The sequence below is a fragment of the Saccopteryx leptura genome, chromosome 2 (genome assembly GCF_036850995.1).
Source record: "Saccopteryx leptura isolate mSacLep1 chromosome 2, mSacLep1_pri_phased_curated, whole genome shotgun sequence".
NCBI lineage: Eukaryota > Metazoa > Chordata > Mammalia > Chiroptera > Emballonuridae > Saccopteryx > Saccopteryx leptura.
The window spans coordinates 302,096,878-302,168,966 of record NC_089504.1 but is presented as its reverse complement, the minus strand read 5'-3'; the positions used below and the strand labels follow the sequence as shown (position 1 = coordinate 302,168,966).

General features: G+C 40.1%; 2 protein-coding genes across 2 annotated transcripts in view; one reads left to right on the top strand and one right to left on the bottom strand.

Annotated features, from left to right (window-relative positions):
• The window catches only part of TMEM229A (transmembrane protein 229A), a 3,895-nt gene extending 1,463 nt beyond the window's left edge, over positions 1–2,432 (top strand). Inside the window, exon 1 of the mRNA XM_066362583.1 lies at positions 1–2,432. This exon is cut by the window's left edge and continues 1,463 nt beyond it. The gene's annotated coding sequence lies outside the window, so the exon portion shown is untranslated.
• Positions 2,433–36,590: 34,158 nt separating this feature from the next.
• On the bottom strand, positions 36,591–66,422 carry SPAM1 (sperm adhesion molecule 1). The gene is made up of 6 exons (XM_066364202.1): positions 65,475–66,422; positions 64,800–64,889; positions 55,244–55,688; positions 38,635–38,821; positions 37,150–37,221; positions 36,591–36,744 (listed from the first exon to the last, which is right to left on the bottom strand). Exons 1-6 carry the CDS (start codon positions 66,420–66,422, stop codon positions 36,591–36,593), a joined length of 1,896 nt encoding a protein of 631 aa, XP_066220299.1.
• Between the last annotated feature and the right edge of the window lie 5,667 nt (positions 66,423–72,089).

Sequence of the window (72,089 nt, the reverse complement as noted above, 5' to 3'; positions counted from 1 at the left end):
CACAATTCAAAGTACTAACTCGCCAATATTTTAAAACCCTTACAAGCCCAAACAGCAAAACTATTACACCTTAACATCAGAAAGCTGTAGAATTCACTCATTTGGGTATAGGCGGGTAATAGCTGGTATTTTTTTCTCTCCCAATGATAAAGTTCTTCAAATCAGAGACCAATGATTTTGCAACATTTTCTGGTTTAATGGTGTTGTTTACTTTCTTTTTAATCCAATTTCACTTTAATTCTTTGCCATATGTATCAATGACTGCTGAAATTCAGTGTCTTGTATTCTTGAAACTACAATGATTAACTCTTAAAGTGCCTCCCGTCTAGCACACAAAGTAAGAAACTGACAAACTTGAAAACATCCTATGAATCGATTTTTAAATAAATCTTTTCTAGCAACTCCAACAGGTGACACTGTGTTCAGTATTTGATCTCCATCCTGGAAATGATTGCTTTCCAACATGGGTTAGCCTTAAATGCCAAGTGTGTTCAATTTGATCAGATCCTGTGTTCTCTATGGCTGTCAATGTTTGTTACTGTGCAATAATGTAAAATGTTTACCTTATATGTCCAAGGGACAAGCCAAATTTTACCACCCTCAGTAGTGTTCTAACCCTAAGGACGCTTTCTATATGGAGCTTCAAGAGTAGAAACAATTCCTTGGAATAAAATGAACTTGAATGCTCACCCTCATGGCATTAGGCCTAATTGTTTTCTGTGGATACAGATATGTGTTTTCTGCGTATTTCTGCTATGGCTCACTTATAAACATTTTTCCTTTGTCCCTCTGGGCCCACACAGAGTTCTTGGGTCAAGCTTGATGTGGAACTCAGATTATAAATCAATGAGAGCTTTTTGGTGACTCATTATTAATGTCTGGAAGCTCCAAAGTTAAATGAAGTGATGTAAATTATTTTGAGAAATTATGTTTGGTCAACTAATAGCATACTTGAAGGTTGTTTGCTGTTTTTATTATATTTTAAAAGGACAAGTAGAATTGAGTATGGCTCAGCCAAGGATGGCTAATGCATTCTCAGTTTTCACTATAAAGATAGTTAGGAAAACTTCTAGTGTGTACAAATGAATAGTATCCTATTCATATTATTAACTTGCTTATGCTATAAAAAGGAAGTTTTTTTTTTCTCAAAAAAAAAATGTTTGCTGTGGCAGTAAAAACAGATATGTCTTTAGATTTGCTTAAGTCAGACATAATTGTCAGAATACTATATTATTTTAATCCACTATCTGAGGTTGTGAGCTAAATTATAAGTCATGCTATAGAATCAACCCCACCTGTGAAACCGATCATGTCAAACTGATTTTTTTAGTCAATCAAAGCTGAGTAGTAACTGTTAATAGTACGCTAAAATGTTTGCAGAGAGTAAGACTCATTTGTGTGATCATTGGTCATGGTAAAAGATTCCTGAAAACTATGGGGAGAAAAAAGTATTGAGTATAGATGCAGATGCTGAACAAAATATATGTGAGTCACACGTGACCCAGGGCATGGTTCTGAGTTAAGCGAGACAGCACCCCCACCACGCATTCCTGTGAACACTTCACCAAGTCCCGGATTCTGAAATACTCGCTGCACGGACTGTTTCCACTTAGGCTCTTGCAGGGCAGCCCCTCAGCCCTGTTTACCAGCGTTCTCGAGGTCAGCAATCTGTCAGGAAGTGGAAACGCCTGCTACTTTTTGCTTCTTTGTTTGCTTTTAGAGATCTTCTATTTTAAAGGGTAGGTCAAGATTTTCATTCATTCACTTCATTCAAGAAATAGTTACTGGGCACCTATTTGCTCGCACTCATCTGGACTCTGCACGTACTGCAGTAACCCAATGCGGACAAGTCCCTTCCTTGTGAAGCTCACATTCAAGTGTTTTGATTCATCTGGGATTATACTTATTTCAGGGCTACTATTTTAGTAATAGGCTGTAAGAGGCAGTCATCCTGAGGGCTTTCATACAGCCAGTCCCTAGAATATTAATCTATCATATCGAAAAGAAAGCCCATTCACACTTCCTCTGCAGATTCTACAAAGAGCTTGTTGATATATGTATATATTCAGGGAGTGATTATCCTGTCTGTTAACTCAGCACCTTGTTTAGGTTTTCTCATTGTGTTAACTTCTTACGAGTGATGTTTTGCTACAACTTTGAACCTTCAGAGACAAAGCAGGAAAAGAAAAGAATCATCAGATAATGAATTTAGTCACTCTAGTAGTAGTTCAGACATAGAAATGATAAGGTAATATAATATTGGGTAATACTTGAGTAACACCACCTTCCAAGAACTGCTCTGTTATGTTATATATAAAATCTCAAGTAAATATATGTATATGTCCATATATATTTTAAATGATTATATATGTCAAATATATCTTAAATAAAGATATATAATCTTAAGTAAATATATCCATATATATCTTAAGGTAATACATACATATATATTATACACACACACACACACACACACACATATATATATATATATATATATATATATATATATATATATATATACAGGGTGGGGCAAAAGTAGGTTCACAGTTTGTATCAAAAATAAAACAATAATTAATAAATAATATAAGAATAAACTTTTTGTACTCACAACTGTAAACCTACTTTTGCCCCATCCTGTATATGTACACACACATACATACACACTTAATTAAACTTCTAACAGTCCTTCTTATACAGATGAGGACAATAAAACTAAAGTCTAAGATGTTAAATAACTGCCCAAGTCACACAATTGAGAAGTTAGACTTGAACCCAAGTACCATGGATTCCAGGGTCTGTTCTTCACAGTGACACTCTTGTGCCTCTATCCACTGACCACAGTGACTGAGTCTCCTAGGGGTTTCACCTTACAATCTGGATTGCTCCTTCATCCCCACAGGTAGCTGCAGAAAAGCCAGACATTAGTAGCAAAAACACTTCCATGTTGCCTTTTCTTCCATAGAAAATAACAAGGGAGCTAATACCAAGATGCATAACAGACAATCAGCAGCGTTCTGATTGCCAGATGATAGTTTATATTTAAACAGTGCTCTGAAAGAGAGTTCCTTATTTAAAGTGAGATAATCCTGAGTATAAGAATAATACACCAAAATGCAAGACACTTCATATTACAAGCAAGAAAAAATGCATATAATTATTGCCATTCATTTAATGCGCTATTCAGAATGAGCAACACTATAAAAGCTAAACATCCCCAAAACCTAAATTAAATATTTTGTTGAAACATTTATTGAATTCAATTAAACACCTAGAGTCTAAGAAAGTTCTTAATAGAAAAACTTGGGGGAAAAAAGAGCAACAAAATGGCTTTTGCTCCATGTATGACTTATATGATGCTGAAATTTCTTACTAGAAATGTTTTCAATTTTAAATAACTGTATCTGAGCTTTGAATCTAAAGAGAAAGATTTTATTTTCAACTCAGCAAAACACAGCTCAGAAAAACCATGATCTTTCCTTTCTTACTTAAAAAAACATTTCTAATTGGTAAATTCTACCCCTTTGGAAAAGAATTTCTACTGTTTTGAAAAAAGTCTCTGTTGACATAATGGACGTGGTACTGTTTAATAAGGATGGGGAAGAAGAATTTTGGTAGACTGTTTTAGTTTGTTTACCACTTTCAAAATACATTTTTAAAAAATCAATATACTTGGAAAGGAGGTTATATTCATAATACTGGCTTGAAATGGTAAATAAATTATTGTATTGTAACATCTGGAAACATTTTAATAAAATCAATTTTTGCTTATATTAAAAAGCATTAAAACCCTTTACTTTTAAAATTAATTTTAAATATACTATCTTCAAGATATTTGCCAACAGTGCTTAATGGAACTATAAGCTCTCTAACTGGGGGAAAGGAAGCAGAAACACCCTTCGCCCCCTTCCCTCACACACGGGCCTCGGCCAATGCTGAAGGGGAAGACAGCAGTAAAAGATGGTTCTGTTATATTGCCAATGTTTTTCTATTCTTAGACTCGGTACCAGCAGAACCAACAAAACTAGCAATTGTCTGTATGGACCTTTATTCACTAGAACTGGCCTCGTTTTCGTTTTTAACATTGAGGCATGAGGCCATCACACAGGGGACGGTTTCTAGTCACTAACAGCCCAAATTGTAATTAACCTGTGATGTGTAGAGAGAACTTTTTTTCTTAGAGATTTTTTTCTTAATATAAAGAAAAGATAAATATAGAGAATTTTTTTTTAGTTTTAAAATTCTCTTTGTAGTAATTGTCAAAACTTTTCACACATGAGACAGAGGGATTGGTCCCTAACATACAGAAAGGTTTAATATTCATCTCATCTTTAACAATTCTACTAGAATCCAAAAGTCACATGGACCAACTTTCTTATTTAGAAAAAATAAATTGTTACCATGAGTAAGGAGAATTAGGGTTGAAAGAAACAGTGAGGCCTTCCACTCAAGGAGCAGAAATTTCTTACATCTTTGACAGATGGTTTCTCAACTCAGCTTGGACTTTTCAAGACAGTACTGTGTTTTTCATGCAAAGTCTAACTGAGAGTAAGGCTGTCAAGAAGTGAGTTGATAAACCCCACTGTCTTATCAGTGAAGGAGAAAAGCTTTTCAAAGCTTTCAAGAACTGAAATGCACCATTTATCTCGTTTTTGTATTGCAATGAAACATTTTTGAAAACACTCTTTTTCTGTTTATTAAAAAAACAGTGTCTTCTTTTATCATGATACTTAATGGTCTATATACATATCTTTTCAAATGATGTTTCGTTCTCTGAGTCTAAGGAGCAGGCTTTTGAGAGAGAGAGAGAGAGAGAGAGTCTTAAAACTAAAAATTGCTTGAGGAAGAAAATGGCTGTAGGTATAGAAGTAAAGGATGAAAGAGTAGGGACCCTGCTTTGGTTGCTGGAGTCTCAACATGGTTCAACCCAAGAAAAGCCTTTGGCTGCTGTTCAGGTCTACCTACAGAGTATCAACTGGGGTATTTTCTGGGTAGCTTGCCCTGGCTGCATCAAGAAAGAAACTGAGATGTCATAGATGTCACAGAAGCAGGTAGCTAGCCAGGAAGGATGAAAGATGTCATGGATAAACTCTCCCTCCACCCCCCCCAAATTAAATTAAATTATACTTACATTAATAAGGAGAAAGCTAGTCATACTTTCAATGAAATTCCAACAGACATTTGTATTAAATACAAGATATTTTATTAACTTATTATTAATATCCTTAAAAATAAAGTATTCTCACAAAATCTTAAACTCAAAACTTTAAATATGTGAAACAACATTGTTGGGGAAAAATAATATTGAGAGGAATGTGCAGAAAGTTTATATCATATTATTTTGCTTACCCACTTACTGTAGGAACAAAAACTATATTAAATATGCTCTTGTACATTTCTGAAGGAGGACTATTTTAGTCTTAACCTTTTATTAGAAACAGTGAAAGACAGGAAGAAAAAATAAATAAAAGAGTTCCTTGGGGTACATCAGAAAAAGCACTCAGATTCCAAGTACTTAAAAGCAAGAGTTTAGCAAAATTTATCATTGTGCTTACTCATAATGACAATATTTTTAGCAAGCAAAACAAAACAGAAACAAAGAATAATAAAGGCAGAAATAGAAGATACAGTGAAAGGGTAGTATTCAACAGTCTTAGAGAACCTGTGTGTTACTTTTCTATGGCTAAAATAATTCAGATTAATCAATATTATTCTAGATGTTTATACTATGTAAAATTTGAATTATAATGAAAATTTTATGTTCACGAAATACAGTACACATTACATTTGGTTTGGTACCAAAATGTATACTTTATTTTGTTGATATTTATTCAATAAAATTTCTGAGTTTTTGTGTTTGTTTGCTTGTTTTTTATTAAGTGGTAGGTGGGAGGTAGGGAGTCAGAGACAGACTCCTGCATGTGCTCTGACCTGGATCCACCTAGCAAGCCCCTTACAGTGCTACGGCTCTGCCCATCTGGGACCACTGCTTGGCAACTGAGTTATTTCAGTGCCTGAGGCAAGGCCATGGAACCATCCTCAACACCCAGGACAAAATTGCTCAAACAATTTGAGCCATGGCTGCGGGAGGGAAGGAGAGAGAGAAAGAGAGAAGAAGGGAGGGATGGAGAAGATGGTTGCTTCTCCTGTGTGCCTTGATCGGGAATCCAACCTGAGACTTTCACACACCGGACCAATGCTTTACCACTGAGCAAACCAACCAGGGCCTGTCTGAGTTTATTTTTTTATGTTATGATGTTATTAGACACGTTATAAAAATATTAATTATATGTGATTGAAGTGTCTACCCAATGCACAGGGAAACAGCCTACAACTTATTGAAATCTAAAATCATGGGACTTTAGAACTTGAGTAGATAACTAAAAGTCATCTAATTCAACTCCCTGCCAATAGAATAATACCTTCCAGATCATCATTGACAGGTGTGTCTGTCCATCTTCTTCTTAATCACTTCCAATGATCATTGTACTTACTCAGATGTGACCAACCTATTTCTTTGTTCAATAACTTTAGTTGCTTAGAAAGTTCTTAACAGTAAGACCATATCTGTAAATTTCACTCAACTTTATAAGTTTTTCATCCATAAACAGAAGACCAAAAGTTTGAACAAAATTTCCAAATGTGTCTTAGTTGTCTTACTTCAGGCTAAAAACCCGAGATCTTCCAGCAATATATAGTAAAGTATCCAGTGGGAACATTATTATCTGCTTTGACATAGATACTTTATTTTTGCAAATGGGGGACAGCATTAAGAATTGTTAGCTTCTTTAACAACTCAATCACATTATTGTTACAACTGAGTTTTCATTTATTGAAATACTGTCTTTTTCTCATCGTCCATGACTGGTCCTAAAAGTAACTTAGAGAGAAATGAAGGTAAGAGAGTGACTAACAAAAATTGCCTTTGAATTCACTCATCATTTCTTTTGTTCTTCTTATTGTCCTAATTTCTCTCTTGGGAGCAGACATATGTCATTCCCTGTGTTTTCTCAACATTTAGCAAAGAACCTAGCACAGAGCAGGTGCTCAAAAATTTTTGTTGATGAACTCATCTGAATTCTGATGTCAGACATCATTCAGTAGAGGAAGGAAGAATCAGAAATGCCACCAGGTGGCAACATGTGATCTCAACATTTATTTATGGAACATAAACAAGACCAATATGTGTTTAGAAAAAAATGTAGAAATATCTTAATTTTCTTATATTCTTCCCTCCTCTGCTCAGTAACTTTGTTTGCCAGGCAAAAAACTCAGGTAGTTAGTTCTCTAGGAGAGCTTAGCTACATTATAGTTTGTGTTTATTTTGTTGGCTATTTAGAGATCTTAAGTATTCTTTAAAACAGGGGTCCCAAAACTACAGCCCGCGGGCCACATGCGGCCCCCTTAGGCCATTTATCCGGCCCCTGCCGCACTTCTGGAAGGGTACCTCTTTCATTGGTGGTCAGTGAGAGGAGCATAGTTCCCATCGGAATATTGGTCAGTTTGTTGATTTAAATTTACTTGTTCTTTATTTTAAATATTGTATTTGTTCCCGTTTTGTTTTTTTACTTTAAAATAAGATATGTGCAGTGTGCATAAAAATTTGTTCATAGTTTTTTTATAGTCCTGCCCTCCAACGGTCTGAGGGACAGTGAACTGGCCCCCTGTGTAAAAAGTTTGGGGACCCCTGCTTTAAAACATTATTTCTGAAATACAAACTTTTTAAAAACCTGATGCTAGAGCATCAGCCTGGCGTGCGGGGGACCCGGGTTCGATTCCAGCCAGGGCACATAGGAGAAGCGCCCATTTGCTTCTCCACCCCCCCCCTTCCTCTCTGTCTCTCTCTTCCCCTCCCGCAGCCAAGGCTCCATTGGAACAAAGATGGCCCGGGTGCTGGGGATGGCTCCTTGGCCTCTGCCCCAGGTGCTAGAGTGGCTCTGGTCGCGGCAGAGCGAAGCCCCAGAGGGGCAGAGCATTGCCCCCTGGTGGGCAGAGCATCGCCCCTGGTGGGCGTGCCGGGTGGATCCTGGTCGAGCGCATGCGGGAGTCTGTCTGACTGTCTCTCCCCATTTCCAGCTTCAGAAAAAACAAAAAAAAACAAAAACTAAAACAAAAAACAAAAAACCTGATGCACACTTGAACTAGTTGCAATGTATATGCTATTTCTCTAAAGACTAACATGCCTGGTTTGTAGCTTATTATGCCTCTTGATTTTCATTATTGTCCCCATTGATGACTTCCTAGATTTTGGCAACTTTTGAAAGGAGAGATAAAAATAAAATTCAAAATTAGATAAATTTAGAAAATTGCTGCTAGTTGCAGGTGGTAAATATTTGTTTTATTATATATAAACCTGATTGAGTTTTTGTTATATTTCCAACCCTAAATATTATCAGAAGATTATATTAGTCAAGATTTTCCAGAGAAACAGACCAATAAGAGATAGAGAGATAGATAGAGAAATAGATACATACATACATACATATATGATAGATAGATAGAAATAGATAGATAGATGATAGATAGATAGATAGATAGATAGATAGATAGATAGATAGATAGATAGATAGATAGATAGATATGGGTTTTGCTCACATGATTATGGAGGATGACAAGTCCTAAGATCCTCAGGATGAGTTTGCAGGCTGGAGACCCAGAAGAACCAATGGTGTAGTTCTAGTCCAAAGGCCTGCAGGCTCCAGATTCAGGAAGTGCCAATGTTTAGTTTGAGTCTAAGGACAAGAAAAGAAATATATATTTTTCAGCTCAAAAGCTGGAGATATTTCCTCTTTTTTTCAGAAAAAGTCAGTCTTTTTGTTCTATTCAGGCCTTCAACTAATTGGCTGAGGCTGACCTATATAAGGAAAGAAAACCTGCCTTACTTCATCTATTGATTTAAATATTAAACTCATCCAAAAATATCATACCCTCTCTAAAATATTCAGAATGATTGACAAAATATCTGGGCAACCCAATCAAGTTGACACTTACAATGAATCATTATACAGATCAAAGCATTTAAATCAAAGGAATAAAAATGGGCATAAATTAAATTGAGGAGCGTTCTGTCATTCATTTATTCACCAAATATTTAAATGTGTACTGTACATTTGAAGGTAAAAAGGACATAAACAATTTTTTTTTTCACGTAGCAGAGCATGCTGGTTTTAAAACAAAAGTATAAGTGTTACAGAAAGGCGCTGTTGGAGGAAATAATGGGGAGCCATCTAGACTGGAGAACATGTTAGGAAAGTTCTAGATGAAGGGTCTGGCATGCTCAAAGTCCTCGCAAGAGTAAGTTTCAGAGCATTGAGAAATTCAAAGCCCACTGTGTCTGCCTAAGGAGTGTGGTGGAGGGAGGAGTGGACCCTGAAGCCTGAGGGGCAGGCAGGAGACAAATCGTAAAGCCATTTGGAAATGTTCGAGTTTGAGAGACCATTTCCTAAGGGAAGTGACAAGTTACATAGGGAGTCTGAGCAGGTATAAAACTGGTCCAGTTTGCATTTGTAAAAGAAAACAGAGATCAGAGAGGACAAGAGTAGAGGTAGAGAAAGACCAATTTTGAGGTTTTTTACAAAATGGTGAAAGATGATGGGTGGACCCCACCAGGGTTGTGGGAATGGAGGTGGACTAAAATACATGGATTTGAGAGGTATTTAGTAAACTGCGTGTGGTGATGGAATGGTTGTGCAAGTTGACAGAGGGAAGCAGATGCAATTGGCAGAGAAGTGAGTCAAGACTAAGAGCCTGGAGGAGCTCAGAAAGTAAGTGAAGAGGAAGCTGCAAGAGAAGCAAGAATAAATGGTTACATGGGGTGGGGGGGGGGGGGGGGATCCAGAGAATGTCACTGACATCAGAGGCCAAGAAGAGAGGAAGGACATGTTCAGTATCATCAAATTCAAGTTAAAACTAAAACAAATTAAGAACATAATCAATGATCATTATTGTATTTTTAGGTGTTCAGAAAGGGAGAATGTATGCAAAATGTGAAGGTGTTAGGTTAAAAATAAATTGAGTACAACCTGAGAAAATGATAGCAATGGCGTAAGTGACTTGTTTGAAAAGTGCAGCTATAAAGTGGAGAAAAAAGACTGGTTTGTAGCTAACGTGGAGTGAGGGGTCAGGGCAGAATTTTTTTATCTTCAGAAGTGGAGGTTTGTGCATATAAGACCATTGGTGGAGTTTGAAGGTTCAGAAGAGGCAGGGAATATATTGATAACTGTTAACCTTGATGGGAGCTCAACATTTGTCTCTCAAGCATGACATGTATCGGTTTGTTTAATTCTCACAGTTGCATGATGAAGTGGGCACTGTTATAATCTCTGATTTTACATGTTATCATGGGCACATAGGAGAGTTGACTATCTCGCCCACGGCTACAAGCAGTAAAGCCAGAATTTGGACTCAGGCAATCTAGATCCCAAGCTACATCCTCTAAGCACCTACACAGAGAAATGGAGGCAAAGGGAAAGGATGGAGGTGGGGGTGAAACCTGGGGCTGGCATTGCACTGAACTTACATACTGCTCAATGTATGCAAGCCAGGAAAGGACCCAGAGAGAGCTTCTGAAGTCCGCCCGGCTCAAAGAGAATTTAAATCCACGTGTAATGATTAATTTTTCTTTTTTATTTTATTTTTTACAGAGACAGAGATAGTCAGAGAGAGGGATAGATGAGGACAGACAGACAGGAAAGGAGAGAGATGAGAAGCATCAATTAATCCGTTTTTCATTGCAACACCTTAGTTGTTCATTGATTGCTTTCTCATATGTGCCTTGACCGCAGGCCTTCAGCAGACCGAGTAACCCCTTGCTCAGGCCAGTGACCTTGGGTCCAAGCTGGTGAGCTTTTTGCTCAAACCAGATGAGCCCGTACTCAAGTTGGCGACCTCAGGGTCTTGAAGCTGGGTTGTCAGCATCCTATTCCGACGCTCTACCCACTGTGCCACCGCCTGGTCAGGCTGATTAATCTTTTTTATTGTTGACATAATCATTCAATCAGTGAATATTTACTGAGCACTCACTATATAACAAGCACTGAGAATACCTGGAATTAAAAAATGAACAAGTCTAACATGAACCTTTGATACTCTATTGTATTAGTTAGTTTGGGCTGTCTGTCGTAGCAAAATGCTATAGACCGAGTGACATAAGCATAAATTTATTTTCTCAGGTCTGGAGACTAGAAGTACAAGGTGAAGGTCTAGCAGGATCAGTTTCTGGTGAGATTCTCTTCCTGCTTTCCTGCTTCTTCCTCACTTGGAAGAAAGAGAGCAAGCTCCCTGATGTCTGATTGGGCCCAACCCATGATGTCACTGAACCTTAACTCTCCAAAGGCTCTGTCTCCAAATACAAATATAATCATATGTGAATTTTGGAGGACACGATTCAGTCCATAGCTCCTATACTCTTATTTCCCATCAATGATCCTGTTTGGTTATTATAGTAGTAGTCATTGTTGTTGTTGTTGTTGTTGTTGTTATTTACAGCTCATAGAGGAAATCAATGAAATGTTTCTGCCACACAGCTGGTAAAGGACAGAAATGAGACCCCATTTCAGCATTCTTTTTTTTTTTAATTTTTAATTTATTGCATTGACAGGGTTTCAAGTGTCCCGTTCAATATAACACCTGCAACCCCCACATCATGCCCCCGATGTCCCATGCAGAGTCTCCATTTCAGCATTCTTTTTAGGCAGTAATTTCTTTCAGAGAGTCAGAGTTGTATCATTAGACAAGAAAGAATATTCAAAAAAAGAAAAAAAAAGCAGCATCCTCTTAGTTTCATCTTCCTAATGTTACATAATTCAATCATCATTGGTTTTTGTTCTCTCTAGGGGTGAATATTATGTTGTCCATCCTGACTTTTAATTTTGTTAGCATTTGTACAGATTTCTAAGTGAGCCCTTCTCCATTTTACTTTTCTCTTCGGATTTTGTCTACTTGTTACTCAGAACATTAGCTCTCGGGAAACACTGATTGCAGACACTGTATTCTCCAGAACTTTCTGAGAGCTGAGACAGGCTTTAAAGGGCAACTGTACTCAGAGCCAACACACTTAATTTCATGGAACATATTTTGAGATTTGTGTTTAAAATATGGGACTGGTGGTACTCAAGACTACACAATCAATTTTTACTGTATTATAACTATGATTGGGTAACTACATTTCCATTAAGTTTATTGGGTGTTTACTTCCATTTCAGAAACATGAATTCCTAATATTATTTCTAGGTGATCTATAAATAAGTCCAGTAATGTGATGTTTTCCTTTGGTAACATAAAGTAGCAAACATAGAGAACAAGGTATTTCATTTTCTTAGTCAAGATTATTTTTAACACCCAAAATTATATATTTCTATGGAAGCTGCAGGCATCCCTCATGTCACCCCTGGTGTTAGACATCATCAGCTTGCTTAAAACATGAAAAATAGTCTGAGAAAACACTTCTTGTTGAAGCAGTTCAGTGGACTTTTTGAGGATAAATAAATTGCAGAGTTTGAGTTTTACCACACAAATTATATCTTTGGGATAATATGGTTACCTTCATCGTAAAAATCCTGTTAAGGGTCAACTTGCTGCCCCCAAATATTTAAAAAAGAGCAATAAAAAACTTTTCAACATGGAAAAGGTCAGTGATTAAAGTTAGCTATTCAAAATGGCCTTTCTACAAAACTGCTTTCTTTTCCAATGCCAAGTTCTCTTGAAAAGACCTATTCACTAAACCAATTAAATGTTGATAAATAATTTGATAAGCAACTTCACTCTATACCCACTGTCCAATAGAACATTCTGCAATAAGAAATATTCTTTATTCACACTGACCAAAGTGATTGTCACTAACCACATGTGACTGTTGATCAACTTGAATGTAGCTAATGAAAATAAAAACTTGTGAATGGAACCCAACTAACCTTGAGCCACTGGAGGTTACAAACCTGTTCCCTTGAAGGACTTAAAAGTTGTGGAGGGGGGTGTCTTTTCTTGGTCCACTCCTCAGAAAATGCAGGTGTCCAAGAATATTTCAATTAGCATAATGTATTTTCACCTCAATTAAGAGGCACAAAGGAACTACTGAGAGTTGCAAATTAAGTGACTTTAGAAGTCATCTAAACACAACAGCAAGTCTGGACAATATTTATCTGTTCCCAGAGGAAATTACAGAATTGAAGAATTAGTGCTGACAAGTTCGAGGACCTGGGGTTGAAAACAGGACCTGTGGCACTTTGGAGACAGGCCCACAATCTGCTCGCCACCCTCTGTTACCCTCTCTCAGACTGCGCAGGCATGGTTTCAGAGCATGCATTTGTAGCCAGAGATGTAAGACAGGCCCCTACTTGCAGCTGGCTGGGAAGCTCTGTGATCAGAAGTCTGTTAAGGACACCTTCCAGGAGGGCACAATTGTGCTGGGTGAAGCCACAGGTTTAATGGCTGAGAACCCTTCAGCGGGTTTCTATTTTTTTTACTCTAGAGCAGGGGTCCCCAAACTACGGCCCCGCGGGCCGCATGCGGCCCCCTGAGGCCATTTATCCGCCCCCACCGCACTTCTGGAAGGGGCACCTGTTTCATTGGTGCTCAATGAGAGGAGCATAGTTCTCATTGAAATACTGGGCAGTTTGTTGATTTAAGTTTACTTGTTATTTATTTTATTGTATTTGTTCCCATTTTGTTTTTTTACTTAAAATAAGATATGTGCAGTGTGCATAGGGATTTGTTCATAGTTTTTTTTATAGTCCGGCCCTCCAACGGTCTGAGGGACAGTAAACTGACCCCCTATGTAAAAATTTTGGGAACACTTGCTCCAGAGAGTATGGATAGGGTCTGAGCTTGTTACAGACCAGGAGATTGACAGACAGACCTGTGCTACAGTTTACTGACCTTCATGGCATCCTAACAAGATAGAGTCTGGTACCAGACCTATTTCCACATTGTCCTAACAAGAAGTGAGAAATCCATTTATCCATAGGCTATAGAAATGCAAATAAGAAAGAAGGATTTACTAGGAGAATATCTCCTGCTGGATTTATGGTGGCATATAAACCCTTTTTTATCCCCAAATTCTCTCTTATCTATTTTCTCAGAGTCAAAAGGCATCCCTATTAAAACAAAAGCACCATCACAGAAAAGATGACAGTATATGATAATAACATTACAAAATAAATAATAAATATAAACATAATAGATGTCTATATTAATAACTTTTTTGTATTAGTACAGGGGTTTCTTTTGATTACTTTGCACAGTATATTAAGTGATTTATGCAGCTGAACTCATACATTTTATAACAGACAAGCATATCTTAATTTGCTTAAAATTTTAAAACAGAAATTTGCAAGCCTTTCATCTTTTAAAATGTCTTTGCTTTTTTGTGGAATATCTTTATTAATCAGTAGCCCCTAACAAATGGTTACATTAGCATGTCTACAGTAACACAGTTTTCAAATATGTCCTGTTATGAATTTGACAAGTGCAGATATGATTTAACTTTAGAAACATTAATTAGAAATAAAATAGACTTGCATGTTTTTATCATTCAAATATCCTTAAAGTTGAAAAGCAAGATATTTTAACGCTCTGCTTGAAGGTTCAAATAAGTTAGTTAAATTTTATTTTTTATAATATTTCATTTTTGAAATGGGTATGCCCATTTATACGGCATAAAATTTAAAAACTACAAAAGAATGAGAAGAAAGCAAAAAAGTCAAATAGAAGTATTTGATATATTCAATACTACATTAAAATATCAATTTAACACATTTTCTAAAGGAATTCATGGTCAGAAGTAAGAAAATTGCTTGTGCTTTACTGAAAAGCAATTAATTGAGATTCTCAAGATTAGTCAAATTATGCATATTAATCATTAGATATTTTGATGAAGTTGCATATCATTTATTGATCTTACTAGTGTGTCAATGTGGTAGATTCAATTATTAATAAATATTCAGTCCCTTTCTCACCTCTCCATACACGTGGGCGGACTGAACTTCCCTGTTCCTAGACTTTAGTTTTGGCCATATGACTTGCTTTAGTCAATAGGACATTAGGAAAAAATGATGACCAAAGGGTGAAAAGCACTTGCACAGTTGAGTTTTGTTAAAAAGAAAACCATAGGCCCAAAATGGCGTCACTCGTGCTAAAATCCTAGGATACCAAACCTAGATTTAATAACTGATCTAATTCCAGTTTTAACGTCTCCCAGAAATATAATCTAGTTATATTTAATATATAATATACTTAACCAACTAGTCTGGAATTTTCTAGTCAAGCATCAATAATCTGACACAAGGGCCCTCTCAGTTCCCCTCGGACAAGGCAAGCTGCATGTTAAAACTGTTGCACATCCCTTCTCCCTGGAAGATGTGCTGGTCTAAAAATAATTCTTCTTTTTTCTTTTGCTAACAAATCCCCTGCCATTCTTTCTATAAAAACCTTCCATTTTGTACAACCCCTGTTGCCTGCACACATCAAATCCAATCGAATGCAAACAGGAACTTGCAGCCAAAAAGTAAGGGTTTCTTTTTTGAGGAGATGCCACCAACCCTGGAGTCACAAGTAAGCTAGTCAGTGTTCAAGGACCTGGCTCCCTGATGGCTTCTAGGGGATGGGTTATTCAGGGAGAGATTATTAATCATGGTGGATAAAGGAGTTGGAGTCCTGGGCTCTATTAATCGGTAGGGTCTAGGATATGGAGTAGTTTATCATTGTATCAAGTCCTGATGTCAGTCATGGCTTTATTCTGTCTGGTTTCACAAGGATGTGGCCTATAGTGTTGTTTAGCTTTCATGGGCCTGAAACACAACCAGTCAAGATCTTACCTTTAGCTTGACTCACGTTCTGTTTCTGTGGTCAAGACACCTGAGGCTGCCTGACCTGCCGTAGAGCAGCGGATAAAGTGTCGACCTTTCAAAACCCTGGGCTTACCTGGTCAAGGCACATATAGGAGTTGATGCTTCCTGCTTCTCCCCTCTTCTCTCTCTCCTCTCTAAAAATGAATGAAAAATAATAATTAAAAAAAAAAAAAGACAACTGAGGCTTTGTTCTTAAGAGAATTTGGTACTGACCAGAATCTGCCATTCTAAGGGCTTAACATTTAAGGAAAGGAGTGGATGGACAGAAAGGAGAAAGGGTCATATTAAAGAAATGAAGTTTCAGCGTAAAAGAAACTTCCTTTAGGTGGGATGCTGCCTATTTCATGAATTGCTTAATAAAGCCAATTAAGTCTTCAAATTTCCTCAGTTGAATTCTTTTTTGTACTGGTTTATTTTCCTGCATTTTTGCTGTGCCCATGAGAACATGCCTGGGCTAGTCTGCAGCCCAATCTGTACCTGATGAGTTGCCCCAGCCATGCCCACCAACTCCAGACACCTGAGAAATAAAAAATGATTGTATCCCAAGGCACTGAGTTTTGGAGTGGGTGGTTGCACTGCATTATTTTAGCAATAAATAATCAATACAGCCACCGATATAGAACACTAAAGTCAGACTGCCCCGCTTGGGTTTGAGTTCTAGCTCCGTCATCCACTAGCTCTGTGACCTTTGCACATCTGCACATTCTCCTGTTCTTGAGAGTAAACATCTGCGTTCCACTATAAGTGAACTCGTCCACTATTTGTGCACTACATCTAACCTCTTCTTCAAGTTCAAAGATTTTGCTCCTACAGTAATTTAATGACTTCCTGTAGCATCAAATTTTCTCTCCATTAGGCCCTGGCCAGTTGGCTCAGCGGTAGAGCATCGGCCTGGCGTGCGGGGGACCTGGGTTCGATTCCCGGCCAGGGCACACAGGAGAAGCGCCCATTTGCTTCTCCACCCCCCCCCCTCCTTCCTCTCTGTCTCTCTCTTCCCCTCCCGCAGCCAAGGCTCCATTGGAACAAAGATGGCCCGGGCGCTGGGGATGGCTCCTCGGCCTCTGCCCCAGGCGCTAGAGTGGCTCTGGTCACCGCAGAGCATCACCCCCTGGTGGGCAGAGCGCCGCCCCTGGTGGGCGTGCTGGGTGGATCCCGGTCGGGCGCATGCGGAGTCTGTCTGACTATCTCTCCCCGTTTCCAGCTTCAAAAAAATACAAAAAAAAATAAAAATTTTTCTCTCCATTAAACCACCCCCAACTTTACAGCTCTCTACCTACTGCCCATTTCTCTGTTCTCCCTCTCAGCAAAAATTCAAAAAAAGATTCCACACGGTCAGTCTCTCCTTTCTTACTGCTCATTCTTTCTTGAATCCACTCTAACTAGATTTTGTCTCAACCTCTCATGGTAATTGCTGTTCTCAAGATCACCTTGACCTCCAAGTTGCCAAATGGGTGGCCAACCAGTCTCATCTTCCCAGACCTGCTCGCACAAGGCTGGCGTCGGCACCAGCACCCACTCCATTCCTCCCTGGGCAGCTTGGCCGCAGCCTGTGCTGGACTCCACCAGAGCTGCGCCACCTCTCCCCCTCCAGTCTGTCCTCAACAAAGCCCTGGGGGTTTTCTTTACATAGAAAAAGTACCTGCCCTACCCAAGCACAACTGAGAGCATCCCCATGGACATACCCTTTGTTTATACTGCTGTTATAAAATTCATTCCATTTTATTATGGTTAATATATATAGTGTGTGTATGTATATCATATTAATATTAGTATATGTATATATTAATATATGTATATATTATATGAATTAATATATGTATATAAGATATAAACATTTATATATTAATATACAAGACAATAGAGCACTCCAGGACACCTAATATACATATATAATGATATAAATGTTTATATCATATATTAACATGCATATATACAAACATATATGTATAAATGTTTACATATTAAGGCTCTGGCCAGTTGACTCAGCAGTAGAGCGTCGGCCCAGCGTGTGGATGTCCCGGGTCGATTCCTAGTCAGGACACACAGGAGAAGCGACCATCTGCTTCTCCACCCCTTCCCCCCTTCTCCCTTCCTTTCTCTCTCTTTCTCTCTCTCCTCCTTTCCCGTAGCCATGGCTCAAATGGTTTGAGCAATTTGGCCACAGGCACTGAGGATGGCTCCATGGCCTTGCCTTAGGTGCTGAAATAACTCAGTTGCTGAGCTACAGAGCAGCAGCCCCAGATGGGCAGAGCATCGCCCTGTAGGGGGCTTGTAGGGTGGATCCCCATCAGGGCGCATGTAGGAGTTTGTCTCTCTGTCTCCCTGCCTCCCTCCCTCCCCGCCTCTTATTTAATTTTTAAAAATGTTTACATATTATACTTATATATTTGTTTCTCTAGCAGATTGCAAACATTCCCCCAAAAAGGAACTATCAATACATTATCTTACTGCTTAACACAATGAAATACAAGTCACCCAATGCTAGCTTCCCAGGAGCCTTTTCTGACTTGCAACTTCAACTTACCTCTGGAAAGTCACATTTCCCCGTTGGATGCTCTACCTGTTATTGTCATGTTAGTCTGAGTCAGGGCGCATCATTCTCTCTGGTTACATATGGACCATGGTTTCTTCCCTTAACACAAGTGAGGTGAGTCAACCTATTTAAGCAAGACTTTGTGAAAGATTAACAACAGAAAAACAAATTCACAAAGTAACTTGAAAGTCTCCCATATGAGATTCAAGGTATTACTTCCTCTCTGTTTTAACCCTTGTTTTCATCTGGAGAAGCTGACTGGGGCAACCCACACCCAAGAGCTGATGTCTAGACCCCCATCTTTCTAAAAGTATAGTTGGAAGAGAGAAAGATGAAGTGTAGGGACAGAAACTCCTCCTCCAATGTAAAACCAGCCTTCCCAGTCCCAGCTTCCTCCCTAAACCTTCATTTCTTCTTCAGGTATTGACACTAAGACCATTCACCCCTTCGAGGGAGACTCCATCCCCTGAGCAGGGAGCAAGGATTTAAGTACACTGTGCCTTCAGCAGCGTTTCCAGGTCAGAGTAGAGGCAGGCTAAGGTAGTGATTAAAATCAGTGGTCCCCAACCCTCAGGCCATGGACCAGTAGCAGTCCGTGGGCCATTTGGTACTGGTCCACAGAGAAAGAATAAATAACTTACATTATTTCCGTTTTGTTTATATTTGTCTGAACGATGTTTTATTTTTTAAAAATGACCAGATTCCCTCTATTACATCCGTCTAAGACTCACTCTTTTTTTTTTTTTTTTTTGAAGCTAGAAACGGGGAGAGACAGTCAGACAGACTCCCGCATGCGCCCCCCGACTGGGATCCACCCAGCACGCCCACCAGGGGGCGACTCTCTGCCCCTCCGGGGCATTGCTCTGTTGTGACCAGAGCCACTCCAGCGCCTGGGGCAGAGGCCAAGGAGCCATCCCCAGCGCCCGGGCCATCTTTGCTCCAATGGAGCCTCGGCTGTGGGAGGGGAAGAGAGAGACAGAGAGGAAGGAGAGGGGGAGGGGTGGAGAAGCAGATGGGCGCTTCTCCTGTGTGCCCTGGCTGGGTGACGCTCTACAAGACTCACTCTTGATGCTTGTCTCAGTCACATGATACATTTATCCGTCCCACCCTAAAGGCCGGTCCGTGAAAATGTTTTCTGACATTAAACTGGTTCGTGGCCCAAAAAAGGTTGGGGACCACTGATTAAAATACAGGACAGGCTCTGGAGTCAAAACCTGGGTTCAAATCTGCATTCTGTGAAGGACCAACTCTGCAATTTAGGGCAATTAATTAAATCACTCTGTGTCCCTGGGCCTTCCTCTGTAAAATAGGGATAATAATAGGACTTACCTCCCGTGAGGTCAAGGTAAGGATGAGGTGGAACAACAGATGTCAAACACTGGAAACGGTGTGTGGGACACAGGGAGGGCTCATAATGCAAGCTAGCAGAATGCAGAGATTGCCTCTTTCCCATTTGCAAGAACCCACCCGTGGTCAGGAACAGTGTTCTATTGCAGGGAGACTGACTATGGAAGACCTAGTCAGAATATATTTAAGCCAAAGAGGAAAATGAAACGAATGCACAGCAGAATCTTGACCACTGAGTGGACCAGTCCCCTCACTGCCCTGCAAACATCTATTTAGGAAGGATGGCTTCCAGTTGCCTCAGCCCAAGTGCCCTTGCCTCTTCTCAATTAAGAATTCAAAGCTGTTAACCTCCTCTCCTTTACCAGGATCCTTTGAAATGCAAATTTTATTCTAATCTCCGTGCAGTTTGGGGCCTCCGTTGCTGCCCTTTTATTTTGCCACAGTGTTTCTGATCACACAGCATTTGAGGAGACAGAAGTTATCCTGTCAAACAGAAAACAAAGGGCCTCTCATAATAGCCCACTGTTCTCACACGGCCTGAAGGCTTAGGTGTCCTGGAATGCTCTTGATCTGCAGAAAGGCACTCAACTGTCCCGAATATGAAAAGGGACAATGCACTGAAAAGACAAGTTTGGCAGTTAAACATATCCATGCCTTAGAAAGTCATGATTATACTGATTGTTAGTTAGATTGTTAAAAACGCCCTAATAGTATAGTTGGTAGATGGGTCGGCAGATTATTTCTGTCAAAGGCTAGTTAATAAATATTTAAGGCTTTGGGGGGGCCATGCCATCACTGTCTCAACTACTCAGCTCTGCCTATACAGGGGAAAGCAGCCACAGGCACTAATAAACCAATGGGCGTGGCTGTGTTTCAAAATCATGTTACTTACAAAAGCCAGTGGTAAGCCTGATTGGGCCCAAGGGCCATCATTTGCCACAAACAGACCCACACCACCTTTGTAGCTTTCTCTAAATCTAGGCACATCCGTAACCAGGTGGATTGCAAATTGTTCAGGTCCATTCATTTTTTAATAAACAGTAAAATCAAAATAAAATTACTACTGTAAAAGAAAAACTAGAGTTGCCTGTACTAAAAACGTGACCTTAAAAAATACATACAATTACAAGATTGCAATTAAAATGATCAGTGAAATATAGAGAAATAAAATTTACAGCAAAAGGCAAAGTTTCTGAACAAAACTTGGATCTTGCTGGTACCTACTGTTCCCTCCACCATAGCCACGGTGGCCGTCTTTAGGTTCCTCCGCCTTGTGTCCCTCCCACCAAAGCACATGTGCACGTGCTATTTTGCTTGCTTGGAATCCTTGTCCCTGTCTCTTTACTGGATAATGTTACCCATCAGAGAAGGCTCTCTGATAAATAAGTATTTTATCAGACTGCTTATTTTAGTATAAGTGTTCAGAGACTAGCAGGCCATTCTTTGGAAGTATATGTCTCAAATGTCGTTTTATATTGTCTGGGAAATTAGCGGACTCTTTTCTGATTCGCATTGCTATACTATCTTCTTGGAGTCAAGGGTTCAAGATCTAACACAGCGCCTCACCACCGCAGCTTCTGATAGGTAATTACTGCACTCAATCAGTAAGTGAAAATACTAAGGTATTTTTAAAATATAGTTTACTCAATTCTGGTTGTAATTTTTTTCTCCACAATTTAAATCTGCATTTTATCCCTGAGCCCTTGTAAATTCATATTCTGGTAACTAGTTCAAAGACAGCAGTTTCTTAAGGAAGATATTTAGCTGTTTCCAGAAAAGTCAGGGGCTGGGATTACTTTCTCATGATGTGGGAGAGAGGATATGAGTGATTCTGGGTACTTTTGTGGTTTAACTTTTTCCGGTTTTCCCAGATACCACCGTTCCAAATGTCAGGATCCTTTCTTTTTTGATCTGTTCCCTCACATCTCACGACACCCACCAGTGAGAATGTAAATTTAATGCTTTAAAACGAATATGTATTTTTTTTAAATATAGGATGTTTATGTGTGTGTTGTCCAAACTGATCTTGCATTTTACAACTGTGCTGCATATACTTGGGGACAATAACAAGTTAAACAGCGATCAAAACCCATGTAGGTTAGAATCGTAGTCCTGCCATTCACTAACTTCTGTATTCTGGGTTTCCTTACCTGTGACACGGGATAGTGTTACCAAACTCTGGTTCGTGTGCCCCACCCTTCAAAAAACCAAAACAGAAAATGTCAGGATTTGGAATAAATATTTACTGATCAAAAAGGCGCCAATTGAGAAGAAGGGAATCTTAGTAATGCCTCAAATTCATTTTGGGAGCAGGACTAAGTTATGGTTTTTAAATGGTTAGTGGGAACATGAATGCAGAAGTGCTGGTGGGACAAGTTTTAACTGGACGACCTTGGAACTTGGCCATTTATGATAGGGAGCGACAGCCCCGGATCTTCCTGCACAGGGGACCCTTCACTTCTGAAAAAGTTCAAGTTCAGGTTATGTCCCAGTCCTTTGCTTCAGTGCGTGTGTGTGTGTGTGTGTGTGTGTGTGTGTGTGTGTGTGTGTGTGTGTGTGTGTAGGGAGGGATTTGGTTCCAGGTAGAGCTGGAGGTCCAAGTTCTCTCCTCTGACATGCTTGGCTGCATGACTTGTGGTTTTGCTCTGTTGTCTCTAAACGTAACTCGGTGTCTTGTTAAACAAGATAGGACATTTGAGCTGGTTCTATGGTTACAATGACCAGAGCTACCTCACAAGGCTGTTCTAAGGATTTTATTAAGATAATAATGTAAATGCTAAGCCTAAGATCTGACTAATATACCACAAGCTCTGAATAACTATTCATTATTGCCATTAGTGTTATCTGTATAATTCACACGCTCCATTCTCTTATGCAGATAGAAAAACTGCTATATACATCAGTTTTATTTAATCAAGAAGAAAAAGCTTATCCAATATATCTTTCTTAATTTAAAATAGAGGTTTATTTCTTCAATATTTCTTTTCTCCTTCAATTTGTACAAATATTTTTTTTAAATTTCAGAGAAACAATTGTGTAATAATAAACTCAATTTTGTATTTAGGCAATGCAAATGCAGATGAGAAGAACAGAAATGTAAAAACTGCTAGCCCATAGACCTAGGATTAATAACAAAAAAAGGTGGGTGCAGAGACATTTGATGCTCTCTTAGTATTTTCTAAAAGTGTAGCTGTAATGAAAAGTGAGTTATTGTCTTTGCTGTTTTTAAAAGTGTTGTTCACCACTTTCAAGTCTTTACTCAAATACCACTTCTCAATGAGCTCCACCTTCATGACCACATTTACAATGGTAACCTGCCCCACACCATCTCCAGGAAGTCCTGACCTCCCATACCTTACTTTATTTTTCTTACTTTTCATAGCACTTTTTGCTCTCTAATATTCTACTTCATTTGTTTATTGATTAGTTTATTGTTTATCTCTCTGTTAGAATGTCTCTTTTCTTTACAGATGCGTTCCACTATCTAGAACAGTGCCTGGCCCATACTGGCACTCAATGAATACATGCTGAATAAAAGAGTTAAAGATGACATAGAAGACGAAGTACCTTTTTATAGAAAAGTTATGACCTACAAACTTTTAATAAAACCTTGAGAAAAAAAGCAGAGGGAAATAGCAGTGGATAAAAGGAATTATCTTAGTATCATATATTAGTCCATACTTTAGGCAACAGAGAGAGCTAAATGATTGCACTAAGAAATGAGCCACGGTTGACTTCTTGGTGCGCGTTTAGGTAATATAGGAATACCCCTCCAAAGGAAGACATCAGAGTCCAATTCCAGTTCCCATCATGATCTGCATGTGTGAAGGATAGACTGTTCCATAGTGTGACACTGTCTGTCCCTCAAGCTATATCCAGACCAAAACAGAGGCTGCTTTACAAAAAATCCCTTAGAGGCTATCTGATGGTAACCAATGTTCATTCTGACTTAAATCAGCACTTCTCCCTTGCCTATCAGTATGTGCTGGTTCCTGGAACAGTCCCTTGTCCTGACCTGGTCGAGTATGTAAAGTAATTGCATACCTGGTGCATTCATGTACTAGTACCTGTGACTACCTCCCCCTGCCTTTCTACCCTACGTAATTCTTTGGCACTTGTTAAACCAAAGATGTGCAGAATATCCACTTCATCTTACAGCCACACAAGACATGCCTCGTGTAAATTTTCCTTAATGAACTCTATTAATTGCCAGATTGGAGTGGCCAGCCTCTTCCTTTAGACTTTCTCTGCTCTTGCTTTACAGGGGTAGATGTTCAGCCTTATGGTTTTTCCCTTGGTCTGGATATACTAACAGCATGGAATTAGCAATATACTTTTCCATTTATAAATTTAAAAATTTCTGATCCAATAAGCGATGTTTGGGTAGAGATCAAGTCTTGTCTTCATAGTACACATTTTCAGATTTAAATTAAGCTGTATTTCTGCAGTGTCCACATCAGTTATTCAGTGTTATCAACCAAAGTAATTAAACCAGTGTCAAAATTAATAAGAAATGGAAATTTAATATATAAAATATCTTATGATCCCCAGATATATCTAGAAACTAGAAAACTAAAATATACATAACTTCTCTTAGTGTACATATATGTGAGATCTTTAAGAAAAAAGTCATTGATTCTCTTCCTTACGTGAATACTTATTTCTCTTTAGAAATTAGACACAAACAAGTATCCTTATTTTATAAAATGTATTGTTTCAGGCTCTGTATGTTTAAATTGATTTGTTGTCAATTCTATCACATTTTAAATGCTCAAGAAGCTCATTATTCAAAAGAATCCTGGAGTGGAAAAATAACTGATTTAAACAGCTGATTTTCTGTTAATTTCAAGCCTATTGGGAATATAACATACTATTTTTGCTTTATTCCTGTTCTAACAGCAATAGAAAAATCCTTTCATGATAGGATTTAAGCAGACAGTAGAAAGACAGCTAATATCATCAATGCAAATAAAAAATGAGAAGTGCCTTTAATCAACTTTCACTCTTTGTTTATACATAAGAAACTTTTCCTTACTTCATACATAGATAAGATTTTCCTCTCTTTATGTGCTCTTTATAATGAGTATTCCAAATCAGTGCCTCTTCATTCTTATTTGAAAAGCCAAGCTATCTTTGTTGCTTACACCAAGTAGCTAAGATACCAACTGGGAACAGGGTTCAGGGGTTGATGAGCTTGTCTTCTGAGACCATTCTTCTGTGTTAATAGAGTACCAGAGTCTATGGAAGCTGCAAAAAACAAAAACAAAAAGCAACAACAACAACAACGAAACCCAAGTGATTTCCAAAGTACTAAAAATGTCTAGCTTTGTTAAACATATTTCTTTTAGAAATTCTATTAAAACTATTATGTGTTTGTGTACAGTATAAAAGAGAGCTCAATGAACCACTCACTTGCTTAACTAATGTTGCAAGTTTCCACATTCATCTGGTTGATAAATTGCCTAGTTATAATTGGTTATTAATCATTTGTTGAAATAATACTAATTTACTGTGTTTAATTTTGTCATCAAAATTCCAGTTCTTATTTTTTAGAATAGACAGAGCACTGACTTAAGACCTTTACAAAAAAAAAAAAACAACTGGGTTTTTCCTCCTGTTCAACTGTACATTCGATGTGCAGTCTCTGCCAGGTCCTTTGACCTCTTTGAACCTCAGTTTCTTCTTCTTCTTCTTCTTCTTCTTATTATTATTATTATTATTATTATTATTATTAACTGAAAGGCAGGGGGGCAGAGACAGACTCCCATATGTGCCCCGACCAGGATCCTCCCAGCAAGCCCCCTTCTGGGTGATGCTCTGCCCATCTGGGGCCATTGCTCCATTGCTCAACAACCAAGCTATTTCTAGTGTCTGAGGCCATGGAACCATCCTCAGTGCCCAGGGCCAACCTGCTCAAACCAATCAAGCCATGGCTGCAGAAGGGGAAGAGAGAAAAAAGGGGAGGAGGAGAAGTATAGAAGCAGATGGTTGCTTCTCCTGTGTGCTTTGACTGGGAATCGAACCCAGAACTTCCACACACTGGCCAACACTCTACCACTGAGCCAATCCACCAGGGCCTGAACCTTAGTTTCTTTGTCTATAAAATGAAGAAATTATACTAGAATATCCCTTCAAGGCTTTCTCATTATATAACCAAATATTAGTTATTTATACTCATTTTCAAATCCCTGAAGAATTTTTATTAACAATTATTCTAAAAAGAATATGGGTAACATTTTTTAAAAAACATGTTAATTTGTGACATGTACGCACATATTTGTGTCAGAGTTGTGCAAACAGAAGAGAAGTTTGCTGATGGGGAAGTAAGTGGACTGAAGCCATGGATATCCTCATGCTCAACAGTTCCTAAAGCTACAGTCCCTACCAGCAGATCAAGAATCTGTATGAAGCCCTGGCAGGTTTGCTCAGTGGTAGAGTGTCAACTTAGCATGTGGAAGTCCTGGACTTGATTACCAGTCAGGACACACAGAAGCAGCGCTAGTAACTTCTTCACCCCTTCCTTTTTCCTTCTCTCTCTCTCTCTCTCTCTCTCTCTTTTCTCTCTCTCTTTCTCTCCCCTCCTGCAGCAATGGCTGAATTGGAGCAAATTGACCCTGGGTGCTGAGGGTAGCTCCATGGCCTCCACCTCAGTCGCTAAGAAAAGCTCTGTTACTGAGCAACAGAGCAACCCTCCAGATAGGCAGAGCATTGCCCCCTAGTGGGTTTCCAGTAGGGGTGCATGCAAGGGTCTGTCTCTGCCTTCCCTTTTCTCACTGAATAAAAAAAAATCTGTATGGAATTTTAAAAATATCTATGTCTCCAATTTATTTTTTTATTGTATGACATTAGTTTGTAGTTATGTTTTCATTTCTAAAGCCATAATATGTCTTGTACAAAACATCTTCCCTTAAAATGTAACAGTATACAGAAAAAATGTGCATCCTGGAATATACAATGCTAAGAACGGACCTTAATGTAAACTATGGACTCTAGGAGATTATGATGTGTCAGTGTGGGTTCATCGGCTGTAACAAATGCATCGCTGTGTGGAGGAAGTTAATACTGGGGAAGGCTGTGAGTCTGTGGAAGTAGATGGAAAATCGCTATACCTTTCCTTCAATTATGCTATAAGCCTAAAACTGCTCTAAAAAGAATCTTGTTTTTTGAAAAGAGTAGAGATTTCAAATCAGTGTGTATAATTCCATTTTTCATAAACTACATAAAATTATATGCTTATTTATGTGCTTAAAAACTAATCCAGAAAAATTTATTTACAATTTATTTACTGCCTGACCAGGCGGTGGCGCAGTGGATAGAGCATCGGACTGGGATGCGGAAGCCCCAGGTTCGAGATCCCGAGGTCGCCAGCTTGAGCGTGGGCTCATTTGGTTTGAGCAAAAAGCCCACCAGCTTGAACCCAAGGTTGCTGGCTCCAGCAAGGGGTTACTCAGTCTGCTGAAGGCCCGCGGTCAAGGCACATATGAGAAAGCAATCAATGAACAACTAAGGTGTTGCAAAGTGCAATGAAAAACTAATGATTGATGCTTCTCATCTCTCTGTGTTCCTGTCTGTCTGTCCCTGTCTATCCCTCTCTCTGACTCACTCTCTGTCTCTGTAAAAAATAAATTTAAAAAAAAAAAAAAAAGTTAAAAAAAAAAAATTTATTTACTTATGCAGCTCTGCATTGCTTACATTTTTTTTCAGTATTTACTATTATTGTACTTAAAATTCTTTAAAGTCACCTCACTTGACCAGGCAGTGACACAGTGGATAGAGCATTGGCCTGGGACATTGAGGACCCAAGTTCAAAATCTTAAGGTCACCAGCTTGAATGCAGGGTTGCTTGTTTGACTATGGGATCATGGACATGGCCCCATGGTAGCTGGCTTGAGCCCAAGGTCACTGGCTTGAGCAAGGGATCACTGGCTCAGTTAGAGCCCCCTGGTCAAGGCACATATGAGAAAGCAATCAACGTACAACTACTTTAGTAGTTGTCACAACTATGAATTGATGCTCCTCATCTCTCTTCCTACCTGTCTGTCCTTGTCTGTCCCTCTCACTCTGTGTCTCTCTCTCACTAAAAGACAAAAAAATTCATCTAAAAGCACCAAATTATAAATTGTTTGCATAACAGCATAATTGTCCTTATTTTTAACATTGGTTCCATATTTATCCTAAGTTGACCTTTAAATTGTAGCACACAGCCAAAGAGGAAGTGGAACAGAAACAGCAATATATCAAGTAGTGTGCGATTTTCTCTACCCTTGGAAGACAAGACTTTAAAAATGTGTTTACAATATTTCAGTGATCTAAGAAACAAGTATTATACAGTTGCATAATGCTAACTATATTTCACTAAGTCTGCTTTCTTTTTAGGAAGCACAGATTTTTTTTTTTTAAGAAAAATATATATTTTATTTTGGGAAGGAAGTTTAACCTGCAATTATTTTTTCTTTAAAAAAGCAAACAAAAACCAATTTATGTTGCTTTCTCAAGACCGTGGCAAAAAGCCAAAACTATTGTGGTGGTCTTGGTTTAAAGATCATTAAAATGTATCTAATAAAACATGTCTGCCTTAGCAAAAAAAATTTTTTTTAAAGAAATTACAAAAATCTTTTACCTGGCCCTGGCCGGTTGCCTCAGTGGTAGAGTGTCGGCCTGACGTGCGGGAGTCCCAGGTTAGATTCCTGGCCAGAGCACACAGGAGAAGCACCCATCTGCTTCTCCACCCTTCGCCCTCTCCTTCCTCTCTGTCTCTCTCTTCCCCTCCCACAGCCAAGGCTCCATTGGAGCAAAGTTGGCCCGGGTGCTGAGGATGGCTCCATGGCCTCTGCCTCAGGCGCTAGAGTGGCTCTGGTAGCAACAGAGCGATGCCCCAGGTAGGCAGAGCATCACCCCCCAGTGGGCATGTCGGGTGGATCCCGGTCAGGCACATGCGAGAGTCTATCTGACTGCCTCCCTGTTTCCAACTTAAGAAAAATACAAAAAATAATAATAATAATAAAAATCTTTTACCACAGATTCCAGATACTTATATGCACAAAACAATAGATAGGTGATGGAAAAGAACAATTTTCTTGGGTTTTATTCTATTTTGTTAATGTTATTTAAAACCAGTGGGTTAAGGTGACATTGGAGAGCAAGGGTCTGATCACTAAATGATGCAGGTGAAGTCAGATGTCCATATAAAGAAAACAGGAATCTTGATCTTACTTTTTATCATTAAGAAGATTGTAGGTCTAAGTACGAGAAGTAAAACAGTCAAGTTTCTAAAGGTAACAGAATTTATTAACAGCCTTGACCTAGCAAAGGTTTCTTAAGCAGGACACAAAAAGCACTTCCCTTAGAGAAAAAGATTGATACATTGGGCGACATTCAAATAAGAACTTCTGTTCTTCAAAAGAAATCATTAAGCAAGAATATGTGTAAGCCACCGGATTGGAAGAAAAAAAGGTCGATGGACTTTTAGGTTGGACTAGCATTGTTATGGGCATTCTTGAATCTGTCCTCCTGTTCACATTCTATACATTACCCCTTTGTATAACTTAGGTGTGGTTTATTACATAAGTCAGAATATATTCATACCACAGAATATTACACAGCAATGAAAACGAACAAACCACTACTACACCAGGATGAATGAATCTTAAAAAAATAACGTTGGGAGGAGTGAAGGGCACACACAAAAAAGTATAGACTATATGATTTTATTTATATAACATTATAAAACAACTGACCTGTGGTGGCGCAGTGGATAAAGCTTTGACCTGGAATGCTGAGGTTGCCGGGTCAAAACTGCGGGTTTGCCTGGTCAAGGCACATACGGGAGTTGATGCTTCCTGCTCCTCCCCCCTTCTCTCTCTCTTTTCCCCCTCTCTAAAATGAATTAATAAAATATTTTATAAAAAGGCCCTGGCCGGATGGCTCAGTGGTAGAACATCGGCCTGGCGTGCAGGAGTCCCGGGTTCGATTCCTGGCCAGGGCACACAGGAGAAGCACCCGTCTGCTTCTCCACCCCTCCCTCTCTCCTTCCTCTCTGTCTCTGTTCCCCTCCCACAGCCAAGGCTTCATTGGAGCAAAGTTGGCCTGGGCGCTAAGGATGGTTCTATGGCCTCTGCCTCAGGCACTAGAATGCCTCTGGTTGCAACAGAGCAACGCCCCAGATGGGCAGAGCATCGCCCCCTGGTGGGCATGCCAGGTGGATCCCGGTCGGGCGCATGCAGGAATCTGACTGCCTCCCTGTTTCCAACTTCAGAAAAATACAAAAAAAAAAAATCTTTTATAAAAAGTGTCAATTGAAAAACATATTTTTTAAAAATTATAAAACAGTAAAACAAGATGATAAATGTGAGATGGTGATGATGTTTGATGGAAAGTCCAGTGACTGGGACAAAACACAAAGGCATTTATTTCAATGTCAATGTCTGTGTACCTTTCTCTATGTATGGTATACAATTATAAAAAGGAAAAAGAAGAAACAGTCTAGTAATAGTCATCTACTGTAGCATTATGAACTAATAGAGTTACAAGCTGGAGGTGACTCAAGAACCATTGAACACGACTCCACATATTTCTGATTAAGGACGATATTTATTAGTATACTAATCTTATTCTATATAACATTTGTTTTATTTTTTAAGTACTTAATAAGCTTATCAGGTGGTCTTTCTAATTTTAAAAAATTCATCATTCTGTCATGTTGCAGGTTCAATCTGGTCAGAGCACAGACGAGAAGCAACCAATGAGTGCACAACCTAAATGGAACAGCAAATGAATACTTCTCTCTCTGTTCGTCTCTCCTTTCCTCTTTCTTTCCCTCCCACCCCTTCTTCTCTCTGTTGCTCTAAAATCAATCAATAATAATTTTTAAAATCTCAAAAATTTATCATTGTTATTTTTTTGTTGTTCTTCTTTTGCAGCATAAACTAATCCTTTGCAAATTTGATGAATTGCAAATTTTTTTTCAGAGTTGGTTTTGTCCTGCTTAATTTTCAAATATTAAAGGTTTCAGTGGGAATTATGGTATGTAATCTGCTCTGACTATAAAATGAAAAATTTAGTAGTTCAAATGTTCAACAGACTATAGCACTTACTTTTTAATCTCATCTCTCAAAAGAGTATGTTTTATTGCATCCTCATTTGAGTTTGATGGAAAAGTTAAAGAGAAAACAAAAGGTTTCTTAAAAAAGGAACACTGGCCAACAAAGAAGCAGTCCTTCTTTAATGTTACTCTTTAAAGCCTCCTCTGTGCTAAAATCAAGAAGAAGGGGAGGAAGGGAGGGAGGGAAGGAGGGAGGGAGGGAGGGAGGGAAGAAAGAAGGAAGGAAGGAAGGAAGGAAGGAAGGAAGGAAGGAAGGAAGGAAGGAAGGAAGGAAGGAAGGAAGGAAGGAAGGAAGGAAAAGAGAAAGAAATGGTGGGAACCGGCTTTGTGGAGTGTCTTACTCCTTTCAGACCACTAGAGGAACCAACTAAAAACTACCAAGTTAGAAATGATACCATTAGAAAAAACGAAGCTGCTACAGACAACATGCTTGTCAGGGACCGGAATGTGACTGAGCAGATTCTAAATGTGGATGACATCACCAAAAATGTTTAGAAAACAGGTGGCAAATTTCTAACTCTCTGGGAACTGAGGTCTTGGGAAAACCAGTGATTCTGCCATGTTGGAGTCAATGGCAACTCCCAAGTCTCCCAATGATCCTGAAGTAAACGTCTTTATTTCTAAAGTGCTCAGTGTTTATCACATGGGAATAACAAGCTGTAGGAAATATGATTTGATAAAATTATTAGTAATGATAAAGCAGAAGTTTTACATAAACTAAATGAGGTCTAACCTTAGTAATAAGAGTCAGTTAGCTAATTAATATTATTATCACAAAGCACTGCTTTGCAGGCACTGTACAAAGTTCCTTTGTGCATTTTCTCAGTAATCTTCATCAAAGTTTCCGTTTCTACCACCAAAGAGGCTTAGAGATGTGTTAACATTTATCCAGGCTCCACAACTCAGTGTGCAGGCAGATTCTAACCCCATATTGGCCTTACTCTACAATCCATGCTAGCTGGTTATGCGGCAATGGCAAGAATTTGACATACACTTCTATCTCTTCTTTGCACTTTGATCCATTTTGATATAAATCTTCATTTGATGGACTTAGAAATTGCCATGACCACATATTAAGATGGATGGCATTAATTTAGATTGGTGTGGCCACCTTTCCAACTGTAAGGATTTATGGCTATCAAAGCAGGTTAGCCAGTGCAGACAGGTGTCGGAGGTAAAGACTGGGACAGGCTACAGGAGCATCATGGACGGCGTTGAGGTTGGGATGACACAGACAGACAGGATGGGGAATATTAGAAGAACAAGGTCTATGTTTAACTAAGGAAAGGGTACAGTTGGTAATAGAGTATTAAATCAGGTTTGGGAAAGGGTACCTGGTAGTTTCGGTAGGCTAAGATAAAATCTTTTCCAAAATATACCAATTTTTCCAAATTGAGAATATAAGCTCTATTCCACCTGCACAGAAGCCAGTAAACATTACTACAAATGTAACAACAAAACATTCGTGGTAGATGGACTAAAGCTATATCAATGAGAGAATGTGGGTCTGATCCTTTGCAGAACATTTCCCACCTCCCACCCTTCACAGTCTGGGTGACCTTGAGCTACATGCCCACCACTCCAACCTTTCTATTTTGTTGCCTAGGCCAATCAAGTCTTGTATTTATCATGGTTTGTTTTCTTGTGTGTTTGTTTGTTGTATCTTAAGATGTTTTGATATCTTAAAATTATTTTTCTGGCTTGGGAGAGACAGCGCCTGCTGGGGCTAACCAATTCTTAATGACAGCAAAAGGCATTCTATCTGATACACAGACTAACCAATCCAGAGCCCCGCCTTCTCTCTGGCCTGTACACCTGAGGGTTGGGAGAGAGAAATTTACTTCTCCCTCATCATCCCCAGACCGATTCCTGGTAACTAGAGACTACTCTTAAAGCCCAAGCCTGCAAAAATTATTCAAACTAGCCAATCTGAAATGGTTTAGCTTGCCCTGCCTTGCTGTTCCTCTAGAAAACTCAACCAAGACCACGGCCTCAGCGCTGGCCTATCTACACCCACCTCCACTCCTGCTTCAGCTTCCTGAATGAAATCTGGGGGTTCTTCTTTTTTTCTTTATCTTTCTTTTCTTTTTCTGGGGGGTGTCATTTTTTTGTTTGTTTGTTTGTTTAATTTATTGATTTTAGAGAGAGGAAGGGGGAGAGACAGGCAGAGACAGAAACTTCGATCTGTTTCTTTATGTACCCTAAACGGGATCAAACCAGTATCCTCTGTGTATCTGGACAATAGCTCTACCAAGCTATCCGATGGGGTTCTACATGTGCCCATGTGTGATGAACAATGTCTCTTTTCACTAAGGAAACTTTGAGTAACATCAAACTTTCCTTTCAATAATATTGACCTCGGTGTGTCATCACTCAGTCCCCTTCATGAATTAAGAACTGGACACAAAACAAAGTTTTCCTTCCCGTTATTTCTAGACCTGATTCTCTCTGCTTTTTCCTACTCCAACCCCCCTCCCCCTCGTCCCCAGCACTTCACATTCCCCGGGGTCTTTCTGCCTGCCCCTGACCTTGAAACTTGACCTTTGATCCCTATTGTCACCCTGTTTCCCTACGCTGCCTCTTCCTCATTTCATCCAGTTCTCTGATGTCTTAGTTTGAGGAAAGCACAGGGGACGTGGTGAGCACCTCTGCCCCTGAATCGCAGTACCATTGAGGAAGGAGGGGCAGGCCTCCTCTTCCCTGAGAAGGAAGAAATAAAAAGAATACAAGGGAAAGGAACCAGCTGGGGTAACCTAGTCGGCCAGTGATAAATTATCTATATCCCATAGTTACCATGCAAAACAAGAACAGTAAGATTGGCCCTGGCCGGTTGGCTCAGCGGTGGAGCGTCAGCCTGGCGTGTGGAGGACGCGGGTTCGATTCCCGGCCAGGGCACACAGGAGAGGCGCCCATTTGCTTCTCCACCCCTCCGCCGTGCCTTCCTCTCTGTCTCTCTCTTCCCCTCCCGCAGCCAGGGCTCCATTGGAGCAGGGATGGCCCGGGCGCTGGGGATGGCTCTGTGGCCTCTGCCTCAGGCGCTAGAGTGGCTCTGGTCGCAACATGGCGACACCCAGGATGGGCAGAGCATCACCCCCTGGTGGGCAGAGTGTCGCCCCTGGTGGGCGTGCCGGGTGGATCCCGGTCAGGCACATGCGGGAGTCTGTCTGACTGTCTCTCCCTGTTTCCAGCTTCAGAAAAATGCAAAAAAAAAAAAAAAAAGAGAGAGAGAGAGAAAAAAAAAAGAACAGTAAGATCTGTATGTAACTACGGCCAGTGATCTGGAAACCCGTCCCCCCTTGCTGACCCCACCGAAACTTCCCCTCCCCTCTCCTTCAGTCCTGGGAAACCTTAAACAAAGAAATCCCATGCCCATTGCTTAGACACTGTAAAGGTATATAACAGGGGTTCCCAAACTTTTTACACAGGGGGCCAGTTCACTGTCCCTCAGACCGTTGGAGGGCCGGACTATAAAAAAACACTATGAGCAAATCCCTATGCACACTGCACATATCTTATTTTAAAGTAAAAAAATAAAAAGGGAACAAATACAATATTTAAAATAAAGAACAAGTAAATTTAAATCAACAAACTGACCAGTATTTCAATGGGAACTATGCTCCTCTCACTGACCACCAATGAAAGAGGTGCCCCTTCCGGAAGTGCGGTGGGGACCAGATAAATGGCCTCAGGGGGCTGCATGCGGGCCCTTGTTTGGGGACCCCTGGTATAAACCTGTAAGAAAGTCAACTTCGGGGAGCTTGTGTTTTGGAGATACAAGTCTCACGTGCTCTGACGGCTTTAATAAATCCTACTTCCTTCATCCAGTTGTCTGGGTGTTTGCGTCCTGCTTTGATTCCTGCAACATATGGTGCATTGACCAGGAACCAAGGAGGAAGGATGCCCGCAATTGGTGGACTTCAGGCACCCTGTTTGGGAGCCCCCGAGCTGCCCTGCAGACACACCTGCTGAGCGTATGCTGAGGATTTTCCCGTGTGGACACCTTTCTAGGATGGAGTGGGGGATCCCCTTCGCCGGTCCCAGCAAGGACCAGACAACTACGGAATAATGATAAAGGACACGTCAAAGCCATGGTAAGGAAAACGAGGCAAGGGTAGCTAGCTGAGGTCCTGCCCTACTGGGCAGAAGGGAGGCCTGATCACCCTGCAGAGAGTCACTAATCACCCTTCTTAGGTTAGGAGAAGCGACTTTGCACTCTTCACAAGTGTGAGGAGTGGTCCCCACAGGAGTGGTGACTCATCACCCTCCACAGGTTGTGGGAAACGGGCCTCACAGAGTTAGGAGTGGTGACTCATCACCCTCCAGTGGCGAGTGGGAGGTTGTGTGAAAGAGAGTGAGTGCGGAGTGAATGAGACGGACACCAGGAGAGGGTTCCAACTCTCTCCCACAGAGCTGAAGCGAGTGTTGGGCCTGAACCGCGGTTCTGCGGGGCACCTCATACGGCTAAGACGCAGAATTGCATGCTGACGGTTTATATCAGCCTGCCGTAAGCAGCGAGTGGCATCCCCTCCAAGTTTCCCCTTCCTTTCCCCCATTCCCTCTTGTGGCGTGACTGTTGTCTGTCATGAGCAATATGGGAAGTTCACAGGGAAAACCCACTCCTTTAGCCACGATGGTCAAGAATTTTAAGAAAGGGTTCTCAGGGGATTATGGGATTATTATGTCCCCAAGGAAATTGAGAACCTTGTGTGAGTTAGAATGGCCCACTTTTGAGGTAGGGTGGCCATCAGAAGGAAGCTTGGATAAGTCTGTTGTACAGAAAGTGTGACAGGTAGTCACTAGAGATCCAGGCCACCACGACCAGTTTCCCTACATAGACACTTGGCTTACACTAGTTATGCACCCATCCACTTGGCTTAGAGCTCAGGCTTCTACAGTATTGGTAGCTAAGGCAGCTGCAGCAGCCAAAGCCAGAATTTTAACCCCTAGTCAGGAGAAGCAGAAACTCTGACTCCTCCACCTTATGTAGCGGCGAGGCCCTACCCGTCCATACCTGACTCTCTGTCCACTCCAGAAACTGCCACTGACTCAGGCCCATTATCGCCAGATTTATCAGGTCCCAGCATAAACTCGCCCGAGCCCGAGCTGGAGGTGACTCCCACTGTGTCGCCAGAATCAGGCCCAGGTTCTCCTCCCCTAGCTGGGAGGTTACAACAGGTGCCTAAGCCCAGGCTTGTTCTAATTCTAATCATTCCTAGAGAGGAGGAATGGAGGATTTTTGCTGCCATGTCTGGGAAGCCTCCAAGCCAAAAACTAATTTAAAAATACCCTGGAGTCTGGGCTGAAGAAACCCCCGTGCCAGTACGGATAGAGTTAAAACCTAGGACACTGCCCATCAGCCAGAAACAATACCCGATTCCTAAGGAGGCCTGGAAAGGAATCCAGGTGCATTAACAAAGGCTCAAGGAGCCATGCCCATCACCCTAGAATACTCCTTTGCCCTCTGTCTAAAAACTGGGGACCAATTGGCCAGTACAGGATTTGAAGGTCATAAATGAGGCAGCAGTGACTCTGCACCCAAGAGAACTAAATCCTTATACACTCCTAAGCCTCCTCCCTGCTCAAGGCTCATGGTTCACCTTCTTGAACTTAAGAGATGCCTTCTTTAGTATAAGACTGGCTCCTGAAAGCCGAAAGCTATTTGCCTTCCAATGGGAAGGACCCGGCTACAAGGGCAAAGGTGCAGTACACCTGGACTAGGCTCCGCAAGGGTTCAAGAACTCCCTTACCATCTTTAGTGAGGCCCTCACTTGGGATCTCCAGAAGTTTCCAGCACAGGACATCGGGTGTGTCCTCCTTCGGTACGTAGATGACCTGTTGCTGGGTCATGAGACTCTCCAAGGATGTGCTTGAGGAATGAAAGAGCTTCTACATCATCTGGAGAAGAAGAAGGCCCAGATCTGCCAAAGGCAAGTAAAGTACTTAGGATTCATTCTCCAGCAGGGGGAAAGGAGGCGAGCGGTAGAGCGGAAACAGATTATTCAGAACATCCCAACCCCCACCACGAGGAAACAAGTTAGAGAGTTCCTGGGTGCAGTAGGATGCTGCCGTTTCTGGATCCCCAACTTTGCAGTACTGGCCAAACCCCTCTATGAAGTTACAAAGGGGGAGAAAAGGAGCCCATGGACTGGGAGCCAGAACAGGGCTGTGCCTTTCAGACTCTTAAAAAGGAATAACAAGTTGCCCCAGTGCTAGGTCTTCCTAACCTAGCAAAACCTTTTGTGCTGTGTGTCTCAGAGAGGAGCAATACAGCAGTGGGTATATTAACCCAGGATTTGGGGTCATGGCCTAGACCGGTAGCCTACCTCTCCAAGCAATTATACGGGGTTGCAAAGGGCTGGCCACCATGCTTAACAGCCCTAGCAGCCACTGCCATGCTGGTACAAGAAGCAGACAAACTAACTTTAGGACAATACATGAAAGTGCAGGTGCCACATGCAGCAGTGACTCTGATGAATGCCAAAGGACATTACCGGCTCACAAGCGCCCACCTCACTAAAGTACCAGAGTTTATTATGTAAAAACCCAAGACTAGTAATAGAGGTGCGTACCACTTTAAATCCAGCAACACTGCTCCCTGTGAATGAGGGAAAGCCGCAGCACAGTTGCTTGGAAGTACTTGACTCAGTACACTCCAGCAGGCCAGACTTGCTAGATCAACCCCTAAGGAAGCCTGAGTAGGAGCTGTATGTAGACGGAAGCAGCTCCGTCAACTCAAGGGGAGAAAGGCAGGTGAGGTATGCAGTAGAGGCATGACCCCTACCCCAAGGCACTTCGGCCCTGCGGGCAGAACTGAGTGCCCTGACTGGAGCCTTAGAGCTCAGTGAAAGGAAAAGAGTGAATATCTTTACAGATTCCCGATTTGCCTTTCTCACTCTCCAAGTACATGGGGCAATTTACAAAGAGAGAGGACTCTTAACTGCTGGTAGCAAAGAACTTAAATATCCAGGAGAAATTCTTCAGCTGCTGGAAGCAGTCTAGAATCCAAAACAGATAGCAGTATTCCACTGCCAAGGACACCAGAAGGCAGGATAGGTAGAAGCCTATCCCATCCAGACTAAAAAGGCCAGAGAAGTAACAAGGGCATTGCTCAGAGAAGTAATTCCAAGGTTTGGACTGCCACTCTGGATAGGTTACGACCATGGCCCAGCCTTTGTGGCTAAGGAAGTACAAAAAACAACTCAAGCATTAGACACCACCTGGAAGCTTCATGCAGCATACAGACCTCAGAGCTCGGGGAAGATGGAACGCATGAATAGGACTCTGAAGTTAGGGTTTAGCAAATTATGTCAGGAAACAGGTCTTAGGTCCAAGCTTTGCCTCTAATATTGTTTAAGGTTTGGTGCACGCCTTCCAAGAACACCAGGTATTCACCTTATGAGATATTATACAATAGGCCTCCCCCAATATTACGTAGCTGGCCAGGGACTCCCTGAGAATTAGGAGAAACAGAACTACATAGGCAATTAAAAGCTTTAGGCAAAGTGGCCGGAACCCTATCCAAGTAGGTGCTAGACAGGGCTCCGATCAGTTTGTTTGCCCCTGCCCATTCTTTTTCCCCAGGAGACCAGGTGTGGGTCAAGGATTGTAATCCAGCTCCCCTCCGACCCAGGTGGAAGGGACCCTACACCGTGGTCCTGACCACTCCCACTGCTGCCAAGGTAGAAGGCATACCCGCCTGGATTCACCACAGCCAGCTGAAACCTGCGGCCCCAGCGGAGACACCGTCATAGACAGCAGAGACTAACCTAGCCAACTCTTGTAAGTTGACCCTGAGAAGAACAACATACCCTGCTCCAGCCACAAACTGGGAGCTGGCTGGTCCACGCACAACTGAAGCTTGAGGACCTTCATCCTGGGACTCCTTATAATTGGACTCTGGGGAGGGAATGGAGCTAGGGCAGAGGACTGTGAATTGTGTATCCATGTCACCAAGGAAGGCCAAAAGGTCTCCACCACCTTGCTTTTTTATAGCTTCTGTGAGTGTAAGGGAACTCAGAAAGGAACCTGTACCTGTAATCAGACTGAATATTCAGTGTGTGACCCAGGGGATAACCAGCCTTATGTCTGTTATAATCCTACAAATCCTCCTCCTACAACAATATTTAAAGTAAAAATAGCAGGAAGAGGATAGAGGAAATAGACAGAAGGACCAACAATAGCCCAGACTAAAGTTAAAGGAAACCCCAGTAGCCTTTTGGGGGGGATGGTTCTCAGCCTTTAGCAAGTTAAAACAGAGGAGCAGGCTTGAGAGCATGGCTGCACGTTCTCGTTGTGAACATGGCAGCTCACAGCAAGCCCTCGTGATGGGGCTTGAGAAATAAAGTCCTGTGGCAGGGACTAAAATCCTAATAGGAGCAGTCCTACTACTCCTAGGAATTTGCTTATTAGATTCATGTTTGTTGCCACTATTAATAAACAGCATAAGGAACATGATAGAGGCCACAGTACAGCAATGAGCAACGGCCCATGTATACTTTACCTAACACTATCAGGTCTTCCCCTTGGGATCAGGTAAAGAATGTGAGACTCCAGTATAAAAGAAATTTTGAACTCTCAAAGGGGGGGAGTGAGGAAGGAGGGGCAGGCCTTCTCTTCCCTGAGAAGGAAGAAATAAAAAAAAATACAAGGGAAAGGAGCCAGCTGGGGTAACCTAGTCGGCCAGTGATAAATTATCTATATTCCATAGTTACAATGCAAAACAAGAACAGTAAGATCTGTATGTAATTATGGCCAGTGATCTGGAAACCCCTCCCCCCTTGCTGACCCCACCGAAACTTCCCCTCCCCTTTCCTTCAGTCCCAGGAAACCTTAAAGTAGGGGTCCCCAGACTTTTTACACAGGGGGTCAGTTCACTGTCCCTCAGACCGTTGGAGGGACACCACATAGAGTGCTCCTCTCACTGACCACTAATGAGAGAGGTGCCCCTTCCAGAAGTGTGGTGGGGGACCATAGTTTGGGGACGCCTTCCTTAAAGAAAGAAATCCCATGCCCATTGCTTAGACACTGTAAAGGTATATAACCTGTAAGAAAGTCAACTTCAGGGAGCCCGTGTTTTGGGGGTACAAGCCCCACATGCTCCGCCGGCTTTAATAAACCCTACTTCCTTCATCCAGGTGTCTGGGCGTTTTTGTCCTCCTTTGATTTCTGCTATACCATCACTGTGAAAACCGCCTCCCACACTACCCCATCACTGTGCTTATCCTCTCAATATATATATATATATATTAACTCAATGGAAAAAAATTGTTAAGTCTTATTTCAGTGGGGAGATGTGAGTACTCATTAAAAGCTCCTCAAGTGTTGGGAGAACCTGCCCGGTCGGGGACAGAGGAGCAGGCTTGAGAGCATGGCTGCACATTTTCATTGTGAACATGGCTGCTCACAGCAAGCCCTTGTGATGGGGCTTGAAAAATAAAGTCCTGTGGCAGGGACTGAAATCAAGCTGTGGTGTGGTCAGTGGTCACGTCCAATGCAACCACAATGGAAGTAGCCCGTTAGCACTGCACTGCCGCTTGTGTCCAGAGTGCTTCAAATATGAGCACAGCACTTTCTTTGTACTGACATCCTCCTTAGAAGCTTTTGTATAGGATGCCTGCTGTTAAAAACATGCCACAGTGTATATAAGTATTTTTATGGTAAAGAAAGAAAGCTAGGAGAGAGGTTTCTCTTATATATTTTTTAAGTCGCTCATATTATTTGGCTGGAAGAAATCACTCACTAATGCACATCTGTAAACATGCCTTTGAAGTGACAAAAAAATCTACTTAATGTAGTGTTTTTCAACTGCTTGTCTGCCAAAAATTTCCTGCCCATGCATGAAAAAGTTGACCACCCTGATGTTATATAAAGATTACAGACCCAATGATCTTACTCAAACTCACGGTCAGAGTGATTTTTGCCTTAGCAATCCTCAAAATAATTCTCCTATATTCACCAGTCCCCAAGTGTAAAAAGGTTGGAAAACACTAATATAGTGTATTGTCAAGATGAGGCTATGGTACACTGAGAAAAACAGGTGATGCCACCCAGATGGTCCATCTGTGTGATTTTCAAAGGCACTGTCTTAAGCAGGAGGAAAGGTTATATTTACTATGGCAACGAACATGAGACACTGGTTTTGAATTGAAATTGGAAAGGAGTCCAGGGGGTTGACAGAGCAGTGGCTGACAACACCCCTAGTGGGGTGGGCAAGAAGCGGAGGTTGGCAAACGCCAAGTTTAACCTTCAGTTTCTATTCCTTTGTACTCTTTACCATGTTACTCCACAGAATCAACTTACCCTTTGAATAGTGAGTTTTTTTCATGCTTGCTGACCCCCAGGATTGAGAATTTTTTCAAAAAATGAAATTAGTTCCAGTTCCAGTTTTATTAACTTTGATAACCAATTTATGGAAACAAGAAGAACATACATTTTTCTTCCTTTTTTTATGTTGCCTTACACATTTTTCAAATAAATCTATTGTACTCTGGGTGGTCGGGAGGCACAAGGACGTACATGAATGATCGTACTACTGAAAGGGTTAAATAAATAAAAAGGGAAGAAATCAACTACTGTGGTTTGAATGCTTGTGTTCTCCCTCCTCCCCTCCAAATTCACATTGCAATCCCGAAGGGGTTGGTTGTTGGGCAGATGGGAGGTGCTTAGGTCATGAGGGTGGAGCATTGATGAGTGGGATTAGTGCCCTTATAAAACACGCTCTAGGGGCTCCCTATCCCTTCCATGCAGGATTTCTCAGAGAGAAGGTGCTTTGACCTTGGAAGGTCAGTCTCCAGTACTGTAAGCAATAAATGTCTGTTGCTTTACAAACTGCGCAGTCTGGGGCATTGAGTTAGAGCAGCCCAAATGGACTAAGACATCAACTAAGATACTTTTTTTTTTTTTTTTTTTTTTTACAGGGACAGAGGAAGAGTCAGAGAGAGGAATAGATAGGGACAGACAGACGGAAATGGAGAGAGATGAGAAGCATCAATCATCAGTTTTTCGTTGTGACATCTTAGTTATTCATTGATTGCTTTCTCATATGTGCCTTGACCGCAGGCCTTCAACAGATTGAGTAACCCCCTGCTCAAGCCAGCAACCTTGGGTCCAAGCTGGTGAACTTTTTCCTCAAACCAGATGAGCCTGCACTCAAGCTGGTGACCTTGGGGTCTCAAATCTGGGTCCTCCGCATCCCAGTCCGATGTTCTATCCACTGCGCCACCGCCTGGTCAGGCAATTAAGATACTTTCTTTCTCCCTGGCCGGTTGGCTCAGCGGTAGAGTGTTGGCCTGGCGTGTGTAAGTCCCGGGTTTGATTCCAAGCCAGGCCACACAGGAGAAGCACCTATCTGCTTCTCCACTCTTTCCCCTCTTCTTTCTCTCTATCTCTTTCTCTTCTCCTCCCACAGCCAAGGCTCCACTGGAGCAAAGTTGGCCCCAGGTGCTGAGGATGGCACTGAGGATGGCTCCATGGCCTCCGCCTCAGGTACTAGAATGGCTCCAATTGCAGCAGAGCAATGCCCCAGAGGGGCTGAGCATCGCCCCCTAGTGGGCATGCCTGGTGGATCCCAGTTGGGCACATGTGGGAGTCTGCCTCAAACTACCCCCCCTTCTCACTTCGGAAAAATACCAAAAAAAAAAAATTCTTTCTATAACCTTGAACTGGATAGATAAGATAATTTGACAGGAAAAGATATGAAAGAGGACATTGGGAAAGGTAACCAGTGAAATCAAGCCAGATCTAGCTGTAGTCAAGTCCCTTATGCCAAATGGCTCCTCCATTCATTGTAACCTGACAACATTCCTCAGAATAAATAAAAAGAAAGTCACCACTCATTTTATATACACCCTGGAGAAAAATATCTTGCCTCCATGCCATGAGCACCTTTTAAAAATATGTTTGGGTTATGTGTGTTCTTTTTTCTTTCTCTCTTTCTCTGTCCTGCTCTGTTTTCTAATGCACCAGTGAGACCCAGGATAGTCACAGCTTCTGCTTAGCACAATTTCATGTCACTAGAGGTAACAGACACTCATTTCTAGGATGTTTCAGGAGAAAGTGCTCTCTTTGGGCCTGACAGTAGCTCACTTGTGCATAGAGAATCTCCTGTCCCAGATAAACATATCTGGGCTTTGGTTAAAGTACAGTGTCCCTCAAATCCAGGTCAAGGTAAGCCTGTGTCACTTGCACCCAGATTGAAGTGTGTGGCCAAGGGGAAGACCTGAGAAACAGTCTTATACAAAGAAGCCCATCAATGTGAGCAGACCACCAAAGGAAAGCATCATTCTAAGGAGCTGGCCAGAGAGGGTTAATCCAGGTGAAGCATTCATCAGACACAACTGAAAGAAACCACAGGAAATTTAAAACTGAGTTCAAGAAAGAGCCCAATTTATAGGCTGGCTCCATGGCTGCTCTCAAAAATTGTGACTCTGTCATTTGACCTTTCTAAGCCTCAGTATCTTCATCATGGACATGATAGTTTCTACCTTAGGTGTTATAAAAATGACCTGTGATATTACATGCCAAACAGGCATCCAAATAGTTTTGGCATGGAGTAGACTCAATATATTCAGATATTGGAATGATTAGTACTATTATTGTTACTGCTTTTCACCCTAAACAAAGGGGAGGCAGCTGTATCCATTTGTACAGGGTGTTCATGTACTTCACATAGCAAAGAGGGTTTAAAGAAATTCTAGTTGAGCAAAATACAAGATCCTGGCACAAGCTGACACCCAACTGTCATCCCATATTAAAAATGAGAAAATGAGTAGAAGATTAAGAAACTTGCCCAGGGTGATAGCTGAACCCTTCCTCCATAACTCTAAGCTTCTCTGAGCCATCCACACGTCCCACATTTCCCCTGCTATGATGTTTTTCTTTTAGTTTCTGTCTAGAATGTCCTCAGACTGATAAACTCATTCTAGAGCTTCAGGTTGCAGCTCCAATGTCATCTCATTGGGTCCTTGGAAGGCCTTTTTAAGGCCACCAAGAAAGTGGGTTTCCCACCGTGGGGCTCACATCTTTCATTGTCATAACACTAGATTTGGGGTTTGATTGAAGACACTGTTCACTCATTTGTACAAGGGATCTTAAGTTTTTATTGTGTGTGTTTGTGTGTGAGGAGGGGAGGTAGATACTCTCGCATGCACCCCAACTGGGATCCACCTGGCAATCCCCATCTGTGGCCGATGCTCAAATCAACCAAGTTATTTTTAGCACCTGATGCTGATGCACTTGGACCAACCGAGCCTCTGGCTGCAGGAGGGGAAGAGAGAGAGAGAAGGAGGAGAAGAGAAGCAGATGGTCGCTTCTCCTATGTGCCCTAGTGCCCTAACTGGGGATCAAACCTGGGACGTCTGTACACTGGACTGACACTCTATCCACTCAGCCAACTGGCCAGGGCACAGGGCCCTTTTTTTTTTTTTTTTTTTTTTTTTTTGTATTTTTCTGAAGCTGGAAACGGGGGAGAGACAGTCAGACAGACTCCCGCATGCGCACGACCGGGATCCACCCGGCACACCCACCAGGGGCGATGCTCTGCCCCTCCGGGGCATCGCTCTGCCGCGACCAGAGCCACTCTAGCACCTGGGGCAGAGGCCAAGGAGCCATCCCCAGCGCCCGGGCCATCTTTGCTCCAATGGAGCCTTGGCCGCGGGAGGGGAAGAGAGAGACAGAGAGGAAGGAGGGGGAGTGGGGGAAGCAAATGGGCGCTTCTCCTGTGTGCCCTGGCCGGGAATCGAACCCGGGTCCCCCGCACGCCAGGCCGACGCTCTACCACTGAGCCAACTGGCCAGGGCCGACACAGGGCTCTTAAGTTGATTTCCATGGAAGAGCATCAGAGGGAGGTTTGTGAACCAGGCATGTGGATACACATGCAAACACACACAAAGACAGACGTGCACACATACATACCCACCGGTGATTTTTATGTGGTTTTTTTCCCAACTCATTTTGGTAAAGGCAATATTTTCATCTTTATTATGGCTGCTCCTGTAGACGTACACCACATGCTTATCAGCTTCTTATGACCTGTCAGAAAATCTTTCCACTAGTAGGAATTTCTAAATATGTGCCCTGCCATTATGATGATGAGTGTCTTTGTTTTCTTCAGAATTGGCTTAAGTTAGAAAACATCAAAGAAAATAGTTGAAAAGAGATAGCAATTCTCTATTCGCTTTGCATTCTACTGTGTGTGACAGAATACAAAAGGCCCAGTGCTTTTTGTATAACATTTTTGCCAATGGAATGAGCAAGAGTCTAAAAATGCCAATGTAGTAGCTTATGATTTGTTCTGAAAATATATTGATGTAGATTTTTTTTTTTTCAAGAAAAGAAGGTTGGAGTGGAAAAGGGAAGTCTTTACCCAAGTCTGATCTGCCTGGATGCAGCAACCTAACTCTTAAAATAGCAACACAATAACTGATAAAAGATGTGTACCTCAAAATGGTCAAATTAGTGTGTGGTTTGAGTCAAAGGAGGCAGGTTAAAGAAATGCCACTAGTACATGAAATTATTCTATGATGATTGACTTTTTTTAATTTTTTCTTCTTTTTCTAAGTAAGAGGAGGAGAGATAGTGAGACAAACTCCTGCGTGTATCCCAACTGGCATCCACCTGGAAATCCTGTCTGGGGCCGAAACTCTGCCCATATGAGGTCATGCTCAAACAGAGCTATTTTTAGCACCTGAGACAGAGTCTTCTTAAAGCCATCTTTAGAGCCTGGGGCCAATGTGCTTGAATCAATTAAGCCACAGCTACAGGAGGGGAAGAAAGAGAGTGAGAGAGAGAAAGAAGGAGGAGGTAGAGGGGTGGAGAAGTAGATGGTTGCTTCTCCTGTGTGCTCTGACAGGGAATTGAATCCAGGACATCCACATGCTGGGCCAACACTTAAACACTGAGTCAACCAGCCAGGGCCATAGTTACTTCTAAAAAATAATATTTTGAGGTGTGAGCTGGAGGAATTGGGAGCTTCTTTTTATAGCCAGCTGATGCCTTAAGAATAGATTTATACTTATATCCTTTTTGAAATTTCAAATCCATCAACATCTTTGAAATGTTGAAAAGTTTCTTCAACCAACAGAACTCCTTGGGCACCTTATAAATAGACACCTGTGCTTAGTAACAGGTTAGAGGCAGTATGTTTATGCAGTAAACCCCACAACCTATTGCTTTCGACAGTCCTCTTGTCTATAGCAACGTGTTACTTTGTGAATGCCAGGGCCTTAAATCATGTGACTTTCCATAATAGTTCCTCATGAAATGCAAGCAGAATATAAACTTCTTTTCTTTTACAAACCTGTAATACAGAACTATGCTGAACTTGGAACTCCCCATTACTCTTAAAAGTACTCCCGCTCAGACAACCTGAAAATTAAAACATGCTTCTTCATTCTCCCTTTGCTGACATCAACAGCACTTCCTTGTTAAAAATGAGATGCAGTGAGGCGAAGCTGGTGAAAATTAAAAGACATACATCTAATTCAGATCATCTTGGGATATATTGGTGTTTCCTTGTCACAAGCCCACAGTGCCCTTAGCAAACGTGAAGTGATTCCGTTTGCTACAACATGCTGTAGTGAGTCCAGCTCTCAACGTGTGTTACTATCAAAACAGAGAGTCTACAGGAAAAGAAAAAAATGCCACCTGGCCAAGACCACTTGCTAATTTCAGCTTCTCATTCAAGGCAAGGAGAGAAGTCTTCTCATTGACATTTATTTTTTTAGCAAAGCCAAGATTTTTTTTTTAATTTTATTTGTACACTTTGGAGCCTTTCTCTTCTTTTTCTTATTTTTTGAATATTTCCTGAAATTCATTTTGTATGTAAAAAAGAATGGCCAATGGCACAATTCTTTATAAAAAATATGATGAGCCAATGCAACCAAATAAGTTGTGTATATCATTTTGCTTCTAATCTTATGTAAATCCTTCCTCGAAGAAAAACTCTAACTTTCACCAGATTCCCATTCCCAAGGATGGAAAACAAAAATATATTTTCTTTGGGTGATACCACAAAATATTGTGGTAGAGTATTTTTCTTGTACTTCATTTCCATACTGGATTCATCAAAGTCAAAGTCTTTAACAATTAAAGTAAATACAGTATCATTGGTATATTGATATTGTTATGGGCTGAATTATGTCCCTTCAAAATTTGTGACTTAATTTGGAGACAGAGTCTTTTCAAAAGTAATAAAGTTAAGATGAGATCATTAGGGTGGGTTCTAATCCAATATGAATGATATCCCTATAAGAAGAGAAAATTTGGACACAGACAGGGACAGACAGACAGGAAAAAGAGATGAGCATCATCAACCCATATTTGGGGCAGTTTGTTTTTTCTATTATTTTTTTTTCTTCTTCTTTTTCCCAGTGGGAGGAGGGGAGATAAACAAACTCCTGCCTGCACTCCAACCAGGATCCATCCTGTAATCCCCATCTTGGGCCATGTTCCCCACTGAGCAATTTTTAGCACTTGAGGCAGAGGCTCCACAGACGTATATTCACTGCCCGAGCTGATGTATATATTCACTGCCTGGGCTGATGTACTCAAACCAATTGAGTCATGGCTGTGGGAGGGGACAAGAGAGAGAAAAACAGAGGGAGGAGAAGGGTTAGAGAAGCAGATGTTTGCTTCTCTTATGTGCCCTGAATGTGAATTGAACCCAGGACATCCACATACCAGGCTGATGCTCTACCACTGAGCCAACCAGCCAGGGCATGTGGCACTTTAGTTGTTCACTGATTGCTTTCTTATATGTACCTTGACCAGCAGGCTTCAGCCTAGCCAATGACCTCCTGCTAAAGCCAGCTAACTTGGGTTCAAGCCAGAGAGACCTTTGGGCTCAAATCAGCAACCATGCGGTCATGTCTATGATCCCATGCTCAAGTCAGTGACCCCACACTCAAGTTGGTGAGCACATGCTCAAGCCAGGGAGTGAGCTCGGGGTTTCAAACTTGAGTCCACAGTGTCCCAAGCTGATGCTCTATCCACTGCACCAACACCTGGTCAGGCTTAATACCCCACTTTTAAAATGACATATAAGCTGACTGATTTCCATTTGATGTAATAATGGGCTAGTATGGGACTAGCTGTCATCTCTGCTTACAGAGATCTAAAGGCTCCAAGGACATAGAGACATTGCTGGAAAAGCCCAGGTGATGGGCACAGTTATCCTGCTGCCCCTGCTGCTGTAACTATACAGTTTAGCATTAGTGTCATGAATGAGGCCCCAGAAATGTCAAGATGAGGCATACTTCCAGTAGTCTATCTAACCTTCCTCTTTTTCGAATGCCTGTTTTTCTTTAAATCCTTAAAAGATACATATTGAAAGTGCATATAAAAGTGAGTGCTCCTTGATCACCTGTGCCCTATGGTCACATAGGATCTGGAGGGCATGGGCCATTTCTGAGAAAAGTGTGAGGATGCCCAGTGTCTCCTGAAGATGCAAAATCAGAGCAGCGGCCCCACCCTTTTTCCAGGATGGGCAGAAACCTTCCTGAAATGAGTGGGATGACACTCAGGACATCAGGAAAGTAGCCATGGTCATGGAGAAGAACCTGATCATGCCCTTTGGACATGCATGCCCTAAGTTCTGCCCACACAGACCCTTATCTGTCTGACTTCCTGAAGAACCACTTCCTGGATGAGCAGGTGAAACTTATCAAGAAGATAGACGACCAGTTGTCTAACTTCTGCAAGCGTACTGTCCCAGGCTGGGCTGGGCGGTAGAGTCTCTCTTCAAAAGGCTGACCCTCAAGCACAACTAGGAGCCTGTAAAGCCTAGAGACCTTTGAGGGGCCCCTCTGTAGCCTTCTGATGTCTGCTGCTTGCCTCAACCTCTCTCTGAAATCACTATGCATCCTTTTAAGCACACCGGAGCCTTCTCCCATGCATTGGACCAAATGGAAACAATAAAGCCTTTTGCAGCAATTATTGAAATAAAAAAAACTATCAGAGAAAAATAAAATCATTTGTAATGATTTTTTTCCCTTAAAACTACATAATTGTATATTGACCCAAGTTCATCTTTGTCCCTATATCTGGTACTTACAATTAATTAGCAAATTGATGTAGAGGAAGTAACATATTTCAGCTTTAAAAAAAAGCTATATGTGCTACCTACCACTCTGGTGTGTTATTAAATATATGCTGTAACAAAATTATTGAAAACCAAAAAAAAAAAAAAAAAAATGCACAGAGTTGTATTAATGCAATGTGTTAAAAGTTTTATGAGTTCTAATCAAAAAGGTAGCACATCAGGTATAAGAGACTGTTGGAGGTATTAATTTTTCTCTAATAGTATTTATGCATCTTATAATATGTAGTATTTGTGCTGAAAGATAATTTGTGTTTTTAGTAAAGTGAAGCATATTTAGTCTTTTTAAGTAAAGAAAAATTATGAAAACATTTTATTTAATATGTTGTTCCTCAAAATAAAATTTTAAAACCAGTTTTATTTATTATTTTTTAAATGTTTATAGAGTTTATTTAAGCTAAATTGACGACATATGCTAGAGGGCATAATCTCAAGTGCTTCCTTAAAGTCAAAATGAAACTCTAAATCATCCAACAGAGGAAAATCTCTGAAAATTAGTAGATAAAGTCTTAAATAAATAACCATCATTTTTAAGTGCCTACTTTTTTTTTTTGTATTTTTCTGAAATTGGAAACGGGGAGGCAGTCAGACAGACTCCTGCATGCGCCCCACCGGGATCCACCCAGCACACCCACCAGGGGGCGATGCTCTGCCCATCTGGGGCATCGCTCTGCCACAATCAGAGCCATTCTAGCACCTGAGGCAGAGGCCACAGAGCCATCCTCAGCGCCCGGACAAACTTTGCTCCTATGGAGCCTCGGCTGCAGGAGGGGAAGAGAGAGACAGAGAGGAAGGAGAGGGGGAGGGATGGAGAAGCAGATGGGGTGCTTCTCCTGTGTGCCCTGGTCAGGAATCGAACTCGGGACTCCTGCACGCCAGGCCGACGCTCTACCACTGAGCCAACCAGCCAGGGCCAGTGCCTACTATTTTTATGACAAACACTGTGCTAGCATACTTCTGAAAAATGACTGGGTCAAAGAAGAAATAAAAACAGAGATCAAAAGATATATACAGACCAATGAAAATGACAACATGACTTATCAAAATTTCTGAGATGTAGTGAAAGCAGTAATAAGAGGGAAGTTTATATCATTACAGGTTAATATCAAGAAACAAGAGAGATCCCAAGTAAACAACCTAACATCACACCTTAAGGAACTAGAAAAAAAAACAAAGGCAATCTAAAATCAGCAGAAGAAAAGAAATAATAAAATTTAGAGCAGAACTAAATGAAATAAAGAACCACAGAAAAAAAATAATACAACAATGAGCTGATTCTTTGAAAAGATCAATGAAATCAACAAACCTCTGGCTAGACTCACTAAGGAAAAAAGAGGAAGGACTATATAAACAAATTTTAAACTAGAAGAGGATAAATTACCACAGACATCATAGATATACAAAGAATCATAGTAGAATATTATGAAAGATTATATGCCACCAAATTAAACAACTTAAAGAAGATGGATAAATTCCTAAAACTATACAATCTTCCTAGACTAAGTCATGAAGAAATGAAAAACCTAAATAGATCTATAAACAGGGAAGAAATAGAAACAATTATCAAAAACCTCCCTAAAAACAGGACCAAAAGGCTACACTAGTGAATTCTACCAAACATTCAAAGAAGATTTGATACCTATCTATTCTTCTAAAAGTATACCAAGAAATAGAAGAAGAAGCATTACATCCCAAAATATTTCATGTGGCCAACATAACCCTCATACCAAAACCTGAAAAGGACAACACAAAAAAAGAAAACTACAGACTGATATCTCTAATGAATATAAATGCAAAAGGCCTAAACAAAATACTAGCAAACTGAATAGGAAAACACATTAAAAAAATAATACATCACGATCAAGTGGGATTCATTTCAGAAGCACAAGGATGGTTCAACATATGGAAATCGACCAACATAATACACATCAACAAAACAAAGAACAAAAATCATATGACCCTATTAATAGATGCAGAAAAGGCATTCGATAAGATATAACATTCCTTTGTTTTTAAAACACTCAATAAAATTGGAATAGAAAGAAAGTACCTCAACACAAAAAAAGCCATATATGACAAACCATCAGCTAATAGCATACTAAATAGTGAAAAAAATGAAGGCTTTTCCTCTAAAATTAGGGACAAGACAAGCTGCCCACTCTCTCCCCTCTTACTCAACATAGTTTTGGAAGTTTTAGTCAGAGCAATCAGGCAAGAGAAAGAAATAAAAGGCATCCATATCAGGAAAGAAGAAGTAAAGTTATAACTTTTTGCAGATGACATCATCCTGTGTATAGAAAAACCCAAAAATTCCACCAAAAAACTATTAGAAACAATAAGCCAATATAGTAAAGTCACAGGATACAAAATCAATATACAAAGTCCACTGCTTTCTTATATACCAAGGATGAAACATCAAAAAATAAACAAAAAACAATTCATTTTACAATTGCAACAAAAAAAATAAAATACCTAAGAATGAACTTAACAAAGGATGTGAAGGCCCTATATAATAAAAACTACAAAACATTATTGAAAGGAATTGAAAAAGACACAAGGAAATGGAAAAATATTCCATGTCCATGGACATATTATCCAAAGAAATATACAAATTTAATGCAATTCCCATCAAAATCCCAATGTCGTATTTCAAAGAAATAAAGCAAAAAATTACGAGGTTTATATAGAACCATAAAAAACCCCAAAAAGCTAAAGCAATCCTGAGGAAAAAGAATGAAGCTAGAGGTATCACTCTACCTGACTTCAAATTACACTATAGATCCACAATAATCAAAACAGCATGGTATTGGCAGAAAAACAGACATACAGACAAATGAAACAGAATTGAGAGCCCAGAAATAAAACCACACATATATGGACAAATCGTCTTCAACAAAGGAGCCAAAAACACACAGTGATGAAAAGGAAACCTCTTTAATAAATGGTGTTGGGAAAATTGGAAAGCCACATACAAAAGAATGAAACTTGACTAGCTTTTCTCCATGCACAATATCAATTCAAAATGGATCAAAGACCTAAATAAAAGATTTGAAACAATAAATTACATAGAAGAAAATAAGTACTAAGCTCATGAACCTTGGCCATAGAGAACAATTTATGAATTTATTTCCCAAAGGCAGGGGAAATAAAGGCAAAAAAATCAATGAATGGGACTATATCAAACTAAAAAGCTTCTGCACAGCAAAAGAAACTGACAACAAAACAAATAGGCAGCCAACTAAATGGAAGATGATATTAACAAACAACAGCTCTGATAAGGGGTTAATATCCAAAATATATAAAGAACTCACAAAGCTTAGCAAAAAAACAAGCAAGTAATCTAATTTAAAAAATTGGGAGAAGACCTGAACAGACACTTCTCCTAAGAGGACATACAGTGACCAACAGATAGATGAAAATATGCTCATCTTCACTAGCTATTCAATAAATGCAAATCAAAACTACAATGAGATACCACCTCACACCTGTTAGATTGCCTATTATCAACAAGACAGGTAATAACAAGTGTTGGAGAGGCTGTGGAGAAAAAAGGAACCCTCATTCACTGCTGGTGGGAATGCAAATTAGTACAACCATTATGGAAAAAAGTATAGTGGTGCCTCAAAAAATTAAGACTAGAATTACCTTATGACCCAGCAATCCCTCTACTGGGTATCTACCCCCAAAACTCTAAAGCATTGGTATGTAAAGACACATGAACCCCTAACTTCATTGCAGCATTATTCACAGTGGCCAAGACATGTCAACAAAGTGTCCCTTGTTAGAGGATTGGATAAAGAAGATGTGGTACATATATGCAATGGAATACTACTCAGCCATACAAAATGATGACATAGTGACGTTTATGACAACATGGATGAACCTTGAGAACATTATACTGAATGAAACAAGTAAATCAGAAAAAGCTAAGAACTGTATGATTTCATACATAGGTGGGATATAAAACTGAGACTCATGGACATAGGTAAAAGTGAAGTGGTTACCAGGGGGAAGGAAATGTGAGAGAGGAGGTGGGGGAAGGGTGTAAAGAGGGAAAAATATAAGGTGATAGAAAATAATTTGAAGCCTGACCTGTGGTGGCACAGTGGGATAAAGCATCGACCTGTAATGCTGAGGTCGACTGTTCGATACCATGGGCTTGCGTGGTCAAGGCACATATGGGAGTTGATGCTTCCTGCTCCTCCCCTTTCTCTCTCTCTCTCTCTCTCTCTCTCTCTCTCTCTCTCTCCTCTCTGAAAATTGAATAAATAAAATCTTAAAAAAAGAAAAGAAAATAATTTGACTTTGGGTGATGGGTATACAACATAATCAACAGTTAAAATGCTATAGAAATGCTCACCTGAAACCTATGTATTCTTATTGATCAATGTTACCATATTAAAGTTAATTTTCTAAATAAAATTTAAAAATTAAAAAAAAGTCACATTGCTCATTTCAGCTAGCTTGTCAAGCTCTGAATTTACTACAGGAAAATTCAAAATATTAATATTCTGGTGAGAAATAGGATGTTAACAAAAAGAGAAAAGCATTTCTGCCTCCGTATTTGTTCTATAAATCTTCATTTATAAAGGTGACTGAGTGATAATAAGGAGGGCCAGGTGAGGAGCACCAAGTTTGGGACAGGAAGCAGAAGCAGGAAGGAGGGGAGAGCACAAAGCCACAGCCTTTATTGGACTGCTTTTGCGAAGGGCAAGGCAGGGCAGGTTGAACAGTTTAGGATTGGCTGGTTTGAATAATTCTAACTGGCTTTGGGTTGTGGGGGAGAAAAAGCACTTTACTTGACCCTCTTCAGATTCCTGGCTGAGTATGAAAATTAAACTGATACAGACAGATGAAGAGAAGAAAAGCATATAAATTTAATATAAGTTTTAAGAGACACAGGAGCCTCCATGAGGAAATGGAGATGCAAGTGAACACTTCGATCTGTGTCGTTATGCTAGGTTTGATGAAGAGTGGGTAATCATTCTTTAGTACTTCATGTGAATCAACAGGATGAACCTGTGTTCTTAGCACTCTTCAATCTCTTCAATGTTTACATTTTTTGTGTATGCCACATGCTATGTTCAAATTCTGTGTTCATGTTCATTACCTTCATCATTATACAAGCTCTTAAAGAACTGGCACACTATATTATCCCCTTCGAACCTGAGATGTAAGCATGATTCTTGACAAAAATATTTTATCTGAATGGAAATAAAACTTTGCATCTGCAAACCTAATCAAATACAGGGGTATGTATTACATATATTATATAAACTATTCCTGCTAAGTCTCTTTTACTATTTAGTGGCCTCTTCTCTTAAGAGATTCATGGCCAAGTCTGCATGGCAGATGTCTACTGTTTGGACATTCTATCTCACAACAGCAATATAAACACCTTTCCACATCAATAAAAATATATCCATCCTTTCTTCCACAGAAACTTGTTATTTCTAAGGCCAAATGCTTTCCATGTATTATACTATTTAATCTTCTCAAGAATCCTAAAAGGTAGGTATTATTTCCATTCTGTTACAATGGAAGCTGAGTCAGGTTAATTTCTCTCAGGTTTATGTAGCTAGAAATGTTGGAAGCTGGATTTTGCTTTTATAATTATCCAACTCCAAAATTTATTCCCTTTCCAATTTGCCTTGCTGCCTCCATTTGTTCTAAATCCTGGTCATCTGACAGCCATTAATGTATTCTAAGTAAACTAGTCCATAGAAAGTGTTCTTTACAGATTATTATCAAATTCTTTTTCCATGGCTTTCTTATGAACAGATGGCTTTGACAGTAGGATCATAATTGGAGTGGAAGGTGAAGAACAGAGCTAAGGAAAAGGGCAGCGTTGGTCCCAGAGGACCGAGTGTGTGCAAAGTGGTCATCCCAACTCCACTTATAATTTTTTAGTGGCTCCCTATTGGCTTTTATTTATTCAGCAAATATTTTATAGGCACCTGCTAAGTCTCAGATACTATTCTTCACACTATGAAGATAGCAACAAACAAAACACACCAAATACCTGTCCTTATGATGCTTATATTATAGAGAGGTGATGGGGAGTAAAATCATGTCATGACATAAGCACATGAAAAAAAAGAATAGAACAAATCAAGAGGTTGGAGAGCACCTTTATTTGGCCATCATTTGCTGTATACCACTCTAAAAAATCACACTCAATGTTCCATCTTCCTGAAGTTTCTTCTGTTTCATGTTCCCACACTATTTAGCTCTTGTTCAGTCTTCAAAACCATAGGCACATTATCTCTTTCAAGACACCCTCAAAATTCTTCTCTGAACCCTTCAGAGTCTTGTTTGCATACCATAGCATTCATCTTCCAAAACAATTAAAAACAATAAAAGGAGCATTAAACCTGTACTTGAATGGAATACGTTGCTTTCTGATTTTATAGTGGCATTTATACAAACACTATCACCAAAACATACATGAACTTCGTGAGAGCCTTTTGCATTAAATGTTTTCTGACAGCTGGTGTTGGAATAACAGCTGCAATCAAATTTGTCATCAAGTTCTTTCAGGTCTTGAAGTGAGGGTTTCCCTTCTAGTGTGTATTTTCCATCTTTAAATTTAATTTTAAAATTCATTGGGTTCAGGTGAAGATAGTCATGTGAATTCCAGGTTTTCCTCGTGCAATATCCTTGCTCCTTGCACAACAGTTGGTTACACATTTTCGCTGCTAGAGTGACATTGATTAAGTAAAGATTCAGTGTTCTCTGCAGGTAATTTTGCATTGTCATGCAGCTGTCCTGTAAAATTATAAGAAGGTCAGCACATCGAGATCTAAGTTAATTCATATGTGAATTAATGCACCACGATAGGGAATTGCGAAGGAGGGATGAAAAAGAACAGACCCAGCAAGAGTTAGGAAATATTTTCTTTTTTACCTTAACAAGCAAGGTTAATCTAGTTTTTATAGTATTTGTAGGTTTTGCATGCTATTTAATGCCACTGAAGTTATTGACTGGTTGAGGCTTAACAAACTGTAGCTGTGGTCTTCCTCAATAATTCCTGAAGTAATGGGGGGCAGGAACAGAATGGTCTCTGCGATCCATCTGCCCTGACTGGATTGGAATCCTAGTTCCATTAATAACTAGCTGTGTGAACTTGGGACTCCCTCAAGTTTTCTAAGTATTATTTCTTATCTGAGTGACCATGAGAAAATTAATTAACCTGCCTGTGCTTTTGCTTCATTAAAAATAAAGATAGATGTTGTGAAGATAAAAAAGGTACAAAGTATATAAAAGTATAGAACACAGGGCCCAACATATAATTAGTTACCCCCTCAAGAAATTAAAAATAGGCCCTGGACAGTTGGCTCAGTGGATGGAGCATTGGCCCAGCATGTGGACTTCCCAGGTTCAATTCCAGTCAGGGCACACATGAGATACAACCATCTCTTCTCTCCCATTCCCTCTCCCTTTTCTCTCTCTCTTCCTATCCTGCAGCCAGTGTGGCTCAATTGGTTTGAGCATCGGCCCTGGGGCCTGAAAATAGCTCAGTTGATTTGAACATCAGCCCCAGATGGGAGTTACCAGGTGAAGACTGGTTGGGGTGCATGCAGGAGTCTGTCTCCCTATCTCCCTTTCTCTAACTTAAAAGAGAGAGAGAGAGAGAGAGAGAGAGAGAAAGTAATTAAAAATAAATGCAATACATATTACACATTTGTCAGATAAGTTTAAACAGAATTGGAAAAAGTGGTTTTGTGGTTTTTAAATTGCTAGCTCAAAACAGTAAGCAGGTACAACTGAATATAGATACTTTGTATTAAGTGTTATGTATAGTTCAGGTTATGGGTGGATTATAACAGCTCTCTTTCAAGTATACTTACTTGGCAAAGTATGAGTGATGAGTAACTAAAATGATTCATCTTGAGTAGTGCAATCTAAAACTGGGACACTGTTTTATAGAAGAAAGGCATTTTCTTTCATGAACAACAATATCATCGAGTGAGCTCAGTGTGCTAGTCCTTCAGCAGATTGAAGGAACTGGTGGCGGGAAGTCAACAAACAAGTCAGGGAATCTTGGCAGTTTCCACCTGCCTTGGAATAATGCCATCGATGGTATGTAGAATAAGGACCTTTCAAGCATGTCCATACCCTAATCTCCTGGAACCTGTGACTAGGCTACCTTACATGGCAAAAGGGGCTTTACATATACGGTTAAGGGCATGGACCTTCAAGTGGGGGAGATTATCCTAAATTATCTGGATGATCACAATCTAATCATGAGTCTTTAAATACTGTATGTATAAACTTTTCTGGCCCTGGCCAGTTAGTAGAGTGTTGGCCTGGCATGTGGAAGTCCTGGGTTTGAATCCTGATCAGGGCACACAGGAGAAGCGACCATCCCTCCTTTTTCTTTTTCTCTCTCTCTCTCTTTCCCTCCCATAGCCATGGCTCGAGTGGTTCAAGTGAATTGACCCCCAGGTCATGACTCCATGGCCTCAGCTCAGGCACTAAAATAACTCAGTTGCTGAGCAACAGAGCAGCAGCCCCAGATGGGCAGAGCATCACCCGGTAGGGGCTTTCCAGGTGGATCCCAGTCGGGTGCATTCAGGAGTCTGTCTTTGCCTCCCCACCTCTCATTTCATTAAAAATAAATAAATAAATAAAAAGAAACTTTTCCAGCTGGGATAAAATAAAAAAATAGATGGAAGAAAAAGGAAAAATTCAAAGGTAAAAGAGGCTCAATCCAGCATTGCTGGCTTTGAGGACAGAGAAATGTCCTGGCCTTCTTAAATATAAATATAGCTAAAAATATAGTGATCTCTAGAAGCTGCAAGAAAATAGAGATCTCGTTGCTACAGCCAAGAGGAAACTAATTCTGCCAACAACCAAAATGTGCAAGGATCCTCCCCTGGAAAGTAAGGGAACCCTGCTGACATCTTGACTTTAGCCTCTTGAGACCCATATTGGACTTCTGATCTAGAAAACTGTAAGATAATAAGTTTGTTGTTTAAACCACTAAGTTTTGGTGATTTTTATGGCAGCAATAGAAAACCTCTTCTTAACCCCCTAATAGCTTTGCATAGTGTTTAGAATAAAATTCAAGTTATCATCAACTTGTATGTAGACTGACATGGTAGAACCCTGCCTTCCTCTTGTAGACTCCTCCCCACCCATGTGAGGTGCACTAGCTGTTTCACAAGCATGACCATTTTGTTTCAAATTGTCCTTACTGTTCTCTCTGCCTGGAATGTTCTTTCTTCTAATTTCTTACATGGTTCGCTCCATCTTGCCTTTTAGATTGCAGTCTTAATTAGACAATGCCCTTCTCAGACACCTTTTCTCTCTACTTTCTCACATCTTTGTAAATTCTTTGCATTGCACATATTACATCAAACATTTTTCTTGGGTGTGTATTGTTTCTATACCTCCAAATCTAACATAAATTCCATGAGTGCAGAGACTTTGTCAATATTCTTCAACACTGTATTTTCAGTGCCAAAAACACATGACAATTTATACTAAGATCAGATGACATTGCAATTCTCCACAGAGACAAGAGCTAGGCAAAGTAAGCATGAAAACATGAAAATGGTTTGAGACTCATTAGTCTACACGGTGTGTAGTCTTTTGGAAAGATCTGAAACTGGCTTTTTAAAAGATAAGGCCTGGTTTGCCAATAGCCATGTTGTAAATACTCCTACCAACATGACATCACTGAATGCAGAACTGAAGATCAAGTATCTCACCATTACACAGAATAGTAGTAAGATGTAGAGTAGCTTATCATTACATAATATTGATAGTTCCACCCATAGGTACAATAGATGTGAATAACCACAAGAAATGAAATAATAGATAGATTTGTAAGTATTAATTCAGTGTTTTAAACACAACTTATTTTATTTTAAGTTTTTATAATTTAACTTTTCATAATGGCTGTGTGGAAAAACAGTTCACAAAATTTGTGAATATTTAACAACCAAGTCTCATGTGCTGGGACCAATAGAAGCTGGCAATACCATAACAATGGATCTAAGAAGATGAAATGGAGAGAAATACTTGGCTTACATTTGACAGCAATTGCTTTAAGTCAGTTCTAGTCCTTGAAACTAAATTTGCAAACACCAATTTCCCAACTTGAAAATGAATCTCAGGAAAAATGACAAATAATTCATGACTATTGATTACAAGGGACATAGGAAAAGCAAGGAAGTAATAATAGAATTAGCACTCATAATGATTATAAATTGGGAAAGGTAGCAGAAATATATAGAACAGAGTCCACAGGAGACAATTACAAGGCAACGTCATTAAATAGAAAAGAGTCATATTAAAGTTGAATGATTGTCAATGTATGAATAATACTGAAGACGCTCTAAGAGTCTTGATAGAAAATAGGGAGTCTAAGGAAGTAAAAATAAAGTGTGACAATTAACTAGTATGTCACATTGTCCTACAAATTGGGGAATGCCTGATTCATTTCTCATCAGAGCAAGGGTGGATTCTCAGTTCTTTTAAAAAGAATAAAAAGAAGTAGTACAGCCCTGGCCGGTTGGCTCAGTGGTAGAGCATCGGCCTAGCGTGCAGAAGTCCCGGGTTTGATTCCCGGCCAAGGCACACAGGAGAAGTGCCCATCTGCTTCTCCACCCCTCCCCCTCTCCTTCCTCTCTGTCTCTCTCTTCCCCTCCCGCAGCTGAGGCTCCATTGGAGCAAAGATGGCCCAGGCGCTGGGGATGGCTCCTTGGCCTCTGCCCCAGGCACTGGAGTGGCTCTGGTGGTGAAAGAGTGATGCCCCGGAGGGGCAGAGCATCACCCCCTGGTGGGCAGAGCATCGCCCCCTGGTGGGCATGCCGGTGGATCCCAGTCGGGCACATGCGGGAGTCTGTCTGACTGTCTCTCCCCGTTTCCAGCTTCAGAAAAATAAAAAAAAATACCAAAAAAAAAAAAGAAGTAGTACAAAAAATCTATAAATAGCCTATCATGACCCATCATAAAACTCTTGAGCAAAGAGTTTATAGATCTGGGAATACAACTAATGCATATTAAGACTACATTTAGGTAGATTATAATTTCTAAATAATTCTCTGACATATGAAAGATTTTGCAAAAGGAACATATAAACCTTTCTTTAAATTTATATTTTATGTTATTTCTCTTTATTGGTGATCAAACCAGAGACAATCGCATTCTACCAAATAGGCAGAAAATCTCAGATTGCCTGGAAAGGACTGCACAAAGGTGACATCTGTTAGGTACTTTTATAAATGAAGTAAATACACTGGGGAGCAATTTTTTTTTCATTTTCTGTTGCATGAGGTTTTAGAACTGTTTTTATATATATCTGCATCACTGATTCCAAATCTGAAATCCGTTTTTTGGTGCATGCTCTAGCTTTTATGCAATTTTAATTTCTTTTTGTTAACAGTTAATGGCATGCATTGGTTTTTAAATTGGAGTTAAAGGGCAATGACTCTTGGATTGAACATAACCACAAGGCAATTAATGTTTTACAAACATCACTTTTACATAATTGTAATTGTTTTTAAGTGTAAGAAATTATTATCTGATAAAAACAGCCTCTTATTTTGTTTTAAGATTGAATCATGGCTTCTTGGAGTAGGTGTAAATGTAAGAATAGTCCTGACACTTTCTGTTATATATGTGGCTGTTACACACTTCAACATCAAAGGCGCAATATTTCATCATTTGTGACACGTGCATATATTACCTATTTTCAAGTTCCTCTTGGTGATCAAGACAAGAATTAGGCTCCTCATATTGTGTGTCATAATTGTGAGAAAATGCTTCATGACTGGACAAAAGGGAACTGCAAAGGAATGCCTTTTGGTATTCCCATGGTTTGGCATAAACCTAAGGATGACAGCAGTGACTGTTATTTCTGTCTGATTCATACAAAGGGCATTGGCAAGAAAAAAACGGCATATGATTGCATATGCTAATATTCCTTCAGCAATACGACCTATCCCACACTCTGAGACACTCCTGGTTCCAGTTTTCAATGGTTTTATTTCTTTAAGGACGAAGAAAGTGAACATGGTGATCAAGTGTATTTTAATAACATGCATGAGGAAATGGTTGTAGAACCTAAAGGGTCTTCTTCTGATGCCAAGCAGTCATTAACCCCTCAGCAGTTTAGACAACCCGAATTGAATGACTTAGTAAGAGATTTGAGCCTATCAAAGGAAGCAGCTAAGTTATTAGCCTCCATCCAGGCTTCAAGAAAAGAATGTACTTCTCCGGTCAACTAAAGTATCCCATTTCAGGAAGTGTAAACAAATTTTTGTGGACCTTTTTTCGAAGACAAACACTTTGTTTACTGTCATGATATCAATAGTCTTCTCAGTCAGCTAGGTGTTACCACATACAGTCCAACAGAATGGCAGCTATTTCTTGACAGCTCTAAACAATGGCAGACTACTGCTGGAGCATCAAACGAGATTGTCCTCAACAAGTACACAAATGCAAGAGCTACAAACACAGATTTTTGCCTGAATAAAATTTAAATAAGTTTTGTGCAAATTTTATGATTAAAATAAGTGTTTTAATATGTTCTATTTTGAAATTGTAGACAAATTCTTATGCAATCATATCTTTTAGTATATTAGTATATTTACTGCATTATATAAATTATTATATTTTCACAAAGATGATGCCCAAGAAGACATTCTACTTCATTATATTAAACTAAATGTTGAAGATTTTACAATAAAATGAAAACCTAAAATCTTGAATTGTAAAATGTAGCTTACAGAGAAAAACGAATGTCAGATTTGAGATCAGCACACTTGAATTAGGTAAGAACGAGTGTTTTTGTGGATGCAACAAAAATTTTGTTCCCCAGTATATATGGTTAGTTCCTTTATAGACAATGGGTCAAAAGGTCTCTTCTGATCTTAGAGTACAGTCACTTCTCTGTGTGTCCTAAGATAAGATTTTTGGGCCATGAACTTTATTAGACATAGCACCTATATCACTAGTATTTCCACATCCATCAGAAAGGAAACAGTTCAGCTTTGATCCAGTAATGCCCATGTGACAGTTTTACTCTTGCTTTAAGACCAAGAGGATTAAAGAGTTGGGAGAGAAACCCTGACATAAAAAATTAAATAGGGATGAAAATAAAGAAAGAGAGAAAATGATTAGGCCATTATATTAATGGCTTTTTGAATTCAGGAAAATGCATTAGAAAAAAATAAATGAAATTTGTACTCTACAGATGAAAACAGATATTTTCCCCATAAAACATTAAGTAAAATCTTACTTAAAATAATTACTACTAGCCTGACCAGGAGATGGCACAATAGATAGAGCATTGGACTGGGATGCAGAGGACCCAAGTTTGAAATTCCCAGGTCGCCAGCTTGAATGCTGGCTCACCAGTTTGAACGTGGAGTCGCTAGCTTGAGTGTGGGATCATAAACATGATGACCCTGTGGTCCCTGACTTAAGCCCAAAGGTCATTGGCTTGAAACCCAAGGTTGTTGGCTTAAGCAAGCAAGGGCCCACTCGCTCTGCTATAGCCCCCCAGTCAAGACACATATGACAAAGCAGTCAACGAACAACTAAGATACTACAACAAAGAATTGATGCTTCTCATCTCTCTCCCTTCCTATCTGTCTGTTCCTATCTGTCTTTCTCTCTGTCTCTTTCTCTGTCTGGGTCACACACACACACAAACACAAAAAGACACTACTAAATATAACCTGTGGAAAATAAAGAAGACTTCCCTTTCCTTTCCCTTACAGAAGCTTTGAGTCACTTACTAATATTTTTTTAAAAGTAACTCCCAATTGCTCACACACTTCCCCACCCCATTTTATCCTCTCCCCAGCCTCACCATAATGCTCCTAAAGTCTTTCCCATCTCAGAGAGAACTCCTTCAAACCTCGGAGTCTTCTTCAACACTTCTCTTACCTACCCGCTCACCCAATGCCACAGCCAATACTCTCAGTTCTACTGTTGGGTTATATTCAAAACCCAAACACCTGTATAGTCCATGCCATCAACAGCCTCCTCCCCTGCTCACACTTTCCCCTCTGAAATCTACTCTCAACTCAGATGTCAATCTCCTGAAATGTTTATTAGAAATTGCACTCTTCTGTTCAACCTTCTAATAGCTTTCCTTCTCAGGGTAAAAGCCCATCATGGCCTCTGAAGGCCAACATTAGACCCTCTACTACTTCACTGACCACATCCTCTTTTACCACACTTGTCCTTGCTCTCTACACTCCAGTCACATTGACCTTCATGTTCTTTCTTTACAAACGCATTCCAGCCTTAAAGCTATCGCACTTACCATCCTCAGGTATCCAGAGACTTGGTCCCTTATTTCATCTAGTCTCTTATCCCACAGAACTTCATCAGAGAGACCTCCTATGATGACCTTGTCTTAACACCACTCCATCACTCTCCATCCTCTCTATACTGTTTCACTGCTCTTCACTGCAGCTGTGTGTCAGTTACCTGACATATCTGTACATGTTGTATTTCTACTTTTGAGAATGGAAGTCCATGGTTAAAGGACTTTGCTTTGTTTACTGCTACATTTCCAGCATCTAAACAATTAACCAGCACTTAATCAACAAACCAAAGGTTGGGAATTTTTTTCTGTAAAGGGATGGACAGTAAATGTTTTGGGATTTTGGATGATATAGTCTCAGTTATTCCTTTGTAAGGCAAAAAGCAGTGGCAGACACCTACATGAATGAGGTTGACTGTGTTCCAACAAAATTTTACTGATAGACACTGACCTTAAAATCAACATAATTTTCATGTATTATGAAATACTATTCTTTTTTTGTTTTTTTTAATCCATTTAAAAATGTAAAAATCATTCTTAGCTCATAAACTGTACAGAAAATAGCAAAGAGTAGGCCAGATCTGGCCCATGGACACTGCTTGCTGACCCATGCATAAGCTGTCACTGAAGGACTAAATGCATAAATAAATACTTAATGAACAGTTATTGACTGACTCAAAGAACAAATGAATGAATGCATATGAACTCATTGGATCTCTTCTGAAAAGAACCACAGCATGGTGTAATAGAAAGAAAACACTAGACCAGTGGTTCTTAACCTTTCTAATGCCGCGACCCCGCAATACAGTTCCTCATGTTGCGGTGACCCCAAACCAAAAAATAATTTTGGTGGCTACTTCATAACTGTAATTTTTCTACAATTATGATTCGGAATGTAAATACCTGATATGCATTATGTATTCTCATTGCCTCTCCCCCTCCTAGGCTTCTGTCCTCCGGCGCTTGCTGCACCCGCCCACTGATGACGTCAGCAAGTGCCGGACACACATAATGCGCTGTTATGGACGAGCAGCCATGCTGCTATGGACTGTGGAGCGTTCCTCCTGCTTTCCTCGCCCCTTAGGCCCCCGACGGATGATGCAATCATGTCTGCGCATGACCGCAGGCATTCAGTTTGGAACACACGTCCATAACGGCATGCGTTCAAGCTGAATAGCGCTGCTGCAGACAGTAGCACGGCTTCTCAGCAGCTAAAGCCATCGGAAATATGTATTTTCCGATGGCTTTAGGGGACCCTGTGTTTTGGTCATTCGACCCCCGCCGGGGTCCCAACCGACAGGTTGAGAACCGCTGCACTAGACACTGTGTCATAGAACTACTCACTACCACATAGCCTAGAGAATTTCCATTAATCTTACTGAATTCCAATTTTCTCACTAAAAACCAAGTACAGTATTTTCTGCCTGAAAAAATAAACTCACAAATGAAAGACAGATTCAATCAGTGTTAATTGAGCACCTCCTACTCTGTGCCAAGTATTGTATCTGTTTTTTAATTCAATACCACAACACGCCTCAAAAACATTGAAAGTAAAAATATTTTCACTAGGTCTTATCAATTCAACTTACCACATTTTGGCTGACATTGAGGCTTCCCCATATTAACATTCCGGAGGCACCTAGAGAAATAGTTTCACCAATCGTATGCACAAGGTCAATCTGGCAAATGTGATAGAAACAGTTAGCAGATAGAAATAAAATGAAAGTGTTATATATAGGACAGTCACATCAAAGCTAAGAATGTTGACCTAACAATAAAAATTTAAATTACACATATTTTTCACGTATAATGAAATGCTATTCTTCTTTTGTTTTCCCTACTATTTATTTCCATCTTTCACACCCACTGCCCTACTCTAACAAAAACACAAGTATTTCTATTATTTTAATTATTTCTACTGACTGGAGAACAGGCCCATGAAAGAAAAATTAATATATTGCCTATACGATTTAATTTTCCATGGTGGCTAAGATATGATTTCATTAAAATGAAATATATTTTTATTTTACAATCATATAGTAACACAGAACCACCTGTGTGCATATTCCTAAAAAATATTAAAAGCTAAATTTTACTCCCTTCAAAAATGATATTAAGGCTGTAAAACTGTTATTCTCCAGAGCATTTGAAATCTTGCTCTTGGCATATGTTGTCAGTTTAGCTCGAATAAACTCTCAGAAAAAAGTTTGTAAATGTTAAATTCTATGAAACACTATTTGTGGGCACTATGTCATTTTACTTACCTCACTGAGGAACTGCGAAGGATCATTAGTAAAAACTGGACGGGTGTATATAAAAATCGGAAGTGGATTTGTGACATCACGTACTGTAGAAACCCGAATGGCTTCATGAACACGATTACGGACAAAGAGTCTAGCTCGTGGAGAAGACTTGAGTTGAGAAGGCAAATAAATGGATGGGAAAAGGGCAGTGCTTTCTTTCCACAACCAGTTTAGCTGGTTATTTCTTTTCTGTTCTATTTCAAAGCAAGTCCCATTGTAAACCTGTGCAAAATATCGATGATTGTAACAATCAGGAAAAAGATAATAACCCCATACGTGTTTTGGCCGAATTGATTTTCCCAGTTTTAAAGTCTCTTCCATGAACATCCTTCCTGCCGTTTCAAATTGTTGTTTGGCTTCTTTGGTGGCCATTGCTGTACTAAGTTGTGGATTTTGACTCTGAACCAATGCAATAGACCGGTTCCTATAAATATCTTTAGGTCTCCAGTTTCTTTCCCAGAGAGGCCTCCATTCTTCCCAGTCAATGACAGCCAAGCCCTCTTTGTCTGTTGGTATGTAGTGGACAATGTCTTTCTCGGCTTGTTCCAAATGTTTCTGTAAGGACGCAACCTGGGGGAGTCCTCCATTCTCTTCAGTGCCATGACTATCTATATGAGGGTACAAGCCAAGTCTATCAACGTAAAATAGTGTAATGGATTGTCCTATGGCAGATTTTATGGGACTTCCTTTAAAAGAGAAAAATCTCAAATCAAGAGACACATTAAACCTCAGGAAACAAAGGTCAGATGGGACATTCCAACCCCAGAGGAAAGGAACCCCTTGCAGATAAGGGGTTGCTCTGAAATCCTTAGTCAAGCAAAATGGAATCAGCAGGAAGGTGAACACAACCTGAAGTGCTTCTTTGGTTCCCACAATGCTCCTAAAGAAGATGTACTTGAACCTTAGCATTCCCGTTGCAGGGAGTAATGACTACGAAAATCACTTGTTTCTTCCTACACACTTTGGTTTATCAAATGTTGAATGCAAGATTTAAGCATAGAAGAGAGAATGGTGGAGTGAAGCCACTTTGATAGGTAAAGCAGTATTATAATATTACTTTTAAATATTATTTCTTCTGTTTTATGTTCCAGGAAGGTTTTGCAAGTTGCTTCACCTATAACTAAAAAAAAAACATAGAAATTTTTTTTGTTATACTACATTTCTGTATCAGAGATTGTAGGATTTACTAAATTCTCAACTTTAAATACAAGGAGTTTAATTCAATTTTGAAGACTCTTGTGTTTGAATTAATAAAATTATTTCCTGTTAGGTACGATACAAATCCTATAATAGATAACATCTGTCTCGTTTTCCCGAATCATTCCTTAGCCTATAGAGGGGTATATACAGCCTTTTTCCATGTTGCCTTCCCCATTGTGTAGAATGCTGTTCCAAGCAATGTCTTAGCAAAAGCCTATTAAATAAAAAGAAATTGCAAGAACCTCTCATTCTTGTTTATTTCTTGAAAGACTGCTTTATAGTGGTCTGCCAAAACTTGGAAACAACCTCTGACAGAATTGTGAGACCTCGTTTTATTTTTTGTGAAGGGGTTGGGGGAAGCAAGTACCGGAGGAAGCAAAATTCACTTCTGAGGTTGTAAGTCAAAAGTTTGTTTAAAACTATTAAATAGACCAAACTCTCCTAGAGGGATAAGTTGAAATGTTGTTTGGAAGAGCGCTTTGTCCTATCTCAAAGTAATGTACTTTCATGTTTAAAGTTAATAAAACATATTATGACTTTATATCTTCCACTAAAAGGATTAGTTCTGGCCTCGCTTAATAAAAGCAATATATGAATTTTGATCTTTTATAGTCTTTAAGTGAGATTGTCTTATCATGCTGATTGCACAGTGTGAGGCCAATAGCCACGGCCACCAACACAGCCGTCTGGCCCATGCAGGTTCACATTTGATTTGGAGACAGGTAATGAAAAAACAGAGCCAAGAACTGGTGGGCCATTAGCTTTAATCCTAGCTTGTACCCGGCGGGCAAGAAATAAACACAGTGGGAAAACACTTTCCTTTCCATTCAGGGCTCCAAAAGCTACTGACTTATTTGAGTTTCCTAGAATCAAAGGTTTCTAAGTCACCAGCCTTATTCACCTCTGTTCCCCATCTCCTTCTCTCTGCACAAACTCAGACCATTGGAACAAATCTCTATGCATACTGCACATATCTTATTTTAAAGTAAAAAAAACAAAATGGGAACAAATACAATATTTAAAATAAAGAACAAGTAAATTTAAATCAACAAACTGACCAGTATTTCAATGGGAACTATGGGCCAGCTTTTGGCTAATGAGATGGTCAATGTCCAGTTCCATATTTGTCACTGCTAGCCGTAACAAATGATAGGACGCGCTTCCGGAGCCATGACGCATGTGTCTGCGTCACCGGAAGTAGTACTGTACAACCACCAATGAAAGAGGTGCCCCTTCCAGAAGTGTGGCAGGGGCCAGATAAATGGCCTCAGGGGGCTGCATGCAGCCCATGGACTGTAGTTTGGGGACCCCTGGTCAAGGGTGTGGGGAAAAGTTTAGTGTTGAGAAGATCTTAGTATTAAAAGGATGAGAAAGACTTAGTCTTAAAACTAAGCCTTAGGCTATAAGGTCCCTGCCTGCTTACAGCCTGTACCCCACACCCAATGCAAACTATAAGCGAGCAAACATATATATTATATTTGCAAACTTATTTGACCCACACACAGTGGGAAGTGTTTGGCATGTTTTATGGTACAATAAGTGGTCACAGAAAGTAAGATGTATTTTAGAGGTTATAAATTAGCTGGGACTACAGAGATAATTTATTCTAATTTGATCTAATCTTATTTCTCAGAACTGCCCTTAACTACCACCATTTCTTTAATGGTGTAAACAGTCCAAGATTAGAATACTAGGGCCACATAGCAGCTCTAGAAATATTCATTAATGTCTCCTTTTATAATGTCTTTTTTTAAAATTTCTTCTGACATTCATTTTTTACCTTTTTCTTTCCAAATTAACTGAATCTTCCATCTCATGGCTTCAAAACATGGCTAAAGGGAGTAGGAGCCTAGATCCAGGAAAAGGTTGACACTTTCTTTCTGTTTTTAGCTCTGTGATGTGACAACCAGAAGATTAAAATTATCCTCTAAAAATACATTGGTAATACATAAAATCAATCTAACTCCTGGGGATGCTGAGATGATGTGTGAAATGCTGTTTAGGAAGCTCTGTCTATCTGAAATGCAGAGTTATTTCCCTTAGACTACCTACATTATTAAATCTTTCTTATTATGGCCCTGGCCAGAGTGTTCGGTTGCTTAGAGTATCGTCTCAAAGCACAAGGTTGCCGGTTTGTTTCCCGGTCAGGACACATACAGGAACAGGTAGATGTTTCTGTCTCTCTCTCCCTTCCTCTCTTGCTAAAATCAATAAATAAAAAATTTAAAGATAAAGAAAATCTCACACACACACACACAAAATCTTGCTTTTTATGGTCCACTTGCATTTACTCCAAACTATAAGAAAGAGCTATCATAAGGTGTGGAGAGAATTGATTTTAACCTATACAAGGCATAAAAGCCAATATATATATATAAAGAGGTTAAAATTATCTCTAAAAAAGTTTAGGGATTGAGAAATCCTAGTTCAAGAACACCAGAGAAAAATTTACCACTAGTATGGATAATCTTAGACAATACAGAGAAGTTTGGGTGTGATAGCAGCGATCCAAGTCTCCTTTAAAGAATGTGGTCAGTGAAGGTTGGGGAGATAGGACAAAGAAGAGTCATACCCGAGAAAATTCACTTCAAATTGTAGGAATGTGGTACAATTGTATTTACAATCAAATTGCCTCTACCACAGATTAGGAGCCTTTATGGGAGATCAGATGCTTCTAGTTAAAGGAAACAGGACTCCCAGAAATGAGGATGCCAAGATTGGTCTTAATGTTAAAGGAAACAGGACTCCTTAAGCCAGGGGTCCCCAAACTTTTTACACAGGGGGCCAGTTCACTGTCCCTCAGACCATTGGAGGGCCAGACTATAAAGAAAACTATGAACAAATCCCTATGCACACTGCACATATCTTATTTTAAAGTAAAAAAAAAAAAAAACAGAACGGGAACGAATACAATATTTTAAATAAAGAACAAGTAAATTTAAATCAACAAACTGACCGGTATTTCAATGGGAACTATGCTCCTCTCACTGACTACCAATGAAAGAGGTGCCCCTTCTGGAAGTGCGGTGGGGGCCGGATAAATGGCCTCAGGGGGCTGCATGCGGCCCGCGGGCCGTAGTTTGGGGACCCCTGCCTTAAGCTGACCCTTCTACAGTGGACTTCAGCCAGCCCCTCCACACTGACATCACCTCTGGCCAAAACCTAATTACAAAGAGCATTTCAGAACAAAAACTAGATATCGCCCAAGTAACCCTATGCATTCTAGACACATATGGAGGGTAATTGTAATCATAATTATCTGAGAATGTGAGGTGGACCATAAAATTGAATTTAATTGGTTGTAATGAGCACCTTAAAAGTAATAAGTAAAATAGATTGGATTAAAACAGGATAGAATAGGATAAGATAAGTCAAGAAGCACCAGAAAGCCATCATGTGTAGTAAGGGAGAGTATTATATTATGAATCTCTTCTGTGAGTTATATATTTATATATGTGTGCACTGGGTCACAGCATAACATGTATCTTTTACTGTGGAATGGATCCACTTTGGTTATACAAAAGCTTTGGAGTCTGACACATCTTATTTGTTTGAATCCTAAGAGCATCTCTCTTCTAATTAAGTGGCCTTGGGCAAGTTATTCAATCTCTTTCATCTCTTCAGCAGGGAGAATAGAATTCTTATCTGTCTGAGGACTCCTTAAAGTCATGCCTGTAAATGACTAAACTACTTGACTAATCAGTTTAGTGTTCTAGAAGCCCAACAGGAATTAGGCTTCTTAATCTAATTCCAATGTGAACTTGCCCAAACTAACTCCACTGCATTGTAGTTTTGTTTTGTTTTTTAGTTAAAAAATGTGGATAATGATAGCAACTATTTCATGAAATAATGTACACAAATCACTTGGTACAATGCCTTTGAAGGAGTTCATTCAGAACGTGCCACACCCAAATATGCCACTTTGGCATATTAATTATTTCTAGCTGATGGGGATTGAGTGAACCGACAGTAGCAAATGCAGGAGGCGTTGGTTCTCTGACCTCCCCATTTCTGCCCTAAACAGGATATAAGACTTCTTATGTGAAAGGTTCACTCCCTCTACCAGGAAGAGAAGAACCTCTCAGCATCAGACACTGGGCGTTGACTATGAAATTGATCTGTACCAACAAACCTACTAAAATAACCATTATTTCCCAGTAGATTCCCTTATGCCGTTCCAATCACTTTCCCCGAGTTTACTGACCCTAGATTAAACCCCTTTTCCTTTGTCTTATCACTTCTTCATAATTTATCATTCTTGCTTAAAAAGAGATCAAGACTCTTAGTCCTAACAGCTTCTTTGGGTGTTCATTTTTCCTATAAAGGTTCTTGTGTGCATGTGAAAATATTAAATAAAGCTATTCTCCAGTTAATCTGTCTTTCATCAGTTCAATTCATAAGCTCCAGCTGCAGAACCTGAGAAAGTGAAGGAAAGTTGTTTTTCCTCCCTTACACCCAGCACACAGATATTACCAAATATATGTAAGTCATTCCTGTGTTATTATTAACATTATACCTTGCATCCACCCGCTTAAGCCTAAGCCTATTTAATGATTCATAGACCTGCTTGCATTAAAGCTACTCTAGGAGCTAAAAGATAACATTTTAAATCTAAATACATGAGTTACTAAGCAATTGTTCTAGCGGCAATGACGTACTCAGCAAATTCTCACTGCAGTGGAATCAGGTCTGATGGAGGGGCTGTGCCTTAGTGAAAGCATTCCTCACCACAATTTTTGCCCTGAGTAGGCATCTGCACAGGAAAGTCCCCATGGCTCATGAAACTGACTCAAACCTTAGTACGCATCACTTCATGTGGCTTCCTCTTTGCATCTCTGTGGAGGAGTCCGCTGAGAAAACAACCTGTTCAAGCTCAGACTTCAAACTATCTTCCTAGTTGAAGTATCTTTTTGATTTGCCCAATATGACTTACCTGGAATGTTTTCAGTCTTTTAAATTGGATCAGAAAAATAAGTAAGTGGCACATAAGTAATTGACATGGAAAATGAATAGAACAAAACAAATTATTAATATAGAATTCAGACATTTTTACAGTGTTTGGTGGTTATGTATCAGTTTGGCTGAATAGACTGGTTCTGCTTATAACTCACAGAAGAGGAGGAGGAGCAGCTACCAATAATCAAAAAAGCCATAGTTAACAAGACTATTTCTCAGTATCAAAGTTACTTTGCTTATTAGCATGTTTATTACATCCATAAAACATGAGTAAACATTAGTAACTATTATTGTTGTTATGATTAAAATAAACAATACATCTAGGACATCAAATGAATTATAACATGTGACTGATGTTATCCAAAAAGAAATATTAACTACATAAATCTTCTAATGCCATTATACGATGCATTAATATTC

Coding starts and splice junctions, on each gene's coding strand:
- SPAM1 (XM_066364202.1), bottom strand. CDS start 66,422: ATGCTAAGGTTCAAGTACATCTTCTTTAGGAGCATTGTGGGAACCAAA. Junction 64,890..65,474: donor CTTCGCAGTTCCTCAGTGAG/GTAAGTAAAATG, acceptor CACATTTGCCAG/ATTGACCTTGTGCATACGAT. Junction 55,689..64,799: donor TCAATGTCAGCCAAAATGTG/GTAAGTTGAATT, acceptor ATAATTTTACAG/GACAGCTGCATGACAATGCA.